This window comes from Gorilla gorilla, chromosome 1 (assembly GCF_029281585.2).
Source record: "Gorilla gorilla gorilla isolate KB3781 chromosome 1, NHGRI_mGorGor1-v2.1_pri, whole genome shotgun sequence".
In the NCBI taxonomy this organism is placed as follows: domain Eukaryota; kingdom Metazoa; phylum Chordata; class Mammalia; order Primates; family Hominidae; genus Gorilla; species Gorilla gorilla.
In genome coordinates, this window is record NC_073224.2 from 79,390,385 (window position 1) to 79,459,034 (window position 68,650).

A 68,650-nucleotide genomic window follows, 5' to 3' on the forward strand; every position below is an offset into this window, starting at 1 on the left:
GACTGAAAAAGCAGTCAGACAGATGTGTTGTTCATAGCTCCCTAGTCAGGCATAACTAAACATTTACATTTATTACCAATTAGAGGGGAAACAGACTGTAGTTTTATGCACTGTATGTGGCTGGGTATATTTCTTTTTGGGATCTCACTAAAAATTTCAAAATGTACCATTGGATCTCACTCTTTTACTAACTCTAACCTCATTGAAAACACCATTTAAATAGAGGTCTACCAATGACAGCACAAATCTATTGTCATTCCCCTACTCAAGCACAAAATACTATGGAGGTAGAAAGACAATGCTGCAGCGAGGCAACTGACCCATTGTGATTGACCTGAACCTACTTCACTAAGACTTTGTGGCCATGCAGAACTGAAGAAGTTGTGGTAGACTATGTTGAGACTATGCCTGTAAAGTTGTTGATGGCACACAGTGTGCAACAGTGCTTGTGAACACATAGAGCTTTGCTGTGTTTGCAGCCCTTTTTCCATTTAGGACAAAATAGAGTGAGTGGACATAGTACTTGACAGGACTGTGGAACATTTGTGTTCCACAGGGTATCAGACCCAATGCTAAAGAATTCACTGTTTTTAGCTGAGTTCCATCTAACCTGGTATCCATCTTACATCTAAAACACTGACTCAATCCCATCAAAAAATCAAAGGAAAACACTGGCTAAGGTATAGGTAACCTGAGCTCTGGTTTCAGCTCTTATTAACACAGCTTCTTCACCTGCAAAACCAGATGATTGCTTCCAGGAACTTTGCTGAGGAAATCATGAGATGTAATTACAGATTTATATACTGTGTAAAAATTTCATCCTATGTTTAGTAACAATAGGAGCAATTTCAAAACAACCTAAATGTCAACAATAGGGTAGAGAATGGAAGATACAATATAGAGAAACCAGATGAATCACATAACCATTAAAAACCACTTTGCACCCACTGTAATGGATGTAATGAATGGCTATGATGAAAACACAAGCAAACAAATGGAAATTAACAAGTTCTGGTGAGGATGTGGAGAAATTGGAACCCTCATGCATTGCTGGTGGGGATGTAGAATGATAGAGCAGCTGTGGAAACAATTTGGTGTTTCCTCAAAAAGTTAAAAATAGAATTACCATATGATCCTGCATATTCCACTCTAGGTATATGCCCAAATGAACTGAAAACAGACACTCAAACAAGAACACGTATACATATGTTCAACACTATTCGCAACAGTCAGAAGGAACAGCCTAAATGTCCATTAATAGATGAATGAGTGAATAAATAGTGGTATATACAAACAATGGAATACTTTTTCTGCCATAAAAAAGAATGAGGTACTGATGCATACTACAAGGTGGATGAATCGCAAAAACATTATTCCAAGTGAAAGAAGTCAGACACAAAAGGTTCACATATTGTATGGTTTCACGTATATAAAATACCCAGAATAGGTAAATCCAGAGACCAGACGCAAATTGGTGGTTTCCAAGTGCTACCAGAAAGAAGAATGAGGAAAAACTGCTTAATGGGTATGGGATTTTACCTTGGAGTGATAGGAATGTTTTGAAATCAGATGGAGATGGTGGTTGCACAACATTGTGAATGTACTAAATGCCACTAAACTGTTCACTTTCAAATGGTTGATTTTATGTTATGTAAATTTCACCTCACATTATTTTTAAAAATGATGGTTTTTAAAGAATATTTACTGACATGGGAAAATTCACACCACGTACCTATTATTAAAACTGGACTTACAATATAATCTCAATTTTGAAAGATTAAAAATGTACATGTGAGTTTGTGCATATATACATACATACAGATATGTGCGTGCACACACACACACACATATATATATATATACTCATCCTCCTCCCCTCAAAAAATACTATAAAGAAATTCAGAATTCTGATATTTGAATTATAGGTTGTTTCATTTTCTTATTCCTTAAAATGAACATATGTTAATTTTATAATTTGAGGAAAAAAGCAATGTTATTGAATAAGAATTGGAATAAGAATAAGAATAAGAACATCACTAAAGTTTTCTCCAGCTCTGCAGTTCTAGTAGTCTCAACATGTTGCATTTTCTGGAATACCTATTAGATGTTGGGAAAGAGAGATAAGGCTTTAGAGTGGACACCTAGGAAATGATGATTTAAGGCAGGCAGGCAATATTGGAGCACAGAGACATTTAGAATACAAACATTTGTATAGGCAGTCTGTATGCATAACTTTCTCCCTCATCACATTGGCCATAAGTGATGCCATTAGAAGAACATACACATCCATTATTCAGCTCATGGCACATTCCCTAATGGCTCCTTTAAGAATAATGTTTTCAGGGTAACAGTCATGGCTTTCATATTCCATCTTTTCATAATGCATTCATTTCAAAATAAAATACATACCCCTGTCCTGCACAGCTACCCAAGCTGAATTCTTACTAGATAAATTAAATTGCATGGTTTTTTATTTGCTTTCTTTTTCTTAAAAATAACATTCTCCAGCTGACGTATTCCAATGGGTGGCTTTCTAAAATGATCAACTCAGTGTGGCTTGTGGGAAACTAAAATTTCACCATCCTTGATTCTACCTACCTCATCCTCTTCCTATTACTCCATATCAAAGGGACACTGAGGCTGGGTGTGGTGGCTCATGCCTGTAATCCCAGCCCTTTGGAAGGCCAAGGCGGGTGGATTGCTTGAGGTCAGGAGTTCAAGACCAAGCTGGCCAACATGGTGAGACCCCCGTCATTACTAAAAATACAAAAATTAACCAGGGTGTGATGATGAGCACCTGTAATCCCAGCTACTTGGGCAGCTGAGGCAGGAGAAACGCTTGAACCTGTGAGGCGGAGGTTGTAGTGAGATGAGATTGTACTACTGTACTCCAGCCTGGGTGACAAGAGCAAAACTCCATCTCAACAACAACAACAACAACAACAAAAGAAAGTGACATTGAAAATATGGAGAATTAAAAAGTAGAGTTTGACTTAGCGTTACAAATTCTGTGTACTTTACTCCATATTCACAGTTTTAATTTTTAATTTTTATGGATACATAATGGTTGTATATATTTATGGTGTATATGTGATATTTTGATACATGCATACAATCAATGAATGAATGGATAATGAATATATATATAGTATATATACACAGTGAAATATATGACAGTCTTCAAAAAAAAGCAAAATCCTGTCATTTACAACAACATGGATGGAACTGGTGGACATTATGTTAAGAGAAAGAAGCCAGGCACAGAAAGACACTGCATGTTCTCACTCATATGTGGGATCCAAAAAGATCGATCTCATGTGGATCATGAATAGAATGGTGGCTACCAGAGACCAAGAAGGGTAGTGGGGAGTGGGGGATGAAGATGGGTTGGTTAATGGGTACAAAAATACAGTTAGATACAAGGAATAAGATCTAGTGTTCAATAGCACAGTAGGGTGACTATAGCTAACAATAATTTATTGCATATTTCAAAATAGCTAGCAGAGGAGATTTGGAATGTTTCCAGCACAAAGAAATGATAAATGTTTGAGGTAATGAATGAATATCCCAATTACTTAGAACTAATTGTTACACATTGTATGCCTGTATTACAAATTTTGTTGTTGTTGTTATTTTTACCATTTTATCATATTCAGTGTTTCAAACCACTAATTACCTTTGTGGATTAAGAATCCCCACTCTTTACCTCACTACTTTTGGGTCAGTAGGCATAAAAGAGAAACTAAATTATTAAAATATTTGTGCTGAAAAGAGACCAGATTACATTCTGATAGTAGAAAATCCCTGTACCGGCTGGGCATGGTAGCTCACACCTATAATCCCAGCACTTCAGGAGCTGACACAGGAGGATCACTTGAGCCAGGAGTTTCAGACTGCCCTAGGCAACATAGCACATAGCAAGACCTCATCTGAAATATATTTATGTATGTATATCTATAAAGACAATTTTTTTTTTGAGATGGAGTCTTGCTCTGTTGCCCAGGCTGGAGGGAGTGCAATCGTGCGATCTCAGCTCACTGCAACCTCTGCCTCCCAGGTTCAAGTGATTCTCCTGCCTCAGCCTCCCAAGTAGCTGGGATTACAGGTGTGCACCACCACATCCACCTAATATTTATATTTTTAGTAGAGATGGGGTTTCACCATGTTGGACAGGCTGGTCTCAAACTCCTGACCTCAGGGGATCCGCCTGCCTCAGCCTCCCAAAGTGCTGGGATTATAGGCATGAGCCACTGTGCCTGGCCCAAAAATTTTTTAAAAAGAAAATCCCTGTACGTAAAGGGAACATGGGCTTGGACCTATGGGGAGGAGTGTAAAGTCTCATTTAGTGTTTCCAGTGGAGAGAAAATTTATAAAGAAAACAAATTCAGGTGCTTTTTCAGAAAAACTGAGTCAAAATGCAACAGAAGTCAAAAATGCATCTTCTCGTAAAAGAAGATGCAAATGTTGAGTATGTTCACAAAAGCCTGAGAACACAGCCATGGAAGAGGTATTGACTTTTCTCGTACCCACAAAAAGAAGGTTCAAAGAAATTTTGTGGACAGAATTCAGAGACATGTCCATGGTGAGTTTTGAGAAGACAGGAGGTGAGTCATTTTGAGGCTTGAAAAGCTCTGGTTTTATTAAAACAGAAATGAGTTCACTTCCTTGGTCACTAAGGCTGAGAGACAGAGCTCTTGTATTATCTAGAGAAGAATCTGAAATGAGAAATGGAGGTGTTGTCAAAAACCTGCCTTATGCCTCACCTTCATGGGTACTAAACTCAGTTGAATAATTAAACTCTTATAGACTTGGATATAGTCAGACTCCAAATAAGCTCCACACAGGGCAACAGTGCATACTCCCTGAATGTCTGAGTGTCTGTATGTGCTGTCTATAAAATGTGACCACACGCTACTGGGTAAAGGAAAGTGAAGACTTTAGAAGAGACTGCATCCCTATCTAAGTCCTCCCTTGGGTAACTGCTTTTTGTTGAATTGTAAAGCTGTGAGCCCTCAATGGATAACCTGACACACTGATTACTGTTTTTCTGGTTCTTTCTTTGAAAGGACACTAATCCAGCCCCAGGGGAAATGCACAGCACTGGGATTAAAGAACAAAAGATACTCCCTCTACTACCTTGACCTAGATCTCCAGAGGAGGTCAGCATTTATCAAGAGGATGTTATGGTGTCCCAGCCAGCAGAGCAAAGCACTGGCATGGTTTGCCTGGCTCCCTCTGTGAGCTGTTGGCACTCACACACTGGGCTCACTCCATGGATTCCTTGCCCCAGGACAATACTTTACAATTGTCTACATTAAATTCTACTTTTCTTTCTCCAGCCTCAGGACATCCAGGAAAAAAAAAAAAAAAAAAATTGGAGTCCCTCTGGATCCAGCACATGAGACCTAATTAGTTGCTCTATCTGAAAGTTTAGTTTATCAAGAGGAAAATTTAATACTTTCCAGTTAATATCCTCCTCCAGCATCATTTTCATGTGCTGATTTGTGAACTGCTGTGCTGTAAGAATGGTATATTGTGTGCTTTAAGCCACATGAACATCATAGGTTTGTGTTATCACTGGCAGCATCACAGATGTACTGCTTCTCCTGTTGCATTACTCAGGGAGTCCTCATTTGATATCTGGAAGCTCATTATTAAGATGAAGAGACAAGAAGCAGTGTCAGGCACAACAGCTTTGAATGGACATCACCTCAATGTTAACAAAAACCTCTCTTGTTTCCGAGGATTTCTCTGTGTTAATGATACCAGGATGATTGCTCTTATGGTGCTGTCTTTACATTTCAAAGAATTAGTTGAAGGTAAAGAACAAGAGGAGTGGGGAGGGGCCAAGATAGCCAATTAGAAACAGCTGTGGTTGGGGGCTCCCACAAAGAAGAATGAACATAGTTAGTGAATCCTGCACTGACAACTGAGGTATCCAGGTTCTCTCACTGGCACTGACTAGGCAGTTGGCATGACCCATGGAGAGCAAGGAAAAGCAGGGTGGTGTGATGGCCCACCTGGAAGCCACACAGGGTAAGGGGAGTGCCCATCCCCAACCAAGGAGGTGGTGAGTGATCATGGATACCCTGCCCAGGAAACCATGCATTTTCCATGGATCTGTGCAACCTTCAGATCAGATCATTCTTGTGAGCCCATGCCACCAGGGCCTTGGGTCCTAAGCACAGAGCTGTGCAGATTCTCAGAGGCCACTGGCCTGCAGACTGTCAAAGACTACTGAGTTCCCAGGAGGAGGGGCCACTGTCATCACTGCAGCTGCCTGTTGACTAAGATGACTGAGCTCCCTGCAGGAGGGGCGGCAGCCATCACTGTAGCTCCAGTCTACCATTTTATCCTCTGCCAGTGCTGGGAGACTGGAAGGTTTGGACCCAGGAGGAATTCCTCACAGCGCAGCTCAGCTCAGCAGCTGTGGCAGATCATGGGCAGACTGCCTCTTTAGGCCAGACCCTGACTCATCCCTCCTCACTGGGCAGGGCTTCCCTACAGGAATTTCAGCAACTCCAGCCAGGGGTTTAGGGACAGAACTTTAATCTTCCTGGGACTGAGCCCCTAAGGGAAGAGATGGCCATAGTGTCCATAGATCAGCAGACTTGGTCTTTCCTCTGCTGGATCTGAGGAATCCAGGCAGTCCGGATGAGTGGGATTGCCCCCAGTGCAGTGCACCCCCTCTGCCAAGAGGCTTCATTAAGCAGGCCCCGGATCCCACGCCTCCTGACTGGGTGAGACCCCTGAACTGGGGTCACCAGACACTTTATACAGGAGCATTACCACTAGCATCAGGTCGGTGCCCCTCTCCAATGGAGATCCCAGAGGAAGGAGCAGGCAGCAATCTTTGCTGTTCTGCAGCCTCCACTGGTGACACCTCCTGGTATGGGAGGGACCCAGGTGAATAGAGTCTTGAATGGACCCCCAGCAAACCACAGCTGCCCTATGGAAGAGGGGCATGACTGTTAAAAGAAAAACAAACCAACAGAAAGTAACAGCAACAACAGAATCAACAAAAAAGTTCCCACAAAAACCCCATCCAAAGGCCAGCAGCCTCAAAGATCAAACCTAGATAAACTCATGAAGATGAGAAAGAATCAACAAAAAACCACTGAAAACTCAAAAAGCCAGAGTGCCTCTTCTCCTCCAAATGATTGCAACATCTCTCCAGCAAGACCACAGAACTGGGTGGAGGCTGAGATGGATGAATTGAAAGAAGTAGGCTCCAGAAGGTGGGTAATAATGAAATTTCCTGAGTTAAAGAAGCATGTTCTAACCCAAGACAAAGAAGCTAGGAACCACGATAAAACATTACAGGAGCCGTTAACCAGAATAACTAGTTTAGAGAGGAACATAAGTGACCTGATAGAACTGAAAAACACAATACAAGAACTTCACAATGCAACCACAAGTATCCATAGCTGAATTGACCAAGCAGAGAAAAAAATTTCAGAGCTTGAAGACTATCTTGCTGAAATAAGACAGGCAGACAAGATTAGAAAAAACAAAAGGATGAAAATGAACGAACAAAAGTTTTGAGAAATATGGGACTATGTAAAAAGACTGAACCTCTGACTGACTAGGGTAACTGAAAGAGAGGGAGAACAGAACCAAGTTGGAAAACATACTTCAGGATATCATCCAGGAGAACTTCCCCAACCTAACAAGACAGGCCAACATTCAAATTGAGGAAATCCAGAGAACCCTGGCAAGATACTCCATGAGAAGATCAACCTCAAGATATATAATCATCAGATTCTCCAGGGTTGAAATGAAGGAAAATGTTAAGGGAAGCCAGAGAGAAAGGCCAGGTCATATACAAAGGGAAGCCCATCAGACTAACAGCAGATATCTCAGTAGAAACCCTACAAGCCATAAGAGATTGGGTACCAATATTCAATATTCTTAAAAGAATTTCTAACCCAGAATTTCATATCCAGTCAAACTAAGCTTCATAAGCAAAGGATAAATAAAATCTTTTTCAGACAAGCAAATGCTGAGGAAATTTGTCACCACCAGGTCTGTCTTGCAAGAGCCCCTGAAGAAAGCACTAAATATGGAAAGAAAAAAGTGTTACCAGTCACTGCAAAAACATACTGAAGTACAAAGACCAATGACATTATGAAGCAACTACATCAACAAGTCTGCAAAATAACCAGTTAGCATCATGATGACAGGAGCAAATGCACACATAACAATATTAACCTTAAATGTAAATGTGCTAAATGCCGCAATTAAAAGACACAGAATGACGAGCTGGATAAAAAGTTAAGACACATCAGCTGTATTCAAGAGACCCATCTCACATGCAAAGACACACATAGGCTCAAAATAAAGGGATAAAGGAAAATTTACCAAGCAAATAGAAAGCAGAAAAAAAGCAGGAATTGCAATCCCAGTTTCTGACAAAAAGACTTTAAACTAACAAAGATCAAAAAAGACAAAGAAGGGCATTACATAATGTTAAAGGGATCAATTCAACAAGAAGAGCTTACTATCCTAAATATATATGTACCCAACACAAGAGCATCAGATTCATAAAACAGGTTCTTAGAGACCTACAAAGAGACTTAGATTCCCACACAATAATAGTGGGAGACTTTAACACTCCACTGTCAATAGTAGACAGATCGGTGAGACAGAAAATTAACAAGGATATTCAAGACTTGAACTCAGCTCTGGATCAAGTGGACCTGATAGTTATACACAGAACTCTCCATCCAAAAACAACAGAATACATATCCTTCTTGGTGACACATGCCACTCACTCTAAAATCAGTCATGTAATTGGAAGTAAAACACTCCTCAGCAAATGCAAAGTAACAGAAATCATAACAGTCTCTCAGACCACAGTGCAATCAAATTAGAGCTCAAGATTAAGAAACTCACTCAAAACAACAAACTTATGTGGAAATTGAACAACTTGCTCCTGAATGACATTTGGGTAAATAATGAAATTAAGGCAGAAATCAAGGAGTTCTTTGAAACTAATGAGAACAAAGAGACAATGTACCAGAATCAGAGACACAGCTAAAGCGGTGTTAAGAGGGAAATTTATAGCACTAAATGCCCACATCAAAAAGCTAGAAAGATCTCAAATGAACATCCTAATACCACAACTAAAAGAACCAGAGAACCAAGAGCAAACAAACCCCAAAGCTAGCAGAAGACAAGAAATAACCAAGATTAGAGCAGAACTGAAGGAGATAGAGACATGAAAAACCCTTCAAAAAATCAATGAATCCAGGAGCTGGTTTTTTGAAAAAAAATTAATAAAATAGATAAACCCCTAACAAGACTAATAAAGAAGAGAAAAATCAAATAGACATAATGAAAAATGATAAAGGGGATATCACCTTTATCCCCTTTCGTTGTTGAAATACAACCATCAGAGAATACTATAAACACCCCTATGCAAATAAACTAGAAAATCTAGAAGAAATGGGTACATTCCTGGACACATACACCCTCCCAAGACTGAACCAGGAAGAAGTTGAATCCCTGAATAGACCAACAACAAGTTCTGAAATTGAGGCAACAATTAATAGCCTACCAACCAAAAAAGGCCCAGGACTAGATGGATTTACAGCTGAATTCTACCAGAGGTACAAAGAGGAGCGGGTACCATTTCTTCTGAAACTATTCCAAACAATTGAAAAGGAGGGACTCCTCCCTAACTCATTTTATGAAGCCAGCATCATCCTGACACAAAAACCTGGCAGAGATACAACAAAAAAAGAGAAAACTTTAGGCCAATATCCCTGATGAACATCAATGCAAAAATCCTCAATAAAATACTGAAAACTGAATGCAGCATCACATCAAAAAGCTTATCCATCACGATCAAGTCAGCTTCATCCCCAGGATGCAAGGCTGATTCAACATACACAAATCAATAAATGTAATTCATCATATAAACAGAACTAAAGACAAAAACCACATGATTACCTCAACACACACAGAAAAGACCTTCAGTAAAATTCAACATCCCTTCATGTTAAAAATTCTCAATAAACTAGGCATTAATGAAACATACTTCAAAATAATAAGAGCCAATTATGACAAACTCATAGCCAATATCATACTGAGTGGGCAAATCTGCAGGCATTCTCCTTGAAAATTGGCACAAGACAAGGATGCCCTCTCTCACCACTCAGCATAGCATTGGAAGTTCTGGCCAGGGCCATAAGGCAAGAGAAAGAAATAAAGCATATTCAAATAGGAAGAGAGGAAGTCAAACTGTCTCTGCAGATGACAACATCCTATATCTAGAAAACCCCATCATCTCAGCATAAAAGCTTCTTAAGCTGATAAGCAACTTCAGCAAAGTCTCAGGAACAAAATCAATGGGCAAAAATCACAACCATTTCTATACACCAACAACAGACAATCAGAGAGCCAAATCATGAATGAACTCCCATTCACAATTGCTACAAAGAGAATAAAATAACTAGGAATACAGCTAACAAGTGAAGTGAAGGACCTCTTCAAAGAGAACTACAAACCACTGCCCAAGGAAATAAGAGGACACAAAGAAATGGGAAAACATTCCATGCTCGTGGGTAAGAAGAATCAATATTGTGAAAATGGCCATACTACCCAAAGTAATTTATAGATCCAATACCATTCCCATTAATCTACCACTGACATTCTTCACAGAATTAGAAAAAACTACTTTAAAATTCACATGAAACCAAAAAAGAGCTCATATAGCCAAGACAATCCTAAGCAAAAAGAACAAAACTGGAGCCATCATGCTACCTGACTTCAAACTATACTAAGAGGCTACAGTAACCAAAACAGTATGGTACTGGTACAAAAACAGACACATAGACCAATGGAACAGAATAGAGATCTCAGAAATAAGACTGCACATCTATAACCATCTGATCGTTGACAAATCTGACAGAAATAAGCAATGGGGAAAGGATTCCCTATTTAACAAATGGTGCTGGGAAAACTGGCTAGCCATATGCAGAAAACAGAAACTGGACCCCTTCCTTACACCTTATACAAAAATTAACTCAAGATGGTTTACAGACTTAAATGTAAAACCCAAAACTATAAAACCTCTAGAAGAAAATCTAGACAATACCATTCAGGACATAGGCACAGGCAAAGATTTCATGATGAAATGATCAAAAGCAATTGCAACAAAAGCAAAAATTGACAAATAGGATCTAATTAAACTAAAGAGCTTCTACACAGCAAAAGAAACTATTAACAGAGTGAACAGACATCCTACAGAATGGGAAAAATTTTTTCAATCTATCCATCTGACAAAGGTCTAACATCCAGGATCAATAAGAAACTTAAACAAATTTACAATTTAAAAAACCCATTAAAAAGTGGGCAAAGAACATGAACAGACACTCCTCAAAAGACATTTATGCGGCCAACAAATATATGAAAAAAAAACTCAACATCAATGATCATTAGAGAAATGCAAATCAAAACCACAATGAGATACTATCTCATGCCAGTCAGAATGGCTATTATTAAAAAGTCAAGAAACAACACATGCTGGTGAGGCTGTGGAGAAACAGGATCACTCTTTCACTGTTGGTGGGAATGTAAATTAGTTCAACCGTGTGGAAGACAGTGTGGGGATTCCTCAAGGATCTAGAACTAGAAATACCATTTGACCCAGCAATCCCATTACTGGATATATACCCAAAGGAATATAAATAATTCTATTATAAAGATACACGCATGCATATGTTCATTGCAGCACTATTGACAATAGCAAAGACATGGAGTCAACCCAAATTCCCATTAATGATAGACTGGAAAAAGAAAATGTGGTGCATTTACACCATAGAATACTATTCAGCCACAAAAAGGAATGAGATAATGTCCTTTGCAGGGACATGGATGGAACTGGAAGTCATTATCCTCAGCAAACTAACACAGGAACAGAAAACCATTTACACTCCATGTTCTCACTTACAAGTGGGAGCTGAACAATGAGAACACATGGACACAGGGAGGGAATAACACACCAGGACATGTCAGGGGAGGGGGGTAAGGGGAGGAAAAGTATCAGGATAAATAGCTAATGCGCGTGGGGCTTAATACCTAGGTAATGGGTTAATAGGTGCAGTAAACCACCACAGCACACGTTTATCTATGTAACAAACCTGTATGTCCTGCACATGTATCCCGGAACTTAAAATAAAATTTAAAAAAATAAAAAGAATAATATAAAATGGATAAATGTAAAAAAAAAAAAAAGAACAAGAGGAATATAAGAGATTTGCCTCGCCCAAAGTGTCTTGATTTTAGAAAATGAATCCAGTTGCCCCTCATGCAGGAACATGATGCTCTCACCCACAGTCTATACAGCATGTGTGTTGCTTTGTTTTTCTAGCGGTCAAGATGGGTTTATGTGGAACCAAACAAAGACTCTTTCTTGATCTCCCTTGTGACCAATGGTCTAAAATAGCTGGTTGGAATTAGCATCAGAGTATGTTATGACTGGATAAAACAGAAGCTGTCATGCTCAGCATTACAGAGAAGTAAGATCAACACCATGGGGACATCAAGGTTTGTGCCAGAGAATCAGAAAGACATTGAGTTCAGTCAATGATCTAAAAGCCAGAGTCAGATAGAAGGATGGGGGAGGGACACTGGGAGAGGATAAGACAAGCCAAATCAGCTTCCAGAGGTAAAAAAGAGCAAGGAGTGGGAGAATATAGGGGGGAAAACACCTGGGACTCTGGGACACAGGACCTAGGCAAATCCAGATTTTTCCACCCAGTGACATCTGCATGGCCCAGCACAATTTTTGATGGGTTTGGAACCATTTAGCTGATGTATTCGTCAGGGTTGTCTAGAGGGACAGAACTAATGGAAAATACACACACACACATGCACACACACACACATACATGTATATGTACACATATATATGTATATTTACATATATGTGTATATATATGTATATATGTATGTAAAGGGGAGTTTATTAAGTATTAACTCACACAATCACAAGGTCCCACAGGAGGCCATCTGCAGGCTGAGGAGGAATGAGACCCAGTCTGAGTTCCAAAACTGAAGAACTTGGAGTCTGATGTTTGAGGCTGGGAAGCATCCAGCATGGGAGAAAGATGTAGGCCAGGAGGCTAGGCCAGTCTCTCTTTTCACATTTTTCTGCCTGCTTGTATTCTAGCCACGCTGGCAGCTGATTAGATAGTGCCCACCCAGATTCAGGGTGGGTCTCCCTTTCCCAGCCCACTGACTCAAATGTTAATCTCCTTTGGCAACACCCTCACAGACATACCCAAGGATCAATACTTTGTATCCTTCAATCCAATCAAGTTGACACTCAGTATTAACCATCATGGCTATCAATAGTTCTTTTCTATCAGAGGTGATGGTAAATGTCAGATTGCTTAAGGGATTCATAATAAACACTCAGCTCTCTACTGGCATTGTTGGGTCATGAACACCAGATTCCTGATTCTCACTCCAGTGTTCTTCCATAGGACCGATGGGGGCCTGAGAGCAGAGACTCCAGGAAAAGGTAACATCTAATCTCTTGATATCTGTGGGAATTGAAAAGCCCAGCTCAGGAGGATCTATCCTCCTTTTCCCTTTCTAAGAGGCAGAGTGAAAATAAAGGCTGATTATGGGGGCAGAAATCTCCAGAAACGCTCTAAAAAGCCAAGATAGAAATGGCTGCACATGACTGTGGATGCCTTTGTCTTCACCATAAAGCAGGAATGCTTATGGCTAGAGAAGCCCACTCTGTGCTCAGAAGCCAGAGGGTTCTAGACTCTTCCATCAGACCCTCTCTTCTTATCTTCTACCAGCATTTTCCTTTTTTCCCTTTTCTCTCTTCCTTCTACCCAACCCTCTATACACACCCTTGGTCTTTCTTGATATTGGTTCTTAGCCCCATTTCTCCAGAGCTCTAAATTTATCTTTGGGTTTAGCTTTATCATAATCTTACATCTTTTAACTTCCATGTTTCAACCTCTTACCTTGATAGCACTGAGCTTCTCTTTGCTTTCTAACAAGTTGTTTTACTCTGCCTTTTTCTTTTTCTGCTTTGTTTTTAAACTCTTAATGATGTGAAATACTAAGCCCAAATTTAATCTTTTTCCTTGTGTAACTATTTTAACTCAATTTAAAGATTTCTGGCCTTTTATTTTATTTTCTAGTCCATCTGTTTAGAAATTCCTTTTGTTCTCTTTTTTCTTTTAATTTCCATCTCACCATTTGCCATGTTCTGTGACGATGAAACAAAATATCAGCCTGGGGGCAGGTATGATGTTGAGAACCCACATTAACAAAAGAAAAATGAGGGGCTTTCTTAACCCAGATGCCACTCTATATGTGTTTTACATTTCTCTCAATAGATTTTCTAGCTTAGTTGAAGATGACTTTGCAAAGAATCTCACCCTAGGAGACTTGGGAGATTTTGGGTAGAATCTGCTAAGAGCCATGATGTGGTTTGGCTCTGTAGCCCCACCTAAATCTCATCCTGAGTTGTTACTCCCATAATGCCCACCTGTTGTGGGAGGGATCTGGTGGGAGATAATTGAATCATGGGGGCAGTTTCCTCCATAATGTTCTTGTGGTAGTGATTAAGTCTCATGAGATCTGATGGTTTTATCAGGGGTTTCCACCTTTGCATCTTCCTCATTTCTCTCTTTGCCTGCTGCCATCCATATAAGATGGGACTTGCTCCTCCTTGTCTTCCACCATAATTGTGAGGCTTCCCCAGCTACATGGAACTGTAAGTCCAATTAAACCTCTCTCTTTTGTAAATTGCCCCATCTTAATTATGTCTTCTCAGCAGCATGAAAATGGTCTGATACAGTAAATCGGTACCAGTTGAGTGTGGTGCTGCTGAGAAGATACCTGAAAACGTGAAAGCGACTTTGGAACTTGGTAACAGGCCAAGATTGGAATAGTTTGGAGGGCTCAGAAGAAGACAGGAAAATGTGGGAAAGTTTAGAACTTCCTAGAGTCTTGTTGAATGGCATTGCCCAAAATGCTGGTAGTGATATGGACAATAAGGTCCAGGCTTAGGTGGTCTCAGATGGAGATGAGAAACTTGTTGGGAACTGGAGGCAAAGGTGACTCTTGTTATGTTTTAACAAAGAGACTGGCAGCATTTTGCCTCTGCCCTGAAGATTTGTGGAACTTTGAACTTTAGAGAGATGATTTAGGGTATCTGGTGGAAGAAATTTCTAAGCAGTAAAACATTCAAGAGGTGACTTGGGTGCTATTAAAAGCATTTAGTTTTAAAAGGGAAACAGAGCATAAAAGTTTGAAAAATTTGCAGCCTGACAATGCCATAGAAAAGAAAATCCCATTTCCTGAGGAGAAGTTCAAGCAGGCTGCAGAAATTTGCATAAGTAACAAGGGGCCAAATGTTAATCCCCAGCACAATGGGTAAAATGTCTCCAGGGCATGTCAGAGGTCTTCATGGCAGCCCCTCCCATCACAGGCCCAGAGGCCTAGGAGGAAAAAGTGGTTTTGTGGGCCAGGCCCAGGGCCCCCATGCTGTGTGCAGCCTGCATACCAGGGACTTTGTGCCCTGAATCCCAACCACTCCAGCCATGGCTGAAAGGTGCCAACATAGAACTTAGGCCATGGCTTCAGATGGTGCAATCCACAAGTCTTGGCAGTTTCCATGTCGTGTTGAGCCTGCAGGTGCACAGAAGTCAAGAATTGAGATTTGGAAACCTCTGTCTAGATTTCAGAGGATGTATGGAAACTCCTGGATGCCTAGGCAGAAGTTTGCTGCAGGGGTGGAGCTCTCATGGGTAACCTCTGCTAGGGGAGTCTGGAAAGGAAATATGGGGTCAGAGCACCCCACATGGAGCTGTGAGAAGAGGGCCTCCAGACCGCAGAATGGTAGATCTACCAACAGCTTGTGCCATGTTCCTGGAAAAGCTGCAAACACTCAACACCAGCCTGTGAAAGCAGCCAGGAAGGAGGCTGTACCCTGCAAAGCCACAGGGGCAGAGCTACCCAAGACCAAGGAGACTCACCTCTTGCATCAACATGACCTGGATGTGAGACATGGAGTCAAAGGAGATCATTTTGGAGCTTTAAGATTTGTCTTTGGCACTGGATTTCAGACTTGGATAGGGCCTGTGGAACCTTTGTTTTCATCAATTTCTCCCATTTGGAATGGCAGTATTTATACAATGCCTGTACCTCCATTGTATATAGGAAGTAACTAGCTTCCTTTTGATTTCACAGGCTCATAGGTGGAAGGGACTTGCCTTGTCTCAGATGAGACTTTGGACTGTGGACTTTTGAGTTAATGCTGAAATGAGTTAAGACTTTGGGGGACTGTTGGGAAGGCATGATTGATTTTGAAATGTGAGGACACGAGATTTGGCAGGGGCCGTGGGGAGTGATGTGGTTTGGCTCTCTGTCCCCACCCAAATCTCATCTTGAATTGTATTCCCATTAACTCCCACATGTTGTGGGAGGGACCTGGTGGGAGATAATTGAAACATGGGAGTGTTTTTCTCCATACTATTCTTGTGGTAGTGAATGTCTCATGAGATCTGATGGTTTTATCAGGGGTTTCCACCTTTGCATCTTCCTTATTTCTCTGTTTGCCTGCTGCCATCCATGTAAGATGGGACTTTCTCCTTCTTGCCTTCTGCTATGAGTGTGAGGCTTCCCCAACCACGTGGAACTGTAAGTCCAATTAAACCTCTTTCTTTTGTACATTGCCCAGTCTCAGGTGTGTCTTTATTAGCAGTGTGAAAACGGACTAATACAAGCCAAAATCCTGCTGTTTAGACAGCATGGTGCACTTGCTGAGTGTTAGTCATTTACAGCTCATGCTACCTGGGCACTTTTGGAAAAGTCATGTTTTAAGATCAATTGTCTCCAAAGTTTACACCATTGGCTTATAAGCAACCCACTGGAGTGGTTAGCACTGGGTAGCTTGGGAATGGAAGAGAGATGCCTCCCAGGCATTTCTTCTGGTCTGATGGTGGCAAGGGTTGACTGGACAGAACAGGGGCAGCATTCTGACACCACATCTACATCTCTTTTCTCCTCAATGAGCAGTATCTCTGCCCTTCCTGGAGAAGATCATATGAGCAGCTTATCTGCATATGATCCCCACCACTCCACCTTCTTTCCCTTGTCATGAGAATAAGGAGAAACTGTCTATAGCAGAGGTGACTATGAACAGGCTTTCTGGACAGGAACAGATGTACCCGTTAGGGGCTTCTTTCAAACTGTTAGGCCTTGCCGCTGGCAGTAGAGGCCTACCAGAAGGGCAAAATCTGTGGTTACCCCCACCTTCTGATATGTCTAAATTTCCTGGCCCTCACCATCTCCTGACCTCACAAAATCTACAATGTATAAAACTGTAGTTGGAGGTAAGAGGATTAATTCATAACTAGACTACTGGAAGAACAGGATGGGGGAATACCACCTTATGTGCACATTAGCACTGCCTTCTTGTCACCTAAGCAAGTGGACTAGTGAGATATCCCACCTGAGGGCTAGTGTTTTTCTTCAGAGTTTGACAACTGCACCGCACTGAAATGGGACTCTCTTGAGCAACAGCCACTCGGTTTTGAGTGTCTGTTGTATGCAGATCTTAGCATCAGGTGCCAAGGAAGCCACACGGTATGTGAATTTTAGTCTTTGCCTTTGGGGACCTTACAATGTAGTTGGTGATAGAAGAAATATGTATAAGACAGTAATGTAGCTTACAAGGTCCTTACATCTCTAGGAGTTTCTCCTCCTTCCTCCTTTCTCTCGCTAAACACCTCAGGTCAAATTTTGAGGTTACTTTCTCAAGGAAATTCCTCCTTCCTGGTTGAGCTAACGCTCTTACCAACTTTCACCAAAGCCTTTTCTGACCTTTACCTTTGCACTTCACAATTTCCTGTTATACTATTTCTCTCATTGGACAGTAAGATAGTTAAGAGCAGAGACTGACTAGTACACTGTTAGTGTTACCAGCATTCAGTACAGTATAGAGACATGCTCACCAAACATATGGTAAATAAATGAATCAATTAATTAACAATAAGAGGTGCATATGTTACATGCAAAAAGCATAAAAGAGACAGCAATTTCCAAAGAAATTTAGAAGGGATTGGGAAAAATGAGTATTAAGGTACTATACTAGAGTTGTGGAACTGGTGAAGTGGGAATGGTCTGGCAACTCTTTGTGACCCTATGCACCTGGTACATACACATTCATGTGTCATCTAGTTATTATGTTAAGGTTTAGGCGTGTAGTCCTTTGGTCAAAAGGAAGTTGATATGCGTTCATGAACATTCCTCTGGAAGAGACGGCATTGCGATTCTAACTGAGCTAAATATCTCCAGCCCCCACTCCCCTCTCTCTGGGTGTGTGCGTGCGTGTGTGTGTGTGTGTGTGTGTGTGTGTGTGAGAGAGAGAGAGAGAGAGACAGTGGCAACTGGGCCAGATGACCACTTTCAGCTCCATCATTACCACTTCCTAAAAGCCACTGCATATGAGCAGTCTGTGGAGTGAAAGGACCTAACTGCCATGACCATCCAGCTTATGTTCTGGTGTGGGAGCCTGAGCACACATAAAGAAATATGTGCAGAAATATCCCTGAGCATAAGTGCCGCACTCTGAGAAACATTCACAAACAAGCACAGTGTAAAAGGAACACAGATATGAAAACAGCCAGTGAGTAGCTGTCTCTACTGTATAATAGATCACATGAAAGGGAAGGAGAGACATGCCTGGAAGTATAAGGATCTCTTCGCAGGCCATGGTACTATTTTATGCATATTTCTTTTATTGCCAACCACATTGTAAGGTCCCAGAAAGCAGGAGCTAAAATTTACACATGACGCAGCTTCCTTGACACCGAGTACTAAGACCTGTCTATAATAGGCACTCAATACCTGTTCCCTGCTGTAGAAGACAACCCCATTTCTAAATAGACCACATGGCAGAGGACACGATGAGGACATCTGGTGAGACACAGGCTGAGGGGACCCTGGACACAGTTCTAAGTGGGAGAAGAACCTGATTTTTGGAGAAGACTGGGGAGAGTAGTTCTATGGGGATCGTGGCAAGTACATTGTGTAAACTATAAAAGCGTGGTGATATTGTGTGCAGGGTATGTGGTTAGAAGGGCTGTAGGTAAAGGGATTCCTTCTACCAAGCCAAAAAAGGTGAATGGGGGTGGTTAATAAGAGGACAGCTGCCAGTGGACAGGAAGGAGAAGATAAAGAAACATCACAAATGACCATCCACTATTGGAAGTGCTGCCTATATCATAGAATATATTCTATATAGTTTGTGGATGTAAGGTTTGGCTGGGAAGTTCTGAGCTTGTATGTAACAACTGAGAGTCAAGATTGGAAGAGTGGTTGCTTAGCAGGCTTCAATATAGTTTTTCTAATTTAATAAAATTGTATTGTGGATCTACTATGGGCTTGGTACTATGCCAAGAGCTAGTAGATACAATGGTAATGCTGACATAGTTTTGCCTGCCACCTAACCTGAGGCTCTGCAAGAGTGGGAGGGGATGCATTAAGAGGCTCCAACTTCATGAAGAAGGTTTTAGGAGAAGCAACTTAAAAAAAAAGTTTATTTTAGTTTCAAGGGTACATGTGAATGTTTGTTACATAGGTCAACTTGTGTCATGGAGGCTTATTGTACAGTTTATTTCATCACCAAAGTATTAAGCCCAGTGTCCAATAGTTATCTTTTCTGCTCCTCTCCTTCCTTCCACCCTTCACCCTCAAGTAGACCCCAGTGTCTATTGTTCCCTTGTGTTGATGAATTCTTATTATTTAGCTCCCACTTATAAGTGAGAACATGCAGTATTTGGTTTTCTGTTCCTGCATTAGTTTACTAAGGATAATAGCCTCCAGCTCCATCCATGTTCCCATATAAGACATAATCTCATTCTTTTTTATGGCTGCATACTATTCAACGTATATATATTCCACATTTCTTTATCCAGTCTGTCATTGATAGGCATTTGGGTTGATTCCGTGTTTTTGCTGTTGTGAATGCAATGAACATTTGTGTGCATGTGTCTTTAAGGTAGAATGATTTATATTCCTCTGGGTATATACACAGTAATAGAACTGCTGGGGTGAATGGTAGTTCTGCTTTTAGCTTTATGAGGAATTGCCATACTGCTTTCTACAATGGTTGAACGAATTTACACTCCTACCAACAGTGTATAAGTGTTCCCTTTTCTTCACAACCTTGTCAGCATCTATTTTTTTACTTTTTAATAATAGGCATTCTGACTGGTATGAGATGATATCTTATTGTGGTTTTGATTTACACTTTTGTAATGACCAGTGCTATTGAGCTTTTGTTAATATGCTTGCTGGCCACATGTATGTCTTCTTCGGAAAGTGTCTGTTCATGTTCTTTGGCCACTTTGTAATGGGGTTGTTTTTCTCTTGTAAATTTGTTTAAGTTCCTTATAGATGCTGGATATCAAACCTTTGTCAGGTGCATAGTTTGCACATATTTTCTCCCCCTCTGTAGGTTGTCTGCTTATTGACAGTTTCTTTTTGCTGTGCAGAGGTCTTAAGTTTAGTTAGAATCCACTTGTCAATTTTTGCTTTTGTTGCGATTGCTTTTGGTGTCTTTGCCATGAAATATTTGCCTGTTCCTATCTCCAGAATGTCATTGCCTAGGTTGTCTTCCAGGGTTTTTATAGTTTGGGGATTTACATTTAGGTCTTTAATCCACCTTATTTTTGTATATGGTGTAAGGAAGGGGCCCAGCTTCAATCTTCTCCATGTGGCTAGCCAGTTATCCCACCACCATTTATTGAATGCGGAGTCTTTCCCCCATTGCTTGTTTTTTGTCAGCTTTGTGGAAGATCAGATGGTCATAGGCGTGCAGCCTTTTTTTCTTTATAAATAAAGAGAGAAGATTCAAACAAACACAATTAGAAATGACAAGGGGGATATTACCTCTGACCCCACAGAAATACAAACAAGCATCATAGAATATTATGAACACCTCTATGCACATAAACTAGAAAATCTAGAAGAAATGGGTAAATTCCTGGATACATATACCCTCCAAAGACTGAACCAGAAAGAAATTGATTCCCTGAAGAAACCAATAACAAGCTCTGAATGTGAATCAGTAATAAATAGACAACAAACCAAAAAAAGCCTAGGACCAAGTGGATTCACAGCCAAATTCTACCAGATGTACAAAGAAGAGATGGTACCATTCCTACTGAACTAGTCCCAAAAAAAGTGAAGAGAAAGGGCTCCTCCCCAGCTCATTCTACGAGGCTGGCATTATCCTGATACCAAAACCTGGCAGGGCAGAGATACAACAAAAAAAGAGAAAAGTTCAGGCCAATATCCTTGATGAATATCAATGCAAAAATTCTCAAAAAGCCCTACTTGCAAACTGAATCCAGCAGCACATCAAAAAGCTAATTCACCATGATCAAGTAGGCTTCATCTCCAGGATGCGAGTGTGTTCAACAAATCAATAAATGTGATTCATCACATAAACAGAACTAAAGACAAAAATCACATGATTATTTAATAGATGCAGAAAAGGCTTTTGATAAAATTCAACACTCCTTCATGTTAAAAACTCTCAATAAACTAGGTATTGAGAAACATACCTCAAAATAATAAGAACCATGTATGACAAACCCAGGGCCAATATCATACCAAATGGGCAAAAGCTGGAAGGATTGCCCTTGAAAACCAGCACAAGGTAACAATGCCCTCTCTCATCACTTCTATTCAACATAGTATTGGAAGTCCTAGCCAGAGAAATCAGGCGAGAGTAAGGAATAAAGGTCATTTAAATTGGAAGAGATAACGTCAAACTACCTCTGTTTGCAGACAACATGATTTTATATCTATAAAATCCCATAGTCTTGGCCCAAAAGCTCCTTGAGCTGATAAAAACTTCAGCAAAGTTTCAGGATACTCAATCAATGTATAAAAATCACTAGCATTCCTATAAACCAACAATAGCCAAACCAAGAGCCAAATCAGGAAGGCAATCCCATTCACAATTGCCACAAAAAGAATAAAATACCTAGGAATACAGCTAACCAGGGAGGTGAAACATCTCTAAAATGAGAATTACAAAACACTGCTCAAAGAAATCAGAAAAGACACAAATGGAAAACATCCCATACTCATGGATAGAAAGAATCCATATTATTAAAATGGCCATACTGCCCAAAACAAATTACAGATTCAGTGATATTCTTATCAAACTGTTAATGACATTCTTCACAGAACTAGAAAAAAATCTATTTTAAAATTCATATGGAACCAAAGATGAGCCCTAACAGCCAAGGCAATCTTAAGCAAAAGAACAAAGCTGGATGCATCATGTTTCCCGACTTCAAGCTATACTACAGGGCTATAGTAACCAAAACAGCTTGGTATTTGTACAAAAACAGACACATAGATCGATGGAACAGAAAAGAGATTACAGAAATAAGGTCACACACATATGACCACCTGATCTTTGACAGAAGCTTCTTGTGTTATCTGAAAAGGGCAGTCACCTGCTTGCATGATGTATGAGGAAGACAACTTAACTATGGAGTCCAGATTGGATTAGAGAAGGAAGTAGTTGAGCTGGGAACTGGCCACATGCTGCCACAGTCCTCAGGAAGACTGTAGCATCTGGCTTTGGGTGAGAAGAGAGACAGGAAATGACTAAAGAGATGATTTCAATTCTGCTTTGATGTGGTGACACTGAGTAATGAGGACAGAGAGGGGAGAAAGGCAACCATGCAGTTCTCATCCTCACAAGACTAGTCTCCAAAAGGGGCCTCCAGCAGCTATTTAGTAGAAGTAGCACTAGCCGGGCATCTGATACATGGCTCCACTCCTGGCTGTTGGAACTTAAGAAAAATAAGTTTGCTACACCCTAGCTTATTTATCTTAAGAAGAGGCTGTTCCAGCCTTAAATGGTCTATGATTTAAAATAGTACTTTGGTGAGAACTGTATGTGTTGGGTAACATAAATTAATGATATATTAATTATACTGTTGATGGCAATGAGGACTGAGATTTGCACACTGCTTTACACTTTGCAGAGTATTTCTGCATGTATTGTTTAATTTGATCTTCACTCAAACCACTGAGATAAATATAAACATTTCATCCATATTTTATAAATGAGGAAAGAGAGACTTTGAGCCTTATCCTAAGGCTACAGGGAAGTAAGCGGCAGAGCCAAGACTCAAACCCTCCAAAATCTTCTTGACCTTCTCTAATATGTGGGGACTTAAAGGTCTCCCTTATTTATCATCAGCTGTGAATTCTTGCTGCATGGAGGACTGCATTAGATGTTATCATTATACTATTATGATTGTCTCAGGTCACTTCTTTATTCTTTGATGCACTTGTTAATCATACATTTGCTGATCAACTACTATGTGCTAGGCACTGGGAATACAGCAATGAATAGGGCATGGTTCCTACTCAGAAGGACCCAATCTAGTGAAGGAAGCTACAATGGGAAAGTAAATAAATATTTACAACACAGCATGCTAAGCATCCTATCTCTGAAGCACGAATGAAGAAATGCTGTGAAATGGTATATGTCTAGCACTATTTTAGAGCTTTGTATACTCTATTTTAGAGTATATGGTATTTATGGTATTTGTCTAGCTCTATTTTATTTGGGGATAGCACCATCTCATTACATTCACAGATAAAACCTTCGACAAATGGTTTAAGATCCCTCTCCTTGGTCAAGGCTCCTCTGACTTCAGGTCACCATACCCTGTTGTTCTTAGAACCCTAACACACTCTCTCCTGTCACCATCTATGGTGTATTAATTTTGTTCATTCATTGTTTATTGTATGTTTTCAGTACTTCTTTAGAGAGCATTATGGTAGATACACAGTAGTTTTATCAGATGAGTACCATAGGTAATATTTATTATTCATTCATAGCACTAGATCTGAACATGGTAGTCAATCAACAAACATTTGTTTGATTGATTGAGGTCCCCAGATTAAGAATCCACATGGTTGAGAGGTATCAAAATGAATCTCCTAAAAGTACTTCCATTAAACCAAGAAGGTGAATTCAAGAGCAGCTACAATGCTTCCCTAGAGTGTTTCAATTTGATAAGTGTAATCCACAAGCCCACCCTTGATCCCCCTCGATCCATAGTGTCAGGGGCTGCAACAAGCACATTCAGATTATGCAAGCTCCCTGTTATTGGGGAGAAAGGAAGACTTTGACTCTTTAATGTCGTTTTGTGAAAAAGATCTTGATCCAGCAGGGAAGATGTTAAGAACCAATAAAAAGAATTTATTGTTGGTATTTTTACCTGCATCCTGTTTCTGGCTGTTCTGCTGCCTTCTGAAGGGCCTTGGCACATATACTGCTTCTAAGTGCCAGTTTTCCCATCTGTAAAATAATCCCTGTCCTTGATCCTCAACTCACAGGGGTGTTTGGAAGCCGAGGGAGGTGATGTCTGTGCTGTGAGTGCAGGTTTCTGGACAAAAGGCATTGTATAAATACAGGATCTCATTTCTATTTATAGTGTACACAGCAGTTCAGAGGTGTTTAATGCCCTGTCCCCTTTCCTTGTATCTGTTCACCCCAAAGTCTCACCTCTGCTTATACCCAGAAGTAGAACCATTCTGATCTATCTGTAGTCAGATTAATTGAACAGGACTCTTTGAAATCCCAAGTAGTTTACGCAGCCTGTCTGTCTTTCAGGGCTCTTGCAAGCTCTTCTCTTTATTGAGAAAGGGAAAAAAGACATCAGTTGGGATGGCAACTCCTTGATTCCTTTATCAGGTCAGCTTTTTCCTGAAGGGTCTCCTTGCCCCTCAAGGCATCTCCTCATCTGAAACTCACTTCACACTGTGATGGCTGGATGCAGGGATGCTCTTGTTCTGTTGCCTTGGTAACAACTTCTGTTTGTTGATAACGAAGTTTACTGTGTGTTTGTCATTGTTTCCCCTCTGCCTCATGATAAAAGAGGGGTGAATAAACTCTGTGGATTAGGTGAAACGAAGGGAGCCATCTGGTGACTGAAGGAAGAGGAAAGAGGAAGAACAGAAAACCTCTAGAAAGGCCCCTGTTGGGTCTTTGGGGGCTACGGAGTAGTTATGCATTTCACAAAAGCTATTAAAACCAGGAATTACTTTATCTGGAAGAACTTAAAGGCAGGTAAATAAAGACCTCGACATGACAGACCAATTCCTACGAGAATCATAAGAACAGGGGACTCCAGAGAAAGTGCTGAAAATCTCTTCAGGGTAGACTGGATAACCACATTTCATATGTTTTCCTCATCCTCAATGAACTTAGCTGTTATGGATCCACTGACATTTACTAAGGGCCTACTCAGAGCAAGGCTCTATGATTAACAGTACAATTTGGCAAAAACCTTCCTTAGTGTCCACATATCACATGCATCCTTAAAGCACAAGTATATTCAAATGGTTTTACTTAACATTAGCTTAGTATATATCCTTATTTTTATTTTTCTTAATTTGGAAGACTTGGCATAGTTGCATCAAAAAAGACAACTTCTAGACTTGTGATTTGGAGAAAGAAGAGCATTCTGATCCATTTCAACTGCTAAGCTTTGAAAACTGCATATGTAAGTTACTGTTAATTCTTTGTGTTGTCACCAAGTACAACTCTTACATTACAACAAGAGCAAGGTGGGTTGAGTGGGGATAATTTAGTTTGAATGTCAACTACAGGTATAAAAAATGTACATTTACAGCTTTTTCATCTTTTTCTTTAGGCATTTATCACTTGATTATTGGATTCTGAGTATTTGTCTAGTGTACGAGGCACTAGGAGAATAGTAGTGAAGAAAACAATAGAACATCTCTGCCTTTATAGATGCTGTAATCTCTTCCAGTCCCATAATCAATGTTGATCCTCACATATGTGCTTCTGGTGTTAGCAAAAATTTGTTGTAGGATATAGAGTTGCCACCCTCAAAGTTTACCATAAAATTACACAACTTCAGAGGAGAGTCTTCAGATACCATTATCTCCAACCTCGTATTTAAAGCAAAAATTTGTTTCAAGCATCCCTTGAGGTGCTTACCACCTTCCACCTATTCCTTCATCTCTCACTTCTTATCTAGCAGCGACTCTACTTAAAGAACATTCCCCAAATCTATCTGCCCACATCTGTTATCTGTCTCAGTCTAATAGTCTCCTAGCTGGTCTCTCTGCTTCCATTCTTTTCCTCCTTCAAAATCCATTCTCTACACAGCTGACAGAGTGATCTTTTAAAAATGCAAATCAGATAATGTCTTCTCTTCTTAAAACCCTCTGAAGGTTCTCGGCTGCACTTAGATTAAAATTTTAACTTTCCAGCCTCCCCATAAGCCCCTGACCTGCTTAGGTCTTCACCCACCTCTCTGACCTCGCTTGCCTGCCATCCCGGCACAGCACTCATTACTACCTGGGGCATAATTGCCTGACTGATTATTTCCGTGACTGCCCCCAACCACCACACACACACACACACACAAACACACGAAAACACACACTAAAAACTAAGCTCCTTGGCAGCCATTGCTTTGTCTGATTTATTTCTACTTATTAAAAAAAAATGTCTTGCAGAGTAGGGCATTCATAACTATTTGTTAAAATTTTTAAAATGTAGCATTTTAATGCCTCTTTTAATGACAAGAACTATCTGTATTATAAGGTCCCCAATGTATATATTAAGAGTTTATTTAGTTTTTTCATACATTGTGCAAAATTTTCTTTCTACTTACATGAAATTAACCCATTTCCTATCTATGTAAGCTCTTTAAGTGTTGCATGGAGCTTCTATGCCTTACTACATTTTTTGTTTTCCATGCGAAACACTAACAGTTGCTTTAACCATTTGACCTGTGGAGATTTTCAAATCCTTTTCTCTTTTGTTTCCTTTTCTCTTGAAAACTACCAGTTTGCCTAGTTTCCTCTTAAAATGTAGGGATTGGTTTAGTTATGTATCACAGCTATCTAGGGAAGACAAGATGAGTCAATTAACAGGAAACATTTGGCTGGTGAAAAAGAAACTTGATCCAATGTTTTAAAATGTCTATTGATCACTTATATGAAACTAGTTTAGTGTCTGACCAATTAAACCTAATTGAAGTCTCTGCTCTGCCAAGCCAAGTACACCTTCTACTGGATTTTAAGCAATGAACTGATGTGCATATAGTGGAAGGAACTGCAACCAATCCTCTGTTCTTAACTGCTCTGAATACATGCTGGTGCTCAATAAATATGGTATCAAAATAATTATAATAAAATTATGTGAAATCCAAGATGTGATAATTAATGAAGAAGTATTTGAACTGTCAGTGGCATCTTGAGCCCTAAAGGGAAAAATAATAACCTGACAATATAAGTGAAATATGAGATCAACCAATTAATTAGCAGAATAATTTAATCTGATGCTCTGAAAATAAGCCAATTAAAATTCACTGTTACTATTTAACAGTGATTAAGCAAGGTGCTAGATCCGGAACACAGTTTGAAAATAAACCTATTCCTACCTTCAGGGAACTTAAAGCTAATTTAAGCAGCTGTATATTAAAGGACAAAGGAATAGGAGGTATGGTGTTGATTTGATTTACTTACTGGAGCTCCTTCCTCTGGGGAAGGAGCAGTGGAGGGCTGTCATCACCACTGCACTCTTCCAACCTTCTCTTCTGCACATTCACCAGTTCCATCCTCATCTGACCTACACTGGAGATAGCAGAGGTAAAGTTAGGACAGAGAAATTATTTAAAAACACAAAAACAAAACAAGCTTTCCAGAAAATGTGAAATCTTCCACACTTGTGCTAGTTAGTGGAAAAGAGAAACCCAGATATAATTAGTGCTTCTGATAATTCATTAGGAATAATTTATGAGCTACTAATGAAACAACAATAACAATAAATATGAAAACAACTGAAACCATCTTGCCTTCCAGCTTACTTAAGGGAATGCATGTACCCACTCAAATTTAATGATACAAGAATAAACCACAAAGTAGCCCATTAACTACTCATTTAACTTTAATGAATTTTGATCTGTGAAATAAGTAATAATAGTCTAAATGCATTTATAATCTGAAAAATGTTCTTTAACTTATCATAAGCCTTCTCCTTGTGAGATACTTGAGTATTATGGTCTCCCCTCTGAGACCTCTGTTCACAGTGTTGGCTGAACAACATTTTGGTGTCATAACACTGTCCCTGAAAAGAGAATTCCCTATTCTTTCCATCTTACTAGAAGGAAAACAGGAGAGGAACCTCCTTTTTTTTCTTTTCAGAACTGCATGTATACTGTTTGGACACTGAATTGCCTTTCTAGGAGTTCCAATAGATTGTGTTGAAGTATTTATCCTGTTCTTTTCTCCTTGGCAAGCATTTGCATTCCTATGTAAGACGTTGGGGACAACTAATTCTGGCTGTACACTAAACAAAGCTGTCTGTCTCAAAAGAGACTCACCCAAGATGTAGGACTGACAACCATCACACTTTCATTAGAGCATTCATCAATGTAATAGGCCAAAGTGGATGCTAATTTGCCAAAATGTGTTGTAGGCTGTGCAAACACACCAAATTATTGTGCTTTAGGACAAGAGAGCTCTGGATTCATCTACTAAAGCTATTACCAACCCACAGAACAACATTTACCAACATCTATATTCCACTTACCTGTTCATGACTCTGAGTTAAGACGTACAAGTTTGCCTAAACCAATCGCACTGCCCATAGCTTGAGCAGATTTCTTAATATGTATTTCCATGAAAACAGAATGGTAACAATAATGAAAGATATGAGTAATTGAGCTCTTACTAAAGTTTACTAAAGCTAAGTGCTCTCCATGCATTATTTCATTAAATCCTCACAACTTACGAGGTAGACATTACCATTAATTCCCATTTTATAGAGATAAAGAAATTGAAGCCTAAAAGTTAAGTAACATGGTAATTATCAGAGAAAAATGCGTAAGCCCAAGCCTGTCTCCTTTCTGGGAACCTGTGTGATTTATTCTTCTTTGGAAATAATGTGCTAGGGTATACAGGCCATAATCATTGCTTGAACATACATGTTTTTGACAACATACATGTCATTGCTCTGACAACACATCAGTATGCTTAGCCCTTGTGTCCACTGACTTGATCTCTCCTTAAATCTTTATATGCATTGTACATGATTATTCTAACAATTTTACAACAAATTTCTGAACCTGAGGGCGCTAACATCTCCATGGTGATCACTCTTCCTCCACTGTGTCCATGGTCACATTTGCACTATGTGATAACATCTAGTTAATTGAGCTAACTTATATTATTTTTCTCATCAGCCTAGTCTAAAATTAGCCATTTGAACCTCCACCTCTGCTCAGAAAGAAGAAATAGAAAAGAAAATTCAGGGTTTTTTTTTTTTTTTGATAGTTGCTATGTATCACTTTCTTTGTCTTGAGACTTAAAAAAATAAAGTTTGAAACTGTAGCTGATTAAGAACTCTGGACCAAATCTATTTTTCCTCCTCAGTTTTCTACTCTTCCTTGAAATTTCTTGGGGTCTCCTATTTATTTAGTGTTGCAAAGTCTGGTTTAAAGTCTGGCTGCCCTAAGTAACCTATACAAAAGCCCTTCTCTACTTTAGTTCCCCAATCCAGTGACCAAGGGCCACACAGCTGTAGGAAAGCTTTTGTTTGATTTTTATGTGGCACTCATGATTTTATATTTCTTCCCACTCAGATGGGAAAGGTCTAGGGGACAAATGACATGGAACATCAAAGTAATTATCTGAGTGTTTGGGACTAGTGAGCTCACAGTGTACATAGGTGACAGTGAGGAAGTGATTTTGCCTAACCTGACCCAGACCCCTTTCTCTAGAATGACCCTGTTTCCTTTGTCATTCTAACTGGGGGTGTTCTGAGGGCTGGGGAGATGACATGATCCATCAGAGTTATACAACGAGTTAGCCACAAGGCTGAGATCAGAAACCTGTTCTAACTTCTGCCTCATCCACCTTTTTGGCCTTCTCACCATACTCTTTATCTGAGCTAAATTCAAGAAATCCGGACTGTGAAAAATAATGACTCTGATGCTGTCTTTCCCTCAACTGAACCTAAGAGAAAAGTCCTCAATGATCAGACATACCAGGCACACCCTTACCACCATGCAGGTAGCCAGATAACCAGGGAATGCTACTGGGGCACAGGAAGGGTGAAGGTAAGTCATCATTCTGATTGACAAACAGACACTCCTCCCTGGTCTGGTGAGTTTTATAGACAGAGTGAGGCAGAGCACCAAGGTAATTACTTCAATTATGCAAATCAATGACCCAAATAGGAATTTCCTTTTGTACAGAGTCCCAGCATTCACAAGCCTGGTCAGCTGCTCAAATGACCAAATTTTACCTGGTTTCATTAACATGTAATCCTTAAAATGCATGTTCACCCAACTAATGTAATAGCTTGGTCTTTGCAGATGGAATTCTTCCCAAATGTGTAAGTGGCTCTTAGTAGTTTAAAAAGTTTTAAAGGCACAGTAAGTACTTTATACATAGTCTGTTGACTGTTAATAGTTTTACAAAATGGAAGTCAGCAGAGAGGACCATTCAAGTGCAGATGGCACAATTACTGACTGCCAACCTGACTCTCCCTTCTGCAGGATTGCTGCCCCTTTGCCAACCCCACTGTGGTTTGAGGAAGCTGACATATATTATTGATTCTTTGGTGCGGTATTAGGAAAGGGAGATATTCTAAGCCGCATCTTTACATCCAGAACAATGCATGAGGTTGAGATACTGCCTGATTATTTAAAAAAAAAAATTGAAGCTGGCCTTATATTTGCTCCTCAAATTGATAATTGGGTTCTGACTTTATTTTTGCCTCTTCACTTAGTTTCTTGTAATATTCACCCACCTACCCCAATGGCTTCTTCTTTTCCTAAATGCAATTTCATGATGAAAATTTGAAAATAATGTGAGAGCAGTTGATTTTCAGGGAAGGCAGTTGCCTCTGCCTCTTTCTTCTTAGAGATATGTTAATAAAACACTATTGAATGTTTTTATTTTAAATGCCCAGAGAGAAAGATGCATATGTAAGGAAATTGATATGTCAGATATGTAATATACAATTATTATACTATGTTTTTAATCAAATGTATATTATATACATTGTATACATAATGCATATTATATTTAAATATACAATACAGTATGAGGAAAACCCAACAATATATTTTAGAAAATTGAATGCTCACTTTAAAAAAGCCTATCATTTTTGTACCTATGGAACACTTCAGAAAGTTAATTTTCTCTACAAACTGTAGTAATTGTAACAAGAATATCCTAATATGACTCAGATGCTCACAAACAACTTCCATATATTGAAAATTGGTTCTTAAATAGGATTTTAGGCTGTCATTTTCATAGGTGAGATTATGCACATAGTTCTGTTTTTAATAAATTTTAAATATGAAATTAATATAAAAACTCCATTGAAATTTTTTAAGGGCAAAGGCGCTACTTCTCTTCTTCTGATTGCTTCACTCCATAAAATCTTCTGAACACTTCATCTAGGCATTGCATCTTCCAGCAGCCATATTACTGTTACTCTGTTAATGTATTTTATGAAGACAACAATACTAAGTATATGGATTTGCTATAGGCTGGAAGTTGCCATCTAGGAACAACTAACTGAACGGCAAGTCATATCTTGTTTCTGAAAACATCGTAAATGCTGTTAAAGCATTATTTCTGAGTTTGTCTGTGAGGGTGTTTCTGGAGGAGACTGGCATTTGAGTCAATGAACTGAGTAAGAAAGATCCACCCTTACCCAACCTGGCAGGCATCGTCCAATTAGCTGAGGGCCCAGACAGAACAGAAAGGCAGAGGAAAGATGAATTATCTCTTTCTCTTCTGGAACTAAGACACCCTTCTTCTCCTATCTTTGGACATCAGAACTCCAGGTTCTATGGCCTTTGGACTCCGCAATTTATATGAGCGGTGCCCCCAGTTCTCATGCATTCAGCTTTGGACTGAGAGTTACACTGTCTTCTCATCTGGTTCTCAGGCCTTCAGACTTGGACTGAGCCATCCTACTGGCTTCCCTGGGTCTCCAGCTTGCAGATGGTCTGTGTGAGACTTCTCAGCCTCCATAGTCTTGTATGTTATTTCCCCTAATAACTAACTAACTTCCTTCCTTGTTTCTCCCCTTCCTTTCCTCCTTTCTTATCTTTCCCTTCCTCCTTCCCTTCCCTCCTTCTTCCCTTCCTTCTTTTTTCCTTTCTTATCTTTTCTTCCCTTCCTTCCTTTTCCCCCTTTCTCTCTTCCCTCCTTCCCACCTTCCTCGTTTATCTTTCTCTCCCTCCCTCCCCCACTCTCTTTCTCTCTCTTTCTCTTTCTTTCCTTTTCTTTCTATTGATTTTGTTTCACTGGAGGACCTTGACTAATACAGAGCCCTTGGAATAATTTTATTTTCTTCCTGCCTCCCAGATCGCCCTTTCTCAGCATGATATTTTGCTTCTCTACCCACATGAAATTAGATGTTGCCCTCAAGAGTCTACGTCTCCTTCTTTTCTTTTTCCTTATGTTCTTCCTTAGTAATCTTAAGCTCACTCAAGGCTATTTACTATTATCTTATGTAGAGCTTTATCCTTCTCAATCTTCAGGGCCAAACTTTCTCTAAATTCATTTTTTTTAATTTCCATGATGGGCATCTTCTTGCATACCAAACTAAGCATATCACTTTTTCCAGAAAAGTTTGCCACTGTTCAATGTTCTTTATTCAGGTTACTATCAGAAGATTTTCCTAGACATTTAGATTTAAAACTTTTGAGTCATCCTTGACTTTTTCCCCCTCAGCCTGGCACATCTAATCATTTGGTGGTCTCTCAGCTAACTCTCTGTTTTCTTTCACTCCCGTCTTATCCACCCAACTAAACATTCATTCTCTTCTCATCTAGGTTATTAAAATGGTCTCCTAACCATCCTCTCTGCCTTCATTCCCGCCAACATAGACTACACACTTAAATTGCAAAATATCCATTTCTGATCATATCTGTCATTGACTAAGGTTGTTAAGGGCACACATAATCTAGCAACTAAGGATCACAATGCTCAGGTTATATTTGAAGCCTCTCCTACTTACCTTTCCAATATCAAATCAAATATCCACTTTTATTTACCCTTTACCCGATTAAGCAGACTCATTTGCTGCTTTCCCTAGACATCTAGAATTTTTCTGTCTCTTTTTTTATTAGAAAGCCCTTTTTCTGCACAATGAAACATGACCTCTTCTTTAGGATCCAACCAGAAGTCAGCCGCCTTCACACAGCCTCCCCTTGTGTTGTGCTTTTCTGTCATTTCTCTTGTTCCCTCCCCAACCTCATGTATTACTGAAAGGTAATTCTCTCTCTTCTAAATTTACACTTAATTTTTTCATTAACCAACTTCTCTGTGTTTTACCGTTTATAATCCCATGGCATTTTACCCATAGCTCTTAGGGCAATTATGCACTTTGCATTGATTCTGGAGATGTTCCTCCATAAATATCTGGTGGATGAATGAATGCAGCCTTTATAGATTTTTTTTTCCTCTAACAAGTCTGATTTCACAGACTCTAAGTCAATTGAAAAAATATTATACGTGAAGTGAATTTATGTATGCTTGCAACAAGTTATTTTAAAGGATAATTTGAAAGGGTGCTTATTTCTGGTGTGGGATTGCAATTCTTAATATAACTATAAAAAGAAAAAATAAGCTAGTGATGGGATGGTTTTGTGATATCCTCTTACAGAATATTTTAGTCAAAATTTTGTATAATAAGGCAGAGAGTGAGCTCAGCACAATTAATAGCAACAGCATCAATAATTTAATAAGCACTATTCACTGAGAACCAAATATGTGCCAGAAACTGTTCCATATAATATGTACATATTATTTCTATTTTTACATTTTACAGATTTGCAAATTGAGGCTTAAAGGGATTAACTCTAATTCTCTAACTACTCAAGCTTAACATTTAAAATCCATACTTAAGTCTTATTTTTCTGGATCAGAATCTACTCACCATATTACTCCAGGAACTTCCCTTTTCCCTTGTAAATTCTGTTCCATTTTTGGCCAAACCATGGTTTGCCTCTGCTGCATTAGTGTGAAGTCATTTTTTTTCCAGACATTTTGGCGGTAGTTCCCAGATGTCTGAAAAGATGAAGTTATCAGTGCACGAGCAGCCAGGGCTTTTCCTCATGTTGATTCACCTTAGGACACAGCCCAACAATGCCTGCAACTGAAAGTCATGTGCATTAGCACAGCTCTGCCTCAATCATGAGCCCAGGACACAGAGCTGTGCACCAAGCATGATTCTTTCTGTTAATATTAATTGGCATAATTTAGCTTAACATATTAAATCTTAGAAGTGTAGTAATCGTCAAACAAAAATGTCTACAGTGACCTATTAGAACGGAAACTTCCATCATAAGAGCCACTCTTTGGAGCTTTGCAAGTTCACTGTTATATAAGCTTACTTGAGGGAGTTCCCTATGGGTAATGTAGTGAGAATAAAGAACTTGGGGTTCAAATTGTGACTCTACTGCTTAGGAGCTACGTGGCTTCTAGGTATCTGTTTCCCTGTTTCTGTAATAGGTGGCCAGAGGGGTTAGGAAGGAGATAACATCTATTTTTTAAAATGGTATGAGGACTGTAGGAAACATATGGACCTGGTACAGATGAAATGCCCCCAAAATGGTAGTTATTACTGTTATTACTCTCACAGGAAATTCCTATCCCTTAGCAGAAGAAAGGGTTCTGTATTAGTTTCCTGTGGCTTCTGTAACAAATTATAATAAACCAGGTGGCTTAAAACAACAGTTAGCTCTTGCACAGTTTTGGGGGCCAGAAGTCTGAAATCAACCTGTTGGCAGGATTGTGCCTCCTCTGGAGGCCCTGAGGGGAAATCTATTATTTTCCTCTTCCACCTTCTGGTGGCTGCTGACTTGCTTGACTTATGCCCACATCACTGCAATCTCTGCGTCCAGGGACACATTACCTCCTCCTCTTCTGTCTGTGCTCTTCCTCTTGTAAGGACAGCACTCACTTAGGACCTGCTCATTTAACTCAGAATGATGTCCTCATCTCGACATCTTTAACTTAATTACCTCGGCAAAGACTCTTTTTCCAAATAAACTAGCATTCACAGGTTCTGGGATTAGGATGTGAACATGTCTGTGGGAATATGAACAACTCAACTCACTACAGGTCCTGAAGGATTAAGTTTTTTGTTGATTTTTGGGGGGCAGGTGTACATGTGTGGTACACAGGATGCTGAGTGGGATAATGCAGTGATGTTATTGACAACCAGGGGGCAGCATACGAAGCCAAAACAGATTCTGAGAGTGGGGAGTAAGGCTGAGGAAACCAGAGAAACAAGCTGAAACAATAGGAGATGCAGGAGGCCTGGGTTTGGGGAGACCTAGGCTCTAGGTGTGGTCTTTGCCCCAATTCACAGTGTAACAGAGGGCAAGACATCTCTATGGGCCTGTTTCCCCATATACAAAATGAGAAAGATTGGAGTGGAGCAGGGATTTTTAATTGACTGCTTGCAGGCTGAATGCAACGTGCCTGTGTATATCAATTGTATCATCTAAAAATCTGAATATTTTTAAGTTGGCAGCCATCATATAAAAATTAGTATAGCTTCTCTCAAAAATCATATGTAACAGGCACTGGACACGCAGTCTCCGATGCTGATGATGCGTTCTAGGAGGGTGACCCTACCCTTCAGCTTGGCACGGACCCCCTTGTGTACTACCTAGCCCACCACACCCCATTGTCTTCTGACATTGTGGTTGACGGCCAGTGCCTTTTGTCATCCCCTCACACTGCAGATTCCCTGATGGTCAAGACATATTTTTCTGTATCCAGGTTTCTATCAATAGTGAGATGCGGGTGGATGATTTTTCCTATACCTAGTTGGGTTCACTCAACTTACATAACCTGCATGAGGCCTCTAGAGTTTTGCCTTTGTGACCCCAAGTCAGAAGACTGAGACCACTGGTCCTCTCTGGGATGCCAATGATCTCAGTGCCAGAAGGGAAGGTCGGGGGGGCGGGGTGGTGCTAGAGACTAGCTTGATCTGTGTCTGCAAATAACTCTCCGTGTGCCCACCCAAGTATGTGAATCCACCAGCTGTGTGAATCTACCTGTCTTAGGACTACTTCACAATTCATAGGACAATGTTCTGGCAACTCTTATTGCTCCTTTCCCCAATTTTCTCCATTCTCAGACTTCTTTCCCTCATCTCTCTGTACACATCCGTGGGACTCCTGCTACAGGATCTTTCACCCTTCAGTTCCTGCCATTGAGTCCCCATCCTGTGGTTTGTTTTCATTTTTTTGGTAGCAGTTCCTCCTTCATCCTAGACTTTCCTGCTCTCTCCTGCATGATTCATGACTTAGTTCTGCAGAGCATTTTTAGAGCCTTGTTTGCAACGGAAGAGAACTAGGGAAACTAAGCAGCATATTGTCTTCAATCTGGTCCCTCTCATAAGGGATCTAAGCTAATTCTTACGATTGTAATCCTGCAGTAATGGACCATCTGAGAAGACAGTCTGTCTCTCAGTGGGAGCCTCCTATGACTTAGGAAAGAGTCATGTGCCCAGGTGTTGCCAGGGCTGAGCTTGCCTGCCCACTCTTCACAGAAGCTGCCCTGATCTCAAGGTCTCATTGTTACTTGAGCTTACTCAGAGTCCCTGTCTGACACAGAAGAGTGATGCCATCTCATCTCCCCACCTTCCCAACAATTTTTAAACCTCTGGGTGCTGTTACCAGCTTGCCTGGAAGGTGGGGTTCTAATAATGACAATTAGCTAAATATGCAAAGAAAAGAGAAGGGCAAGGTCTCTCCCAAGCAGGAGCCGCCCTGCTTTTATTTTTATTTCTGTGTGTGTGTGTTTGTGTGTGTTTCTAAACTTCCCAACAGCTACTAAGCTAAGAAAGTTTTAAATATATACAAAAACTACAGAAAGGCTTTCTCTCCTTTGAATCTTTAGCTCTGTGTAGTTCAAGTCAACAAAGAGCTAGTGGTGTCTCCTTGGTGCCTTGGCTATGCTTGTGTTCAGTTTTGAGGCAACAAAATGTGGAGATAATGCTAGCTTTATAGTAAGGGTACACATGATCAGCAGGGAAACAAGCACAGCTCGAAAAGGCAGAGCAGAAGGAACAGTTTGGTACGTACAGAGGGAGGTGGACTGAGAGGCAGGAAAGGATGATTGAGGCAAAAAATGATATTATTCCTGGTTCATTTTGGAGATGATGACAATCCCAAGGCTTTTGCAGACTCCAAGGACAGGAAATACTTCTTAAAGACCCACGTGGTTCCCTCAACAGTGTGTGCGCATTTCAAATTACGTCCTATTATACCTCCTATTTTTCTCCATTCTGCGTATGAATGGATGGTGCCACTGTTAACCCAGTTGCTTAAGCTGGAGGTGCAGATTCCTCCTAATCCTCACTGGCTTCTTCTCTCCTTTGCCTTTTTTAATCACTGGATCAGTCGCTTCTGCTTTCTCAGTGTTGACTCCATGCCCACTTCTCCCCCTCCCCTGCCCTTCCCAGGTCTATTGCAGGGCTTTCCTAACTCATTTCAGCCTCTAGTCTCTTCCTGTCCCATTTCTCCTTTATTCTACCACAACTGCCAATTTGATCATGTTACTAATAGGCTTGAAATATTAAAAACAAATCTTCCAAGGCTCCTATGAAACAAAATTCCCAATCCCTAGCTGATGTTCAGCCCTGATATTTTGGTGTCTTCTCTTCTCCCCTTTGATCTATACACAAAACGTCCTGCACACTAGATTGTGCAGCTCCTTGCTGATGCTATACTGTTTCCACATCAGCGCCCTCACACCCCCGTGCCCTTTCCCAGACTTCCCCTTACTTCACTCCTGCACCTGCAAGCTCTGTTTGTGCCAGGAAAGTTCAACTTGTCCTGAAAGTACCGGCTTACTGTGACATCTTCCCTAGGTTGCTGTCTCCTTGGCTCAATGCAAAGCACACCCCTTCCCACATCACTCTCCGAAGACCTCATAGACCTCTGCTGGCCCTTTATCACCTGTACTCCCATCATTTGCATGCAGGTCTGATCCTACCACCAACAAGGGAATTGAAGAAAGGGTCCAGATCTCATTTATTTTCTTCTCTCTAGCCCTTAGCAGAATGTCTAGAGCATATTAGATTTTCATTAAATACACTCATTAACTGAACAAATATTTCTAAATCATCTATTCTGCATCAGGCAGTATTTAAGGCCCTAGAGATGTAGCAGTGAAACACCATGGGGGACAATTATCTGCCCTCATGGAGCATACACGGTGGTATGGGAGCCAGAGAGTAAACCAGATAAATAGTAAAAATATACTATGTTACCCAGTGATGAGTGCCAAGGAGAAAACCCAAGCCCACCTAGAGGAGGGATGTGAAGAATTGCATGCTGAGTAAATGAGCTGTTCCTTCTCCTGGGGAATTTTATAAAATTTCAGGACAAGGGAATGGAGGGATACACTTAAGATGAATAAATTTGAGAGGAGCATGAGATCTAGATAGTACTCATTAATGTTTGAAAAATCTGGTATTGACCCTCCAGTGAGAGGGATTCAGAAGAACCTATGGTCTGTGAGCAATAGAGTGAGCAAATGTTTATCTAAAATAAATGATTTTGCAAACTGCCTGCAATATCAAAATCTTGCAGCTTCTACCTGAATATTAGCATCTAGATCTGTGCATTTCTTTCCCTCGACGGGACTGAAGGCTTTTTTTTTTTTCCTGTGTTCCTCTCTCACATGAACACCTGGGTCCTCCTCATTGCAGATGCCTTGCCCTGCCTCCTGCCCTCCCCAGTAATCTGTGGTAAAGGTGGAAAGGTAATTCAGGCAACCTGGCCACTGTCAGGATTCCTCCCAGCACCACACACACACATACAGTCACACACACAACACTCACACCCACACAACGCACACACACTTATTCACTCACACTACCCTCACACAATACACACACTAACTCACTCACACAGCACTCACAATACAAACACTCATTTACTCAAACACACACACACAACACTCACACATATTCATTCACACAACACACACATAGCACATACACAATTCACACACATTCACACACAACACTCACACAAACTCACATAGCACACACAATGCACACTTATTCACTCACATAACACTCACATTCACAGCACACACACAACACTCTCACTCATTCACACAACACCCACACACACACACACCACTCATGTACACACTTTCACACACACCCTTATACACACAACACACTCACGCTTCGCTTAGGCTGCCACAGCACAGAGTCCCAGCTGCGCTGTTTCTCCCCGCAGGCACTTTGGAATGTGGTAACTTAAGGCCTGTTGCTGGGTCACAGGTCAGTTTTAAGGAAGTAACCTCCGAGCTGTTTCTGCTTACTTTGCTGTCCAAGAACTCTAGGTTTCCTCATTCCAGTGTCTGTGGGGGTGACTGCTAGGGGCTGAATTGTGTTTCCCCTGCCTGCCTCAAAAAAAAAAAAAAAGAAGTCACACAATGAAGTCCTAACCCTCTACCACAGAATGTTACTGTATTTGGAGACACGGTCTGTAAAGAGGTGATTAAGGCAAAATGAAGTCATATGGAAGAGCCCCAGTCCAATATGGCTGGGGTCCTTATAAAAAGAGGAGTTTAAGATATAAACAACACGCAGACAGAGGGACGACCTATGAGGACGCGGGAAGAGGGCAGCCCTCTGCAAGCCAAGGAGAGACCTTACCAGACACCAACCCTTCTGGCACCTTGATCTTGGACTTCCAGCCTTCAGAATGGTGAGAAGATAAATTTCTGTTGTTTCCCTACTTTGTTAGTGAGCCTAATACAGCTGACTAACACAGTGACATTGTCCTTTCTCATCTGCAGCCACCTGCCCTTAGTGCACTGACCTCCTCTTTCACAGTGGATGTGAGAGGCAGCCTGGATGCAGCCTCCTTCCCAGGAAAACAAATCTCACATTATAGAACTCCCACGACTTGTGATGTGTGGGGCAGCTCTCCAGCGCAACCCCATGAAGGCTTTGGAGCAAGCCTCTGTTCTCTGACACAGGTGTGGCTCTATTCTCCTTGAGTGGAACACCCATTTCCAGATCCCCCTTCATGTCCTCACCCTGCCCAGCAGGGAGGAAGCAGCCTTCCAGGAAGGAAAGAACTTCTTTGATCTGACAAAGTGGCCCTGCCTGGTATTTTCCAAAGAAACTCGCTTCATTAGACATGTTATTGACCAGTCAAGGAAGAAATTAAATTACTCCAAATCAGAAACTGAATTAATTAAAACAATTATTACTCTCACCTGCAGGACCAAAATGGGGTTGTTAAGATTGTGTTTTCCCCGCCTCTAAGAGAAAAATCTTCTTTGCTTTCCATTTTGAGACTCAATAAGTAGAAAAATAGCAGCACACTTCTGAAAAGGGCTAGAAAATGAAAAAAGAATAATTCATTATTCAGTAATCAACTCCAATTGCAAAAGCAGCAGATTCTGCTGAGAACATAGGGCTGTGGAGAAAGACAAACCCAGACCCTGCCCAGCTCGCACCCTCTGGGGCAAATCCTCTCCACAGAGACCTTATTAAGAGGAGAAAGATGGGGAACCAGCATGGGGTACCACAATTTGCAGCCTCTCTACCTTTGTACAGCACATTAACATGCAGAGTCATTGTTTTATGGGCCTTGCACCCCTCCTCTCCAAACCCCACTCTCAGATTAAGACGTATTGTATAATCATCTGCCTTAAGGTTCCAGAACGCATCCCTCTCCACTGGGGCCTCTGAATAGAGAAGCAGATAAAGTCTCTGCAAGAGAACAAACCTGTGGAGCAGCTTCTATTTGTCAGTCAGTCCTTGCTCTGTGCTTTCATGGTAGGCAGAATTCTAAGATGGTCTGCAAGATTCCCACCTCCTGGGGCACACACACCTTCTCCCAATTATCCAGGCAAATACTAATCTAGGTGCTGCCATGAAGGAATTTTGCAAATGTAATCACCTGCCAAATCAGTTGACTTTAAGGAGAATATCCTGGCTGAGCCTGACCTAATCAGGTGAGCCCTTAAATGAGACTGGGTTCTTCCTGAAGTGTGAGAGGGATTTGACCCCAGAGACATTCTCCATTGCTGGCTTTGGAGATGGTAGATCCATTGGATGAGAGATATGGGTGACTTCTAGGGGCTGATAGCGGCCCCCAGCTGTAGCTGACAAGGAAACAGAGACCTTGGCTCTCCAACCACAAAGAACTGAATTCTGCTACAATCACATGAGCTAGGAAGAAGACCTTGAGCTCCAGATGAGGAAGCAGCCTGACCAATACCTTGACTTTAGCCTTGGGTGATCCTGAGCAAAGAACCCAGTCCTGCTGTGCTTGGACTTTTTTTTTTTTTTTTGAGATGGAGTCTTGCTCTGTCACCCAGGCTGGAGTGCAGTGGCACGATCTCGGCTCACTGCAACCTCCACCTCCCAGGTTCAAGTGATTTTCCTGCCTCAGTCTCTTGAATAGCTGGGATTACAGGCATGTGCCACCATGCCTGGCTAATTTTTGTATTTTTGGTAGAGATGAGGTTTCACCATGTTGGTCAGGCCGGTCTCGAATTCCTGACCTTGTGATCTGCCAATCTTGGCCTCCCAAAGTGGTGGGATTACAGGCATGAACCACCACACCCAGACTGTGCTTGGACTTTGGACTTACAAAACTGTAAGCTAATAAATGGATTTCTTTTAAGCCATTGAGTCTGTAGTTACTTGCTATGCAGCAATAGTAAACTAATATAGCTCTCAAAGATCACTGCAGAACTCTGCTGACAGAGCTGAACCACTTACATAATCTGCTCTGCAAAATGTTTTCATGTGTGCAGTTGTGTTCTGGCTCCCCCAGATTTGGAGCCCCTCAAAGGCAGGGACTATGGATACCTCACCTGTGAGAGGGAGTACCGTGGAGTGGTTAAAAGCACTCAAGTCAAACAGAATACCTGCTCTACCAGCTACCTTGTGCAGATTCATCCCCTGAACTTCAGTTTTGCTATTTCTAACATAAGACTAATGGCATCTACCTGTTGGGATTGTTGTGAAGAGTAAATGAGAAAATCCATACAAAACATTTACTTCTATGCTAATGTGAGGTAAAGGATCATTAAATTTATGGCTATTATCATTATTTACTTTCAATCATAAGCGTGTAGTGAACAACTACTTTGTGACTGGCTAGGTGCTAGGGATATGATGACGAATACCACCGAACCTTGGCCTTCAAATATCTCACAATCAATTTGGCCCCTACAGTGACTCTAGGAGTGTTCTTTTTGAAGAAGAAGCTTCATATTTGGGGGGTGAATAGCACTAGGGAGTAGGCTACGAGCAGATCCTGATTGTGCCTAGATTTCCTAGGAGGTACCATGGAAGAATTTAGGTGCTCTTTCCACAATCCCACGCATGTCCTGGAAAATCATGCTACAAGAACCAAGACAGGATAAAGATGCATTCTCAGTCTTGTTTGAAACTATGAATTATGTAGAGGCACTTAGTAAAATTCAGATCTAGGGCTCCACCCACGACAGACAGAGGAGTGCCTGGTGTCTATTTCACATACACCTCACACTGTGATCCTGCCCAGTTATCTGTTGCTGTGTAACAAACTACCCCAAACCTTAAAGGCTCGAAGCAACCACCATTTTGTTTTATCTCAAGATTCTGTGGTCAGAAATTTGGGCAGAAGATAACTGGACAATTCTTCTGTTCCATGTGGTGCTGATTGAGGCCCCTTGAAGTATTCAGCTGGCAGACAAGCTGGTCTGGAAGGGTCCAAGAAGGCTTCACATTACATGTCTGTATCCATATTGGGGACGCAACTCGAGGCTCCCAGAGACAGTATTCCAGGAAACAGGGTGGAGAAACTGCCCATTTCTCAAGGCCTGGGCCTCAAAACTGGATGAATACCACTTTCCAATATTCCACAGGACAAAGCAGTCCCAGGGCCTACCCAGAACCAAGAGGAAGGGACACAGGCTCACCCCTCAATGAGAAGAATGTATAAAACTTCTTTAACCTGCCTATGCAGAGTTAGTAAACAATGTTTTGCTGCAGAGTATCAAATAGCTAAGGCCTCCAATCTGAACAGTTTCTGAGTGTTCTAGAACTGGGGTTAGCAAATTTTTTCTGTAAAGGGCCAGATAGTAAACATGCTCGACTTTGTGAGCCACATATAGTCTCTGCCACATATTCTTGTTTTATTTATAATCCTTTTAAAAATGTAGAAACCATTCTCAGCTTGCGGGCTATATAGAAATGGCCTGCAGGCCAGATATAGCCCATGGATTGTAGTTTGCCAGCTCATATTCTGGAATAATCTTCCATGACACACAGTCTGGCTGAATTGTAATTATGGTAGCAGCTTCTACCCATCGTATCCCCTGAGTAGCAATAATTCAGAGAAACAGCTGGAAAGGACCTTGGAAGTCACCTGCTCTAATCCTAATGACGTGGAAACTGAGGTCCAGAGAGATTAAGAAACCTGGAAGAAGTACCATGGCTGACTAAGGGTAGACCCTCAGAGATCCCTAGGTCTTCTTTCTTCTAATTCAGTGTTATTTCCACTGCAACAGACCATATCTCAAAATGCTGTGTTTCTAGTCAGCAGAAATCATAAGTATCTAGGAGTAAGGTAGACATAGCAGCAGTGAAATATGCTTGGACCTTTGGACTTTGGAGGGTGTTTACTTCTGGCTGGCTGTGGTCCAGGGTCTAAGTGGAGACCGATCTTGTGGCAGCGCTGCTTGGCCTGGGTCTGGTCACTGGCTGGAAAGCTGGAGTGCAGGTTGTCACTCCTATCGGGATGGATCATCAGTGTGGGAAGGATGCAGAACACGCACAGAAGGAAGGGAGGTGTGGGGAGGTTACATACAGATCTGCAGGAGGTGGGCTGGGCCGTCAGTGCCTCCCGCTGGAGAAGAGCAATCAGGGCAGAGGTCTATAGAATCACTTGTCATCTCCTTAGTGGGAGGTGCTATTTATCAGGCTTCTCACTTTGCTGAGTTCCTCAAGAAGCCTCTTATTTACTAGTATTTGCTTGTATGCCCCATATTTTTTCATGTCTCCATGCCTTTGGATATGCGGTCCCCTCTGTATGAGATCCTCCCAGCCCCGCACGCCTTTCTGGAAAAGTTAAATGTCATCTCCTCTGAAGAGTCTTCCCTCAGCTTCTCAGGAATATTAAGACACTTGTCCCTGGCTCTCACTTCTTTTTTATTGTATGTAAATAATGTCAATAATCTGGCCCTAAATCACCTAGTCTGCTTGCCACAGATAGTAACTATTTCTGTTATACATCTTTTTATTTCATAGATGTTATCTAATTGTGCTATAATTGTTTACTTTTATGTCTGTCAGGAATCATGTCTTTTTTTGTTGTTATTTTTGTTTCCCAGTCTCTACTATAGAGCACAGAGTGGATGTTAAAATAAATGTTTGCTAAGTGAAAGAATACATGAATTTAGAAAAGTGGGCATATCTGTAGTAATCAATAATACATTCCTCCTGGGGTCAGGGTGCTGGATGACTCTGACTGTCTCATTTTCTTTATTACTGGCTCTGAAGAGTTGGGATCAATTGAAATAGTTACCATGAGGAGCTTATGAAGTATTTTACTTTGGGACTCAAATGTTAGAGCTATTTCTTTAAAGAGTTGGTTAGGCACAATTTTGTTCAGGTTACCTTGCAAGGTCTGTCTTGATGAGTATGATGAGTATATCCATCCCTCAATTCCAGTATCCTAGATTTCTGGACCAACCATATGTTCTGGCTCTTTCTAAAGGGTAACACACAAGGTCAACAGTTGGCTTTTGATAGCCTGATTCATGGAATATTTAAAACATTTGCTTAATATGTAAATCATACTTTGGAGAAATATAATTACATACTCTAAATGGAGTCCTCAGCAGTCCCAGCTACTCTTTGCATGACCATGTTGTTTTGATTCAGAGTAACTAGACACTGGCTGATCATAATCCCTTTCCACATATCAATTTATTTTCTATCTTGACTCCTGCCTTTTGCCCATGTAACGTGAACTTTTAGCAAATCCATCCTGACCCTTTTGCCATTACAATGCAAAGTAGCATGGTATTGTTGTTTTCCGACTGTTCTAGTAGACCTGACCAATTTATTTAACACTGATGTGGATTCTAGGCCCCTGGAAGAATGCCTTATTTGTCTGCTTGCCAGGAAAAAAGATATTTGGTGATTGGTCTAGCCCTTTCAGGCTGCCCATTGCTATAGCTATACTGCTGTTGTTTTGGTGACGTGGTAAAAAAAATAACTAGTTGGAGACAGAGTGTGGTGTTGCAGTGATATTAGACTATGCAGATAAATTTAAAATGCATGGACCTGTTCAAAATTTCACCAGCTCTCATAAACCTCCCCTTGCTGATTGGTTTCTTTGCAGGCAGGGATCATTCAGTAGGGATCATGGGTCACGGGGAGAAGACGAACACAGAGCAGAAAATAACACTTTGCATTTTTCACGTACAACGTGCCCTTATTTGTAGTTCTATAGTTTTGCTTGTTTTAGATCTAGTCTAATTTCTCCCACCCCTAGGATCTGGGGGTCAATGTGGGCGATGCTTAGAGTATGACGTTAAATTAGCCAGTGCAGTTTCATTTTGGCAAATATTATGGCTGCAGAAACCTAAGAATACCCACCAAGGACAAATAAAATCACATATACTCACATAGGACTGTGGTAATAGAGACAAAATACTGGTAAATACAGAGAAGTCATTTTGATTTTCTGCTGCAGCTGGATCTCACATTCCAATTGTGGGTACACTACTTTCTGATTTTGAACCTCAGTGTCCCTGTCTGTAAATTGGGGATAATATAACACCTTGTGTGGCCTCTTGCATATCATTTAGCTTTTATAAATGTTGATAGCCTTTAGAAGTCAGGGCTGACCTGAGGCAAAATTATATTCAATGCAATGTTCTTATTTAACAGACTTAGAGGTCTACTTCCAAATTTGTCTCTGTGCTTGTGGGGGGAGAAACATGGAGATGGAGATACAGCTAGCCTCTGAATGACTGTCTATTGCCTCCTGCTATGATTTGAATGTGTCCCCCAGCATTCACGTGTCAGAAACCTAATGCCCAATGTGGCAGCTTTGGGAGGTGGGAACTAATGGAAGCTGTTTAGGTAATGAACAGAGTAATGCCATTATGAAAAGGGATCACAGGGGTTCTATGAGTGGATTCCCTTTCTGGCACTCTTGCCCTTCTGCCATGGCATGGTGCAGCAAGAAGGCCCTCACCAGGTACCAGCACCTTGATCTTAGAGTTCCCAGAGTTCAAAACTGTGAGCCAATAATTTCTGTTGTTTATACATGACCTAATCTCAGGTATTCTGTTGTAGCAGCTCAACACTGACTAAGACATCTCCCACTCCCAAGCGCAGAGTGGATGTTGAAGAAAATTCCGGGGGTCCCCAGCAGGGAATTGGTATGTGATGAAAGGTGGTTGTTAGTCCCTATATTTTGTGATACCCTATTCAGGGCTTCAAATTACTAACATTTTCTCCCACCACGAACTCCTCAAAACGTTGGTTCTGATTGTATTGTAGAAGAATTTAAAGAAACATCACCAAGCTAAAACATCAGTTATGTGAAGGCTCTTTCTCCTTTCCCACTTTGCTGGTTGCGATTGTTGTTTCCAAATAGGAACAAAGAATTCTTCTGGAGGCAAGAAGCAGCTTTTTTGATGAGGGTGTACAGAAAGGCATTTTCTTAGTGGCATTTTCTTGAGGAAATAACAGAAATTCCCACTCTAAACAACAACAAAAACAACACACACAAAAAACATGGGCTCTAATCACAGAGAGAGTGCATCTGGTATATTGTTAAGCCCTTGAAATCTATTGGAGGTGGTGACAGGTAGAAGCTGAGGGGTGCAGAAAGGAAAGAGAGAAAGGAGGTGAAGGGGGCAAGGAGGAAAAGGCAGGTCAAGAAAGAACTCATACAGTCAGTAGACGCCTTCAGTAAAACACTGAATCAGGGGTCAGCCAGCTACAACTCATGAGTCAAATTCAGCCCACTGCCTATGTTTGTATGGTCGATGAGCTAAGAATGGTTTTTGCTTTTAAAATGCTGAAAAAAATCTAAAGAAGAATATGTTGTGGCTTGTGAAAATTATATGAAATTCAAACGTTAGCGTCCATAAATAAAGTTTTATTGGAACACAGCCACACCTACTGGTGACTGCCTATGGCTGCTTTCATGCTGCTGCGGCCGAGTTGAGCAATTGCAACAGAGACCATATGGCCCACGAAGCCAAAAATATTTACTGTCTGCCCCTTCCTGGCAGATTTACTATCTGCTGACCCCTGCTCCAGATAGTGTTTTAAACACTGGCCTGTAAATTTGGGTTAGCAGTCTAAACCTCCCCAACAAGAAGCACTTAGCAATTATTTGTTATTGTGTCTGTTTTCTGATAAATCCAGGGCCACAGCTGCAAAGGCAGGTAGAGAAGGACCTTTCCCACTTTCTCTCCAGCTCTGTTTTGCCCCTCAGCCACCTGCACAACTCCACATACATCTCTCGCTGCTCTTTTTGTGAGCCAGCCTACCCTAGTTGAACTCAATGTACACAAGATTTTTATTTGTACCATCACATGAGAACTACATCCCACTTTTTGAAATATCACAGAAAAAGTTATAGATAGAAATATTTGTAAAATGTGTTACACTGATTTCCGTATTTTACAAAGAAACTATAAGCACAGCACAGCCATATTTGAATGATTAAATTTGTATTAATCAGGATGATATGCAATGCTATTTTATCATAATAGTGAATGTTTTATGTCATATGGTATTTACAGTCTGGCTAATTGATTACACTCGTGAAATATATTTTGTATTGCTACTGTGAACATTATCATATTTCACAAAGCCCTATGCCACCTGAAGCACACACTAGGTATTCGCAGATGCGTGTTTTCCCCAATGGCATTTTTTATCCCATTAGCACTTGCAAAATGACTGCTGGACAAGAAACTAACATTACCCAACCTAGAACTGTCTTTATCTCCACTGCTTTCCACCAACTAGATCTTTCCTTAATTAGATTCCTGTGTAAACTAGCCATTTTTTGAAATATATGTATATTTTTATTTTGGCAGTTTGCTTTACTTCTAAGTGACTGCCTGAGTCCTCATATATTCCCGAAGGAACTTGTTACATAATCCAAAGTCAGGTTTTAACTCCGGGGAATCTAGTTCAGTTGGAAGGACAGGAATATATTGAGAGAGAGACAGAACAATAAAGTAGTTATAAGAATGCCTCGCGAACAAGCTTTCTTTGAGTGCCAGAAAGGATGGGGGCCGCTGACTTGGCCACTGAGAGTGGAGAGAGATGTGAGCAATGGTGGAGGCTAGGGTCTGGAGAAGGGACAGAAGCAGAGATGTTTTTCTTTTTTTCTTTTTCTGAAGGAAGATGGGAGCAGGTTCAAGGCTGGGAACATGACATGGAAAATGAATGTGTTTACAAAGAATGTGGATGGAAAGAAGAAAGAGGCTGTGGGTGTAGCCATGATCTGAGAGGGAGTGTGAGTGTTGAATAGGTGTGTGAGGCTGGTTTCTCCTGCAAGTTGCACTCTGAGAGACCCATTGTAAAGACAGAGGAGCATGAGCAGGGAAGTGGGTGGGTGTCAGGGAAGGAGCTTGTGGAAGAGCATTTAAGAGAAGGCAAGGGATAGAGTTGGGTTTGTGTGCGTGTCCTGTGTGGTTGTTGGGAGGGATGGAAAACTGAAGGACAGGGAAACTGGGAAGGCATTAATTGCTTGCTGCCTGTTCTGTAACCTGAACATAAACACAGTTTCTCCATCAGGCTTTTTAATGGACTCTTGAGGTGAACCGTGTGGCTCTGTGCCCTGTCAGGAGTGATCGTATTGAGGCGGACAGCCCTGAGGCTCTGCTTTCCCCCTGCAGTTCATCATGTCTGAATTTACAAGGGAATTGTTTGGACAAGCCTGTTAAGTGAATGTTTTTCCAGCATTAGTAGGAGAGCTTACAGAGCTCCCATTGGATGGAAACAGCATCTAACCACCCCGAGCTATGCTGGGAGAGAAAATTTATATAATAACATTCACACAGCATCTTTCCTTTTGTTCTTTGGTTTCCTGCATTCTGATTGGTTGAAGGCATCTGTCCAAACCTCTGCTCAGGTAGAACTCAGCCTGCATCTATCTCCTAAATTGTCCCAAAGCATGAGACCTATCTGGGCACTCTAATTTGGTTCTGTTTCAGCAAGATTCACCTGTGTGTGTGTGCACGTGCATACACAAGCATGTAGCAAGCGAAGAGCGGGGAATCCTGGTTATGAGCTCTCCCAGTAGCAATTGCTATGGGAAAATAAGTGTTCAAGGAAAATGATCTGTATGCATTTTTTGCTTCTCTCTGTAGGAGCTACCCCAAGCCACGGCAATCCCAGATCCTGGAATATTACCAGTTATTCTGTTTCCAGTTTGTTTCCAGCAGAAAGCACTGGGGAAACCAAAGTCATAATAATAATGAGAATTGTCCAAGTTTGAGTTTCATAGGAAAAAAGGCTAAATCTTAAATAGTTTTGGGATCTATTCATTGGGAAGGGGAGGAAGAAGGTAATGGGGAAGGAGGTTAGCTACCCACCTAAGGCAAAAAAGTGCTGGGATTCTTTTGTGTCTCAGAGCGGTCCTCTCTGAGGCTGCCTTGCCTGAGGCATCTGTACACCTCGGCAGCAGGGAGGCCTGGAAGGTGATGCCCACACCAGAGCTGGAGAGGAATCTTCTCTGCCAGTAGAGAAGGTGGGGCCAAGGAGGACAGAAATTGTTGCCATGGCCAAAAGCCTTCCTGGGTTCTGTCTGCCCCATTAACTCTGTGGAGGGAGGGACTCGGTGGCAGCCAGTGCAGGTGTGAACACTCAAGTCATCACTTGGAAAATTGGGCCCTGGAGGCAGGAGCTGCCAGCTGCTCAGTGATGGGCTCTCATGCATTCCAAGTCTGGGCTGTGCCCAGCATCCCTACCCCGCTCCCCTTTCCCTTTCCCGGCAGTGTACGCGGCCCCCCACTGCCATCTCCCTCCCTCCGATCCTTTGCAGTTTCCCATGTAATTTGCTTGTAACAAGCCTCATAAAGTTTGATCGTGCTTGCTAGGACTGCAGACGCACGAATGGAATGAGCTCATGTTTCTGGCAATGGAGCACTAGGGTTAATGCAAGTCCCAGAGGGAGCTGCTTGCCTGGGCTTTTTCAGGAATGGGAGGCAATTTAACAACCTTCAGACTTTCAAAGTGTCAGAAAAGTAAAACCTGACATGCTTTTGGTGGGCTATATATTCCTGTTCTCTGAATTCTTATGTTTGATCAGCCCCCTTTTACTAGTCCAACCCCCTCTCTCCTCTGCCCCCATCTCCTGGGATTTCCGAATTACCATAAGACAAAACGTTTATTGTCATCTCATTTCACTGAACTGTTGGGCCCATCCAGTGTTTTACTATCTCTTCAGTCACTCTCCATGCCCCCAGCCACTCCCACATCTCTTCCTAGTCATCGTCAAAACCCTCCTCTTCCTTCCCTTCTAAGATACTTCTTACCTCCTCCTTCCATGCTCCCTCCTCCTCTTCTCCCTCCTCTTTTTATTTCTCCCTCTGTCTCTCTCTCACTTCCTTTGCAGTTTTCTGAACCTCTGCCATAGGGCTTATTGGCTTGGTATCTCAGTGGTGCATGGACAGATGGACGGAGACCACAGGAATAGGGTAGGCAATTTCCCAAGGTGAGCTAAAAAGCTTTGTTCTTGATTCTTCCAATCCATCCAAGGCGCTTATTAATTTAACAAACATGTATGGAGCACTATTATGTACAGCCACCATGTTAAACATTAGGACTGTCTTTACAGTATACCTTGGAACTTGCTTGGATCACCATGGCCATTATTACTGACATTATGTTTTTACAAATAGTACCATTATTAATAACTACATTTGCAGGCTTATTAAATAACTTTCTTATATATTATTCAAATAAATGCATCTTTGTTGGATACCTTATTTGTGTCAAATATTATGCTGAGCATTGGGGATCTAAATTGTCTTCACAGGGCTTAAAAAATCTCTGGAATAGCCAGGCCCAAAGGTGTTCCTTGGCTAACCCAAGGTTACAGAGCTCATGAGTAGACAGCCCCGGTTTTTTCAGTCAAAGCTAATGCTCTTTCTTTAGCATTGTTTAACAAACTTATTCATTGAAATCATCCACGAAACTAAAGCATATTGATATCTGGGTCCCACTTCTACAGACACTGATTTCATTGATATGGGTATGGTGTGGGCTCAAGTTTTTTTGTTTTTTTTGTTTTTGTTTTTGTTTTTTTCAGACGGAGTCTTGCTCTGTCCCCCAGGCTGGAGTGCAGTGGTGCGATCTCTGCTCACTGCAAGCTCTGTCTCCCGGGTTCACGCCATCCTCCTGCCTCAGCCTCCCGAGTAGCTGGGACTACAGGTGTCCAGCACCACGTGCTGCTAATTTTTTGTATTGTTAGTAGAGATGGGGTTTCACTGTATTAGCCAGGATGGTCTTGATCTCCTGACCTAGTGATCCACCCGCCTTGGCCTCCCAAAGTGTTGGGATTACAGGCGTGAGCCCCTGCGCCCCACCCGGGCTCAAGATTTTTAAGTTTCCCCAAATGATTCTAATATGCAGCAAAGAACCACCGTCTAGAGTGCTTTCTAAGCTGTGCCGTCTGGTATTATGTTCTGTTGTTTTCATGCTCTGTTTGCACATGAATCAACCCTGTTTCCTCTGTGAGATTGTAAACCATTTGGGTACACGAGTGTGTATCTTACATTTTCTATATGGCCCATAAGGCTTACACAATGCCGAATGCACCATAAAGTATTGTTGGATTACTACGAGTATTATGACAAGTGGAAGGTGCGGTTTGGTGTCAGGGAAGGCTAGCAAAGGGGTTCCTGGCCCCTCAACCAATGGCTGTGGGCCTGAGCCATTTTTCCTAACAACTCTTAAAGACATCACCCAAGAGAATGCCTCTCCTATAAACCTCAAATAAGCTCCTTGACTTTCACTCTCTCTCAATGTTTTCCACTTTAATCCCCTACAGGATTCTTTTCCCTATTTTTTCTCTCCATTTTAATGACTATTTTGCAAACTGCAAACAGATACCAGGTTGGCTTTCCAACACCCTTCCCTCCTTTCAGTGCTGAAACCTAGAAGCCAGGCTTAGCCACCAACCTGAGCAGGATCCAGGCCTTCTGCCCTTCCACTTTGCCCAGGCAGCTGAAGCCAGGTTCTTAGCAGATTTAAAAGCCTTCAAAGGAAGATGGCCAGGCCAGTTAGGGAATGGGATTAGAGTATTTAGCTCAGATCAACACAAAGGATTATTTCTTAGCAATGCTCCTCACTTCAATGATCTTGGATCTAAAATATATAAAGTGAAATAGCTCTACCTCCAAAAATGTAGAGATGTAGACTTGTGAGAAGATGCGAGTAGAGAGGCTAGGATCTTTACTTTTTTTTTTTTTTTTTTGAGACTGAGTTTCACTCTTGTTGCCCAGGCTGGAGTGCAATGGCACGATCGCGGCTCACCGCAACCTCTGCCTCCTGGATTCAAGAGATTCTTCTGCCTCAGCCTTCTGAGTAGCTGGGATTACAGGTATGTGCCACCACGCCCGGATGATTTTATATTTTTAGTAGAGATGGGGTTTCTTCACGTTGGTCAGGTTGGTCTCAAACTCCCGACCTCAGGTGATCCACCTGCCTCAGCTTCCCAAAGTGCTGGGATGACAGGCATAAGCCACTGTGCCTGGGGGATCTTTACTTTTTAGAAGCTGTTTAAAAGGATTCATTCATCCATCCATCCATCCATTAATTCATCCATTTAATTAATTAGTTAACATTTATTGAGTCCTTTTGAACAAGTGCTAGAGCTAGAAATAGAGATGGATAGGGCATAAACTTTGCCTTCAGGAGATCCCAGTTTAATAAGGGAGAAAGACATGTATATAAACAAACGCATCTGTGAGTTAAGTGCTTCGATGGAGCACAGGGGGAAGGTTCCTATCCTGCTTGAGGGAAGGGAATCAGGGTAGTTAAAAAGGGTTTCTGGGAGAAAGTGAAGTGGGAGGTTAGAGTTAAAAGAGAGGTAAGCATTGGCCAGGTGAGTGTGTGCAGAGGATGGTGCAGGGCCCCTCCTCCTGTGAACACACAGAGCTGCATCTGATGCAGTGGGTTGTGGGGGGTGGGGACAGCATGAGGACATGATGGGGAGGCCAGCCAGTAGCACCTCAGGAAAGGCCTCATGAGACACTCTTGGGAGTTGGGGCTTCAGTCTGATGACGTGTCACACCCCAGACTTAGGGAAGTGACTGGCCAGCTTCTGCCGCCACATCACTTCTGCCACTAAGCATCTGGGGTATGAGGGTGGCACCAAAAGTGCAGGCACTCAGTTGATTGTCAGGTGGCCATGCCACCATTTCCTATGAAGACACTCTGGTTGAGGGTTCAAGGACATTTCCCCCATTGTGTTGAACTTCTCTGCAATAAAAGAGAAATCATTGGCAATTTCTGATTGGCTGTTATATGCTCTTTGAGAACTGCAGTTAGGCACCAGACTGCAGATACACTGATGTATTTTAAACAAGGACCCACCAAGAAAAAGAAAACTCGTGTTCCCAAAGGCACCTGCCATATCTGCTCTCTCTTGATGTTGGAGATTTTTGTAGATGAAATGTTCCATATCTTCATTTCTTAAAGTCCCACCCAAAACATGAGGTGTCGTTCTCTCACTTACTCTGCAGATCCAACAAGCTATTACTCTCCTCAGTCTCTTTTTAGCAGAATGAGTGCAAAAAACATGCCAGAGCTGAGGCCAGAAAAGACCCCACTGAATAGGTCTTTGTTTGCTTTTTTTTTAATCATCGTTATGCCAGCCTCCAGAAATTCCATGAGTTCTGTTTGCTGAGGGGCCTTGAGTTCTCAATAAAGCTGAAGTTGCAGAAGCCCCAAGGGAATTCGGTGGCCCACACTGCATACCCAGGGACATGCCTGGCTGTCTCATTCCTGTAAATATATATGTTTTATTAATGAGAACTCTGTTGAGATTTCAGAGAAAGTAAGAAACTTATTTCTGTTCATTCTGGGTAAACTACTAACCTAGCTTTTTCCAAATACTATCCATTGCAAGATGGTCATTTTCAATTGTAGGGGAAGAAAACTGTGCCTGAATAAGGGAAAGGATTTGGGGGTCAGAAGAATCAGGCTCATGAACAGCAGCAGGGACTTTGCAGGTTTTATCATTACCCAACCAGGGAGACAGGTAGAAGCATCCCTATTTCACAAATGAGGATATAGAAACTCAGGTAATTTGAATAATTTGCCCAGGATCATAGAGGTGGAAAGTAGCAGAACTGGGTCCTGCAGGTCTGCACACAGGGCAGGCTCCTAAGTAATATCTGTGGATTTGAAATTCCATGGGCAAATTTAGCTGGAAGAAGAGAAGACCTTCTCTGATTAATTTGGGAGAGTGATTAATGAGGGATGTAAAATTTGATAAAAAGAATGTGCCATCAGATTTGGAAAGCGCTTTTCTGCTTTGAAGAACCTTACACAGATTTATCTAATAGGATAGAAGGACCAAGCGGAGTAGGCAAAGGAAGAGGTTTTATATCGATTTTTTTAGGCAAGTAAGCTGCAGCTTGACAAGATCCGTTAATGAATTAGTGACAGACTAGGGGAGAAGCCCAGTCTGCTGGCACCTTGGTCAGAGGCCTTAACACATTTGTGCTTTGCAAGCTTTCACATGCTTCAAAAATTAATGCAGATTTCCAGATAGCACTCCAGATCTACCATATCACCATTTCTGGAAATGGACCATGGGATCTATATTTTAAAAAAACTCTCCAGGTAATTTTTCCTGACATCAAAGTTTGTGAACAGTTATACTATTGTGTGTGTGTGTATGTGTGTCATTTAGACTTTGTGGGTTGGAAGAGCTAGTTCCCTTACACTAAGGTGAAACTTCCCATAAGCAACCTCTGGTCAATTGGTATCTTATAAGCTAAAAAAATTTGTTCTCGAAGAGAGATTAGAAAATACTCTCTCATTTTTAACAAGCCTCACTGTTAGGAAGTTATTCCTTGTATCTAACTACAGTATTTCTTTATTCAGTTTTTTTCATTGTCTTGTTAGGAATAGAGAACATGCAATCACTATCCTTCATGTAATAGTAGTCTTTATAATTGAAAGAAATTTATGTATCTTTCTTCAGAATTCTCTACCTCACACTAAATTCTCTGTCCTTTTAGCATTAGAGTTATGAAGTATTTTTAGACTGAAGCAGTTCTGAGTTATGGACCCTGAGGACAGCATCACAGAGAAACTCTTTTAAAGAGATCCTTTTTTTCCAGTGTGACATATTTGAAATAAATATTATTAAAGATTCACATTGATTTCACTTAAGAATGGAAACATATATTTTCAATTTCCTCTTGCTGCCCTACATTTCAGTTTTTTAAAAAATCTAACCTACAGTTATGAAGCACACAAAAGCTAATAGGATATTTTTTAAATTCACCGATCATAATGATATTCTACTTATGCAAATCAATGAAAGCAATTGACTCCTTTTACTCATTACCCAATCAAGATTTACAGCTGCCTAGTATGTTGGTTACACAAGCTCACATTTTTTTCACCTGTCTGCAACTTCCCCCCTCCACCCTGCCTTATAAGAAAGACTCATTGGAGGGGAGAAAACTGCTTTCTCCTCCTCTGACCTTTGCTCCCCATCCCCGTTAAACATTGTTTCTTTTTCCAAATCCCTGAAAGGTAATTCCAGTTTGGGCCTAAGGAGATGATTCATGTGTATATTTTCTCATGCTATAAAAGATTATAGAATGTCCATAGAAAAGAACAATATGAAACAGTTTGGGAGATATGACAAGGTTAACAGAAAGAAGCAAAGGTCTCTGAACATAGTCAAGCCACTTTGGCAAGGCACTCCTCTCTTAGGACTTGGCTAATATTTGCTCCCTTGTTCTGTGACACTTCTGGTACTGTAGGGGACTGGGACTCTCAGCTCTAGAGGGAAATTGCCACATTGTTTAAAGTTTATTAAACTTATGCTGTAGGGCTAGATTCAACATGTAATCAAATTTCAAGTTTTCAATCCAGTCAAGAAATGGATAGCTAGTTGTTGTTTATTTACTTTGGTTCTACTTTCTTTTTACTTTGTAGAAAAAAATGAAACATTTAGAAACAGCCAACAAAAACATAAAATCATCTGAGAAGGTGTTGAGGCCAGTGTACTCTTTCTTCCTAGCTCGACCAAAGGACCTTACATGAAGCAGTTATTCAGCAAAGACCTAAACCCCAGTGGAGACAGATGGAATGACATTGGCACATGGAAATGGCATGCAGAGTAAGTGCCTGTCAGCAGGAAATATGTACAGACACTGTGCTTTATGACCCACAGACACCACTCTTCCTATTGCCAGCCAGCTTCATCTGGAAAGACCGTTTTTTCTGATGTCCTAAATGTCACATACAAAAGAGCTTGTTTTGTTCCTAAAGCATCATTTCCTTACTCAAGGTTTTTGGCTGCCAATGCATAAAATCTATAAAGAAAAACAACAAGCCATGTCTGGGAAAGACATCAATAGCAACACCTTCCTCTGGCCCAGGGGATCAAGGTAGTAGAGGAAGACAAGACAGAGATAGCCAAGCCCTTTCCCTTGCAGCCAAAAAACAAATGTGATTTGCAGATGCCTTGGCCAATGATGGCCATTTGGCTCAGAATTGCCTCTATGTGTTTCACAGTCAACCTCACACATGCTCTGATGGAAACAATAAAGACTCTCTCTTCTGTCCTACCCTGACCTGAGCACATACATACTTAAGAGAGAGTCTGAGTATACATACTTGGTTAGGCAAATTAGATATTCCACTACCCCCATAGGAAGCCTCGTGAAGGGAAGATGCTCACACACCCCTTCAACTCAGTCTTTATTGAGAACCAAGGTTATATTTTACAGAAACAGCTAGATAATTCAAAAGCAGTTTCTTCAAAATAAAATATCAATAAAAATGATCCTTACTCCATTTCTTCCTAGAATGCTAAAACAAATAAAGGGCAACACTAGGAAAGTCCTGGGCTTCCTTAGACTGTAGATTGATGAGATATTATTTGTGCAGGTATCCTTCCTGCTTTCTTGTATTCACAGAAATACACTTGGGAGGCCTCCCCAAATGCTGGCCTCATCACAGGACATCTCCATGGACTGCCTCACTGCCTTTTTCATGGTCTTCCTGCCTTTCTTACCCTGCCATCCTCACCTCCTGTATTCTTGTTGTCTGGGAGCTGACTCTCCCTCCTTAGACCTGATTCCTGAGCATGATTCCCATGGGGACCTGACTTTCTGCTTGGTTTTCCACCAGTGTAATTGGAATTTAGATATTGATGGCTGTCAATAGCAATTCACGGTATCTTCCCAGATATGTATTCCTTAGAAACTTTTGTTGATGTTCACAATCTGAAGAATGTCAGTGGTGGACATGCCAAGTAAGAGGTTAGACCCAAAAGAGTCTACACGCAAGTCATGGTCAGGGGTTCTCATTTCCACAAAGACCCCTGGATCCTGAGGGCTCTTATTCAGGAGGGGGGCCCTACATGCAATTCCTTCTTTCAATCCAATTCAGCAAGTGTTTGGCTAGTGGTAACGGAAGCATGAATTCAGTTTACCATTGACCTGAGTACTATAGAGGAAAATGAATGCTTCATTTTCTCCAGGGTCTCTGTTGGTAAGACTTAAAGACATATGAAACAGTCATGAAGCAGCAGGACAAAGCTCACAACTGGGCACTAAACTTTAGGGCAGAGTTGACAATGCTACATGAGGTCAGGGAAGCCAATATGGATAGCTGTTCTGGAAGGCTGAGTGGGTTTGGGTTGAGCAGGGAGAAGGAGAAGGCCACTTGTGGTATGGTGACTGTGCTGGGCAGTAGAAATCAGAGCTAACCTAAAGCTGATGCTCTGAGCCATCTCTAAGTACTAAGGGAAAGGCTACCTTTTTTGAATTTTGCTTTTCCCCCTCCAAATACCCCCAAGGTGAAGGTGTGGCAAGATGACACTTGTCCGTGCACAGCCAGTCAATACAGACCGTGCCAGTGGTGTTAAAACCTGGTTCTCTAGCCACAGCACATGCAAAAACTTGGGAAATGAAACATTTCCAACTGATAAAGAGCGCAAGGTCATGAGTTCAATCCCGGGACAGCCAGTCAACTTTGCCTGTTTCTTACTCTGAGTTTGTGCTGCTAACTCTGGGCCAACTCTTCCATGTTGGTCATAAGAATCCTGGATAAGAACATAAGTGAAGTAGGAGAAATCTGCCACCACCATTGAAAAAATCCACAGCTGAATACTGGATATTTTGTTGGCAGTCTCAGAGGGTTTTATTTGTTTGTTTGGTTTTATTTCTTATAGAACACATCATTAAAATATACTTGAAGTGGAAATATAGCATAGTGCCTGGGTGTAGGCACTAGAGGCAATTACCTGGGTTAGAAAAGTAGGGATGATGATGAAAAGAATACTTCCATAAGATTGTTGTGAAAAATACAAGATGGCACCTTAGAAGAGTTATAAGAGTGCCTTGAAGCATATTGAGCGTGTGATAAATATCAAGTCATCATTATGATGATGGCCATTATCGATCCAGAGTGGATGTTAGAGGGCATCTAGTTGAATACCATAATTTTACAAAGAAGGAAACTGAATTCTCAAGAGGTAAAATGACTTGCTGAAAGTCACGCACAGAATGGGTACTAATACTCTGGTCTCCTGACTGTAAAAGAAATGCTTACCTTTATGTGTTATCTTCACCCTTAACAAAGCACATTCACACACGTTATCCCCAAACTCTCCCTGTTGCACCACGTTGCCTCTCCAAACCGAATCACGAAAACATTTTTCAGGCACCCGAGTATGAGAGTTTCACAAGTGAGTCCCAGAAAGAGGTGTTAGTGTAAAGAGATAAGGGGAGAGCACAGAAAGGCCACATTCCAGCAGTGCAGCTGATGAATGTGAGGCCTTCAAGGCTGTGGCAAAGCTATATTCCATTATTAATTTGATGGTGTGTTAAATTGGCCATTTTATGAGCAGCAGACAGAGTTCCTTCAGGGGGACCTGCACTATCTTCCATGAGCCCAACTGTCCCAACCGGCTGTCAAGACGATGCCTATTCCTCTTTCATGATTAGGAGCAGGAGACCATAATGAAACTAGGTTTGCTCCATTTCTTCTTTCTTGAGGAATTTAGTCTGGTCTTTGGGAAATAATATCTGCTTATCTTTAGTGACTTGAAGCCTACCTCTCCCTCTGTCTTTGTCCCCTACCCAAATCAGCTCACCTTACAACGATGACTGAAGAGTTGGTGTGTCACGGTCATCCACTCAGTAGTGTGCTGTTGGCTGGTGCACCTGCCTGTCTTGCCGTAGCCTCAAACTCCTTTAGCAGTTCTGTTTTTCTTGAAGCAAGATAAAGAAAGGCATGTCTCACTAGAACTCCCCTGAGGAAGCCCACTGTGTGTTGTTTGATGTATCACTTGGGTTGGTGGGATGGGACCACAAATGTATGTTATGTTAAATAACAGTAGCCTGATGGAGTATTCAGGTTAGGGGCAGAATTACTTGGGACAGTAAAGGAACCAAAGACTAACTTGGGGTGTAGGATCCTGGAGGGAGACTACAGTGAAAATACAAGGAGCTATATTGGCTGCAAAACTGTGAAATACTTTGCTGTGGGATGTGCAATGTAAACTCTCTTTTCTGTTTTTCTTATGATTCTTCAGTAAATCCATTAACAAAGCATGAACTTTTTCTTTTAAAAAACAGTGAAGAGGCCAATATTGATGTATAATCTGGTAAAGAGAAGATGAGGACATTCTACCTGGTTGGTGGGAAGCAGGCAGCAGGAGGGAGAGTGGGTAAAAAATGTGCTGCAGTATCCAGTGACCACCTGAAGAGCAGAAGCTATCCTTCTACCAATAACTAGCTAATTCTTGGAAGGAATGGTCCACGCTTCAAATTCCCTAGTTTTATAAACATTTTTCTTTCTTCTTTTTGTTTGCTAGATATGTGTTATAAAATGAATTATGTCCTCTCACCCCAATTCATAGGTTGAAACTCTAACCCCCAAAGTGATTATATTTGGAAATAGGACCACTAGAGAGGTAATTAGGGACAAATGAGGTCATGAGGATGAAGCTCTAATCCAATAGGACTGGTGTCCTTATAAGAAGAGGAAGAGATTCCAGATCTCTTTCTCTCTCCACTCAGACACAGAGAAAAAGGCCATATGAAGACACAGTGAGAAGGCAGCTCCCTGAAAGCCACGAAGAGAGGCCTCAGCAGAAACCAACTCTGCCAGCACCTTGATCTTGAACTTCCAGCCTTCAGAACTGTGAGAAAATAAATTTATGTTCTTTAAGCTATCCAGCCAGTAGTATTTTGTTATAGAAGCCCAGGCTGATTAATAAAATGTGTTGCTCCATTAAAAGAGCTCTTTCTTCTTCGCAGTTGGATATGACTTTATATTAATTTTCCTTGCACGTGATTTTGCCTAGAATGCTGTACCAGTCAGTGGCCCCTCCTATTGTAAAAAACAATCTCTTATATAAGCTTACTTATTTGGTAGGCTGGTTTTCAAATGTGCTACGGTTTCACCCTCTCTCAGTGTTTTTATCAGAGGAGCAGAACCAATGGGAAGTGTGTGTGTGTGTGTGTGTGTGTGTGTGTGTGGGTGTGTGTGCCCCAAGTCCACAGGGTAAACATTCATGAAGGAAGGATCCAGAGGGAATAGAGTTGCAGCTCCAACTGTTGCATCATGCCAATGAGGTCAATCAGCAGGTCTGCAACAATGAGGTGAGTGTGGAGGCCCCAGAATATAGAAATATTTTATAATTTCTTTCTCCTCTGTTGCTTGGAATCTTTCATACTCAGGGAGAGCTTAGTCCCTCTTTAAATCCACCTGATTGAGTCAGGTCTACCCACGATAATCTCTCTTTTGATCAACTCGAACTCAACTGATTGGGACTTTAATTGCACACACAAAATTTCTTTATAGTAGCACCTAGAATAGCATTCGATTGAATAATTGGGAGAAAGTTGTATGTATTATAGATTGGCTGCCGTCCCTCTTTGATACTTCAATTCTCTTGAAAGAATCTCCCTGGTAGCCCACCTTAACCAGAAACATTCTAGAAAGGGGATTCTGGGGAATACAGGTTATCTTAGCCTTGTTAACATATCAGAAATCCATGACAGTGTTCAATACTTACATATATCATTCTGACTCACGCTCATACATTTATCCCACAAAACATGTAGGGCTGATCTATTAAAACAAACAAACAAGCAAACAACAACAACAAAAAAACCTCTTTCCTGACTTTCATGGAAATTGCTGCCAGGCTTTAGAGAAGACACATTCTCTTTTTCTTCCTTTAGTTGTCCTCCCTGGGTTTAAATCCTTCTTGTTTCACCATGTCAGTCTTTGTTTCTGTTTGCTTGAATGTCATAGGAAGGAAAGATCTACACTCTTATTATTGTGGTTTGCTTGATTGTAGCTCTTCCATTATAAACTGAGGAGGAATGATGTTTTTACCACTTACAAGCTGTGTGAAGTTGGGCCAATCCCTTACTTCTCCAGTGCTAAAAGAATAATCACCTCTTAGGGTTGCTCTGTAGGTTAAATGACCAAATGCATGTAAAGCACTGTGCATGCTGCCTGAACACTGTAGGAGTTTGAAAAGTGATGCATATCATAATTATCATCATCAATATTATTATTTTCTCTAATTCTTTAAAGATAATAAAGAATAAGTTATTTACCCAGACCCAGAGCTACCCCAAACCAGAATTTATATCAATTGATGTGCTTCTCACCCCACCAAGAGTAATCTCAAGTTTCTTGCTACTTTAAGACATTTATTCAGAGAGGCTTCTAATTGTTGTTAGCCCTTCATCATTTTCTCAAAGATATTGCCTACAGCATTGACAGCAGCAATAATAAATATAATAACAATTCCATGAAACCTCATGTGTGCTAAAGGATCCACAGACAATCTGAACAGCAGGAAAGAAAGTTTCTTCCTATCAATTAATGGGAAGCCAAGTCTAATTTGCCACCTGCACAGCACTTTTGAACCTGTCAGGGACAAAGGAAGCCAGTGAACCCTCATCTTGTCACTAGTCTTCTTGGGGACTGCTCTCTAAAGCAAATGAAAATAGCATTCATTACAGTAAAAAATAGAATGCCTGTATCAGCCCCCTATGTTCTCTTCCTAGGTAGAAACAGAGTCCATCATTGTCAGTGAGGAGGTGGCTCACAAAGCCCTCTGGACCTTTGCATTCATCCCCTGCTGCTGGAGAATGAACATTTCCTTAAACTCTTTTGAAATGTTTAGAATGTTAACTCATCAGTTCCCCTGTGACTTATGAGTCAAGAGACATTAGAAACATTAGAAGAGTTCTACTCTTTCACAGTCTAACTCTGAAAATTACTGAAAGGCTAAGATAAATTCCAGGTAAAAAAAAGATAAGACTTCTGAGAATTTTTTGGCCCCCCTGAATCATCTAAGATAACAATAAAAACATGTATACAATCTATTGTTAGTGTACTCCTTGGTTTAAAAACTTACACAAATAAAAACAAAACAAAACAAACACACAAACCCCTTCCCAATAGTATGTACTAATACTTCATAATTGAATTTCTTTTCAATTGGTACTTTGCTTACAATTAGGGATGCTGCCACTAAATGGCAGTATGCAAGATAAGGCCATGAAGTTAAAAAATGTGGACAATAACTTATTCAATAATTAATTCAACATATTTAGTAGAACTACCATGTGCCAGAAACATTGAAAACAATACTACTTACACCTTGATAATTTTGCCTTACATGAAAGTAAGCATATATTTATTGCTACTTTTATGTAGAAACCTTATACTATCAACTTCTAATTCATTGACGATACACCTAATCAGAAATTACTAGCTATTATAGAACATTTCTCGCAAATTATGCTAATCTAATTCTCATCTTATCCTCGTACCTTGATTAAAATTACCTCCTCCTTTGTTATGAACTCCGAATCCCATCTTGGCATGGCTCCACTGCACTGTCACATCACTTTGGAGCCTTTTTGGCACAGCAGCCACTCTGGGGGTTTTCCTTCCTTGCCAGAGATCCAGAGACTTCTTTTCCTTCATCCCAATTATTATTGATCTCATGCCCTGTTTGGAGCTTTGAGCTATGGTGCAAGGCTCAGGGACATCCAAGTGTTCCCTCTGCTCCCTCCTACCCACAGTTACCCACCCTATCTCATAGTGAAGAAGAGATGCTATTAATGGACGAAAGTTAAGGGGATTTTTTTGGGTCCAGATGCTGAGATAGTCTCTTTATCTCTTTAGGGATGATATTTCCTTTTAGGTCCTCTCTTTTCCATGATTTCAGTTAAAGAGGTCATGGACTGCTCTGAGAAGGCTGAGTACGTGGCTTGCCCAACTTCTATTGTAGGCACAGGGGTACTTAGGCTCTAATTCCTTGGAAATTTTCCAGAGAAGAGTGGTTGAAGGTCAGAATCCTGAGTCCTGATTGTGTCTCTAGTTGTTTGCTACCAAAGATCCAACTTCCTTTTGAATTAGAGGAACAGATTTCACTTGTCTTTTAAATCCCTGGGTCTCAGCTCTGTTCTTCATGAGAGCTCTGTGTCTTCTCTCCTATAGCCTAGAATGACACAGAGGGAGTAGGAAAAGTCACATAAATGAGCCTCAAGACCACTTCCCCTGCAATTACGACAGTTTTCTCTGCCATCCTTTTTTTTTCTTGAGAAGTCCTTCAGATTTCTTTCTTTCTGATCAATACTTTATTTGCAATCAGTGATTCAGGTTGCCTGTAGCATCAGCTTTAGTTTATGCATATCATCAGACATACATTCTTTTGTCAAGAATTGTTTTCCATAAGCCTTGTATCTCTTACCACGGAACATTTTTAAACAACATTTATAACCAGAAGATTTAATAAGTCTTAATAGATAGGAGATTCAAAGTATTTTTGTCAGATCAAATTGTCATGTTAAGGACATTTTATTGAATCTAGGCATTTATTATAAGATAATCTCTCTACATATATTATCTCTCATATATTCATACATATATATACATACATATACACATATATGTTATACATGTATGCATATGTGCATATACTATACATAAATACATAATATATTATATACGTGTGTATATATATATTGTTTTTTGCCTATTTGTAATATAGGACATAACAGAACTATGCTCAGTTCACAAGATATCAGGATAAAGAGATTAAAATCAAGGCAAAATAGAAAAAGATAATAGAATATATTTGTCTCGCCACATGTTTTCTCCAAGTGTAGGGCATAAACTAAACAAGTAGTTTAGGACTTTCTAAGCATTACTAGATATACCATATGGGCCCGCTTGTGTTTCAAATCAGAATATTACATACAAGCACCCACTTAAGTCTCTGGGCTGCCCATATCCATCCAAGGCAGCTGAGGGTAAAAAGAATGAGATTTTTCTGAAATCCAGGAAAGTCTACTGTTAACATGATATTGTATCCAGAATTGGTTCCTTCTGGTGGATTCTTGGTCTCACTGACTTCAAGAATGAAGCCGCAGACCCTCGCGGTGAGTGTTACAGTTCTTAAAGATGGTGTGTCCGGAGTTTGTTCCTTCACATGTGTTTGGAGTTTCTTCCTTCCAGTGGGTTCGTGGTCTCACTGACTTCAGGAGTGAAGCCGCAGACCTTCACAGTGAGTGTTACAGCTCTTAAAGGTGGCATGTCCAGAGCCGTTTGTTTCTCCCAGTGGGTTTGTGGTCTCACTGACTTCAGGAGTGAAGCCGCAGACTTTCGCAGTGAGTGTTACATCTCATAAAGGCAGTGTGGATCCAAAGAGTGAGCAGCAGCAAGATTTATTGTTAAGAGCAAAAGAACAAAGCTTCCACAGCATGGAAGGGGATCTCAGCGGGTTGCTGCTGCTGGCTAGGGTGGCCAGCTTTTATTCCCTTATTTGGTGCTGCCCACTTCCTGCTGATTGGTCCATTTTACAGAGAGCTGATTGGGTCATTTTACAGAGTGCCGATTGGTGCATTTACAATCCTAGACACAGAGTGCTGATTGGTGCGTTTTTACAGAGTGCTGATTCGTGCATTTACCATCCTTTAGCTAGACACAGTGCTGATTGGTGCATTTTTACAGAGTGCTGATTGGTGCATTTACAATCCTTTAGCTAGACACAGAGCGCAGATTGGTGCGTTTTTACAGAGTGCTGATTGGTGCATTTACAATCCTTTAGCTAGACACAGAGCACAGATTGGTGCGTTTTTACAGAGTGCTGATTGGTGCGTTTACAATCCTTTAGCTAGACACAGAGCGCTGATTGGTGCATTTTTACAGAGTGCTGATTGGTGCATTTACAATCCTCTAGCTAGACAAAAAAGTTCTCCAAGTCCCCACTTGACCCAGGAAGTCCAGCTGGCTTTACCTTTCAATTTGCCCTCTAAACAGGATACCCCAACTGCTGTTGGGAATTGGGCAATGACAACTCTAGCTACTTCCTCCTGGATAGGGGTGAAGAAGGGGCCCTGCAGTTGTAGTGTCCTCCAGAGGGGAACTGTTTAGGCCAGTGAACAGGCCAGTGGGTCAGTCCAGGAATCCTCGGTAGAAGTTGTGAGTTGAGGTCATTTGGGGTTCCATTTGTAAGACCATCTGTAGTTTGATGGCCTCGATCCTAGAGGAAACAAATTTGACAAGAGGGTTAAAAATATAGGGCCCAAAGGTGAGTAATAGCAAGATGGCTGTCATAGGACCTAGAAAGGGGAGAAGCCATGTTGCCCATCTCCAGAGGTTTGTATAAGAGTTTGAAAGGCATTGTCTGATTTCAGAAGTCCTTTCCTGTAAATGCCAGGCAGCATCTCATACTATCCCTGACTGGCTAGTGTAAAAACAACACTCTTCCCCTAAGAAGGTGCAGAGTCTCCTTTCTCAGCAGTGAGGAGGCCTAGGCCTCAGCAGTTTTGGTAGCAAACTTTACTTTTGTTGAAAACCTGTATTCCCAGCTACTCAGGAGGCTGAGGTAGGAGAATCACTTGAACCCAAGAGGTGGAGTTTGCAGTGAACCGAGATCGCCCCACTGCACTCCAGCCTGGGTGACAGAGTGAGACTCTGTCTCAAAAAAAAAAAAAAAAGAAAAAGAAAATATTGTAACTTTGGGATTTCAATTATTCTTTGCTATTAATAAGACCTCGTTCAGTCCATATTAACTTAGAATTGGTATAGATGGCTCCTTCCTGATTCTGTAAGTACTTTAAGGTTTGGCTGAGTGCAAACAGTTTGCAAGTTTGAGCAGACTAATTATTAGGCAATTTTCTTAACTGCTTCTACAAGAGTTCCCTTATCACTTACTGTCTACCTATTGTGTCTTTTTCCTTTAATCACCTGGGAGGAACCATCTATCGTCCTGTCCTGACTGGAGTTCCTCCTAGGTCTGGTAGGACCTTCGTATGGTAATTAATTAAGATTTAGATCCCCTGTTAGGAAATCTGCTGGGTTAAGAATTTTTGATAGGAAGGCTATGGGTTGTCAGTGGCCTCAGTACTTTCAGGCTATGCCCTTGTTTACACTGACAACAAGGTGGTATTGGAGTGTTATAGGGTTATAGAGAAGACCTTCAATTATCAATTATAGGTTTTAAATTTACCCTGGCTTTTAAAGGAATAGGGTACACTGTTTTTTTCGTTACTACTTCTATCTTTCTCTTTCTCTCTCTTTGACTTCTTCTTTGTCCTCTCTCTTTCTGACTCCCTCTTTGTCTCTCCCTCTCTCTCTTTCAATTTCTGTCTCTCTCTTTCTCTCTCTCTCTGACTCCCTCTTTGTCTCTGTCTCTTCCTCTCCCTCTCTCTGTCTCTTTCTCTCTCTGACTTTCTGTCTCTTTCTCTCTTTCCTTTCTGCTGGTCTTTCCCTGCCTCTGCCAGCTGCTTATGCTGCTGTTCTCCCCTCTCTTTCCCCTTTTTGATGGCTTTGGCAGTGTAACACTGCTACCTCCTTAGGTTTTTGCACTGCATGCAATAACTCCATGATTTCCTTATGGCATTTAATGGTGGCTCCCCCAGAGGTTAGAAACTCCCTTTTTTACCATATTGCAGCATGGGCCTGTAGGATTAGATAAGCATACTTGCTATCTGTATACACATTTATTCTTTTTCCCTTTCCCAGTTCTAAGGCTCGGGTAAGTGACACTGGTTCTGCTAACTGAGCGCTGGTGCCTGGGGGAAGAGGCTTACTTTCAAGTATGGTTACATCACTAACTATGGTACAACCTGCCTTTCATATCCCATTTTCCACAGATGAACTTCCATTGGTATATAGGTCAGGATTAGCTAAGGGGACTTCTAAGAGATCATCTTGGGAGGCATAAGTCTGGAGTATAATTTGTTGGCAGTCATGCTCAATAGGTTCCCCATTCTCTGGGAGAAAAGTGGCAGGATTGAGGGCTACACACATACGTATTCGAAGCACCGGTCCCTCAAGGAGTAGTGCCTGGTATCTAAGCAGGCGGTTGTCTGATAGCCATAAACTTCCTTTGGCACCTAGTATGCCATTTACATCATGAGTAGTCCAGACAGTGAGATCCTTTCTTTGTAGCCTCTGACACTAAGACAGCCACTGCCGCAACTACCCATAAACAGTGAGGCCAGCCTTTTGATACTATATCAGTTTCCTTACTTAGGTATGCCACTGGCTGTGGGGTTGTCCCATGAGTCTGAGTAAGGACCCCAAGAGCTATTCCTGCTCTCTCTGTGATGTATAAAGAGAAGTTTCATCCTGTGGGAAGGCTTAAGGCTGGAGCTTGAGTTTGTTCATTCCAATGCCCAGACTTCAGGGTTGATTCCCTCCTCAAGCAGGGGACAACAAATGGGTAACTTGTTCCCCACATTCATGTAGATAATAGCTCCAGCTTTGGCTAATATGTCCCTCCCTAATAAAGGTGTGGGACTTTCAGGCATAACAAGAAAGGCATGTGAAAAGAGCAAAGTCTCCCAATTACAACTGAGGAGGTGGGAGAAATAACTGGTTACAGGCCATCCCAGGATTCCTTTGATGGTAACACTCAGTGAGGGTGATGACATGAGCTGGTGCTTGCCCCAGGCACCCTCAGTCCTGTTGTTGGATCATCTGGTTGGGGGCTTCAGGCCTAGAGAACCTTTGTCCTCTGGGGCAATGTGCCTTCCAGTGATTTCCTTGGCATAATGGACATGGGCGAGGGGGCAGCTTGTTTCTTGTTGGACCATCTTTTTTAAAGTGTCCTTGCAAAGAACACTGGTAACAAGTCCTACTGGGTGATTGGCCTGCTCCATTTTCTGTTCTCTGAATGACCAAGGTTTGTTTGTCTGAGGATGATGAAGGCTGTGGCCTTTCTCTGATCTTGCTTTTCCTTTTCTGCTTGTTCCTCTTGGTCCCTATTATAGAACACAA

The 68,650-nt window shown here is 41.2% G+C and overlaps 1 long non-coding RNA gene across 1 annotated transcript; it reads left to right on the top strand.

The window, feature by feature from the left end:
- Window positions 1–25,517: 25,517 nt before the first annotated feature.
- Window positions 25,518–56,430, top strand: LOC129529552 (uncharacterized). Its single transcript, XR_008675099.2, has 3 exons — window positions 25,518–25,589; window positions 52,630–52,727; window positions 56,309–56,430. It is a non-coding gene; the product is annotated as an uncharacterized lncRNA (long non-coding RNA).
- The last annotated feature ends 12,220 nt before the right edge of the window (window positions 56,431–68,650 follow it).